The following is a 72,089-nucleotide window of genomic DNA, read 5'->3' on the forward strand; positions in this document are numbered from 1 at the left end:
CCCGAATATATTTTGACTCATCTGAACAGGATTAATCCACCGGAACTGTCTATTCTAAAAAAGAAAATGCTTGATTCCCCAATTACACTGGAAGTGATGCAACTGGCAGTCGCTGCATTCCCCAATTGCAAAGGCACCAGTTGATGACGGGTTGCCCATAGATGTGTACAAGCAATATGGGGAAAAGTTATTGCCTTACTTGTTAAACATGTTTAATCCTGCTAGGAAAAGTGATACTTTGCTGTATTCTTTGACAAAAGCTAACATTATTCTCTTACTAAAACCTTGTAAGGACCCTACTGATCCAGGTTCCTATAGCCAGTGATGGTGAACCTTGGCACCCCAGATGTTTTGGAACTATATTTCCCATGATGCTCATACAATCTGCAGTGTAGTTGAATATCATGGGAAATGTAGTTCCAAAACATCCGGGGTGCCAAGGTTTGACATCACTGCTATAGGCCGATCTCTCTACTTCAAAGTTTATATCAAAATCCTAGCTATGGTGCTTGCCCCCTGACTTAATAAATTTATCTCCTCGATAATACACCCAGATCAATACAGTTTTATGCCTCAGAAGTCCACGGCTGTAAACCTGAGGAGGATGTTTCTTAACATCAAGGCCAGGGCAGATTATATGGGTAATAGGGCTTTGTTGTCCTTAGATGCAGCCAAGGCCTTTAATAGTGTGGAGTGATCCTTTCTTTAGGCTGTCCTTGCTAAATTCTGCTATGGCCTGTTATACTGTTATACAGTCACCCGCTAGCAGCCATCAGAGAGGCAGGACGGACCTCAGATATATTTTCACTGGGAAAGGGTACTCGTCAGGGAAGTCCCCTACCCCCATTAATATTGTTATTAGCAATAGAACCTTTGGCCATCTCTATTAGGCATAACTCTCGATTCCAATTCGGGGAACTGCAGGAGAAGGTCATGCTTTACGCTGATGATAATATGCTGTTACTAGGAGACACCCTAAACTCCCTTGAAGCAGCAATGCATACTATCACTCAGTTTGGGGAGTTTTCAGAGGACAGAGATAAGGACCCCCCACAAGCCATTGCCCCATCATGCCCAGTCCCCATTGTAAGCTCCTTACAATATCTGGGAATTCAGATTAATTCACAACCGATTTTACCGTTTCTCAGGCGCTGCCAGGATAAAACTAAGATCTGGAACAGGCTCTGGTTGTCCCTGGTAGGTAAAGTAAATTTGAGGATTTTCATGCCCCAGTTGCTGTACTTCCTGCAAAAGGCTCCTGTAATTATACCGCTGAGTGTCTTTCAGGAGGTCAACTCTATTTTTAGGCAATTATTATGGCACAACAAGGTACCTAGAGAGAAACTAGAACATTTACAGTGACCTATGGATGCTGGAGGATTGGTTATGCCCAACCCCTGGCTGTATTTTTTGGCTGCACAGTTGCTGCACCTATGCGAGGGTGTAGAACCTGCCACTGCTCTCCCCCAACCAAATAGAGATTCTCCTTTATACAGCTGGGGTGCTTGACCTGTCTACTGGCATGGAGGCTGGGGCCTTTGCCAAATCTAACTGCCAATTACCTACCTGTAACCTTATTCAAAAAGTTTGGAATAAGGTGAAGCAGCTCCAACAAGGTTTTACTTGTTATCATCCTATATGGCATAACAACTACCCTGAGTTAGCCAAAATCCAACAGGCCACACGGTGGAGTAACTGTGGAAAAACTCACCTTTGCCATATTTTTAGTAACAAGCGCAAAGTTCTTCCTCTCAGGTCCATGCTCTTTTATTACCTTCAGCTTAAACATGCGGTAGCAGCACAGGGTCCAGCAACAGAATGGCAGCAATCCTTGACCCTGGTGTTCTACATGGTGGCTGAAACAGTTTCCACTAATGGATTTATATCCAGATGCTATAGGGATGGTGGTGAGCTCCTGGGGTGCTCTTGCAGTTTTCCCAAATACTTTGGCACTGAGTTGGTCCTTGTCAGTTGGGCAAGTCAAATGTTTTATTGAGATGTAAACAAGTGTTATATATACACATTAAAATATCACCTCCATCTGTCTATCTATTCATTTCCTGAGGAAGGAAACATATGCTTCATGGAACTTGTTGAGACTGTACAAATCCTGTCTCAATATGTTTTGGTGGCAACATACACATGAAAGATGATTTTACCTGTATTTGATCTTTGACATAAATGTGTATAGTTGTTTGAGCAATGATATAAATTTGAGAGATAGTTGGTGGGCAAGATCTTGTTGGAGGCAATTGGTAATTTTGGATAATTGATATTCTTACTGTATAACTTTTAACAGGATATAAAATAAACATTTTAATTATAAACAGTATATATGGGTATATACAACTTGACTACCATAAAAGTCCCTTCATAAAAATGTTTCTTGTTATATATAAGCAAATAGGATGGGATGTAGGTATAGTACTGTGAACTTGGTAGCAACTACACTATTTTGTCATGTTCTAAATGCACATTGATCATTAAATAATGTTGTTGTATGTAATACTTTTGAGAAAATGTGGGCAACAGAAGGACTAAGCCTTTAAAAGGTCATAAAAAATGTGAAACAACACAAAAAATATAACCACACTAGTAAATGTTAACAAAGAAAGCAGCAGCTTCAAGTGAGACAACACCAAAACATATAATATGAAGCAAGCTGCGCTGAATGATTAAATACATGAACAATAATGCATTGATCACTCAAAAAAATCAAATATGAATTATGAATACATAAATTAGGATAATGATAAATACCTGAAGTGATAACAAAAGGTGCATACGATAATATTGGTATTATATACAATACATGAAGGTAAAGAATATAACTGAAAAATACAGTGATGATCAAATAATGTCAAATAATTAAATAAGTGAATAAATAAGTGAAAAAATATAGTCTCTAGTAAAAGTCCACAAAACCTATCAAGAATGTCTGTGACACAGACTGAGTTATATTATGCAATTTCCACCACAGGTGTTCAATCCACCACAGACATTAATTCTGCTTACTAGAGACTAATGAGGATAGGCTTAAATCATCACGGCGGAGGAAGCAGCCAAATTCAAACAGCCAATATAGACCTAGGCAGATATCCACGACCCTAGAGGTGCCAGCCGTAGGTGTCACTGAAGGCGACAACACTTATCCAGCCTCCCGATCCACAGAAGAGTAAGGTAGCCCTCATGCAATAAAATGTAATGAAGGCTCCATATTGTAAAACTGTTAGGACAAGCTTTATTGTAAAAAGAATCACACTTCCAGAAATGCAGAGTATGCGCGCTAAAAGAATACAAAGTCGCCGGCCGGCAAATCCGCCCGTCCTTCCTGGTTCAACGTGGGTGACGTCAGCACGCCGCGACCCAATTAAATGTGAGCTTTACACTAAGTGGTAAATCAGAAGGGGCAAGAAACTGAGGGTAAATCTCTCAATTCAAGCCCTGGATATCAGTAAATACTGAAAAAGACATTTTATTTTATAGTATTGACATTATGCTGTTACCCAGCTGCCAATTCTATTAATCCTTCTTCTCAGTTCCTCTCCCACTTTATCAAAAACTGATTTAAAAAAATCTGTGCTTCAGTTGTACTTTAATGACAATGGAGTGCCAATATTTATCCAAATTTACCCCATATTTACAAGGACTTAATTATTGTACTTTTATTACTGTATTATTCAGAAAACTGTGTTTCTGCCAAGAACATAAAACTGACAAATGATATAACTAAATAAGTACACAGGAAAATGTTGTAGATGGTAAGGAATGTTAAAAACTTTGGCAAGTGAAAAGGTAAAAAAGTCTGGATAAATGTTAGCGGGTTGGCATTTGTTTTTTGTTTATCTTAGAAATTCCGGTCTCATGTCTCAAAACAGCCTCAAAAGAGTTTAAATAACACATCCAGTGCTGACTGTGCTCAGTATCTGAAGAACCTCTCAGGATGGTAAGTTTTTGCTCTCTCTTCTAAAAAAGAATGAAATAATGCGACAGAACAGAATATTTTAATAATACATTTAATGATAATACAATGCTCACTATAATACATAGATTGTATAATGCAGACAATTTTGAGCATTTTGATTGCTTTATTATTTTATTTTTATAAGCACAAATAAACCTTAATTATCCAATATTGTTAACTGCATTTTAATAGTCAACAGAAAGCTAAAAGTCTGGAATAAAAAAAATGGGGGTATTAGGTATGTTTATGAAAGATATATCTGTATGCAAAGAAATATGCACTGAAAAATTTCCCGGATTAGACCCGGGTCTTGAATTACATATTCAAAAATACAATCGTTTTAAGACTTTAAGAAAATGTATGTTTTTTTGGTAATTTTATTTATTGTATTTTTAAGTTGACATGTTTCAAAATTCTTTATTTGGGCAATTCAGTAAATTAAAATCAGTGACCTACAATATTATTATTATTATTATTATATAGGATTTATATAGTGACGCAGCGCTTTACAACTTGAGGGTAGACAGTACAAATATGATACACTATAATACAGTAGGAATCAGAGGGCCCTGCTTACAATATGTAGGAAACTACTGGTGAATACACATTTTCAAAGTGAATACATGTGAATAAGGTAAAGCTGCATTCAGTTTACATATCCATTTATGTACAAGCAAAAAATCTGTGTTTTTTATTTTTTATTTCTTTGCACATTATTGGGTATTTGAATTAACCACTTGCCGACCACCAGCAGTACATATACTGCGGTAGGCCGGCTCTGTTCCGCGAAATGACGTAAATGTACGTCGCGTCGCGGGACCGCAAGTGGGAGCATGCACACATGCCCTTTCGCCACAGGGGGAGCCAATCAGCGGGTCCGGTGGCCTCGATTGCTGCCGGGCATCCGCGATCGCTCCCCATGGAGACAGAACAGTGGTCTGTCATAAACACAGGGATGCTGTGTTCCTCGTATTTAGGAACACCAGTCTCTGTGTTCATGCAGCAAGCCCACCCCCCCCACAGATAGAAAGTACCCCCTAGGGACACATTTAACTCTTTGATCGCCCCTGGTGTTAACCCCATTCCCTGCCAGTGTCATTAGTACAGTAAGTGCATATTTTTAGCACTGATTACTGTAGTATTGTCACTAGTCCCCCCAAAAGTGCCAAAAATGTTAGTTAGGTGTCCAATCTGTCCGCCGCAATGTCGCAGTCCCACTAAAAATCGCTGATCGCCTCCACTACTAGTAAAAATAAATAAATAAAAATGACAAATCTTTCCCCTAGTTTGTAGAAGCAATAACTTATGAGCAAACCAATCGATATACACTTATTGGGATTTTTTATTTTTATTACCAAAAATATGTAGCAGAATACAACTTGACCTAAAATGATGAAAAAATTGTATTTTAATTTTTTTTTTTTATTGGGAATGTTATCTAGCAGAAAGTAAAAAATATTGTCGCTCTTTTTTTTGTTTATAGCGCAAAAAATAAAAATCTCACAGGTGATAAAATACCACCAAAAGAAAGTTCTATTTGTGGGAAAACAAGGACATCAATTGTATTTGGGTACAGCGTCCCACGACCGCACCATTTTCAGTTAAAGTAACACAGTGCCATATCGCAAAAAATGGCCTGGTGATTAAGGGGAGAAACCTTCTAGTCCAGAAGTTGTTGAATACGATGAAACTGTGTTTATTATCTTTTCCTTTTCTAAGTGAACAGCCTCTACTGGTTTAGTAAATGAACCCAGTCTTAAGGAATGTAGACAAAGATCAGGCATTGTGTTATTTATTGGTGGTTTTGTCATACTGAACTAAAGTTATTGACTTTTTTGTTCATTGAACAGTACCTTATGAAGGTAGTATTTTTAGTAAAATAAGTATAAATGTTGCATTTTATGTGCATTCTGAATGCAGTGTATCCATTCACTAGAGATTAGTAGCAACTAGGGTTGAGCGAACACCTAGATGTCCGTGTTCGACGGGTTCGGCCGAACTTTAAAAAAAAGTCCGGGTCCGTGTCCCGGACTTTTACCGAACTTTTCCCGGACACCGAACCCCATTGAAGTCAATGGGGACCCGAACTTTAAGGCACTAAAATGGCTCTAAAACACCAAAGGAAAGGGCTAGAGTGCTGCAAATGGCAGCAAAACGTAATTAAGAGCATGGCAAGTGCTCTGCAAACAAATGTGGATAGGGAAATAACTTAAAACAACAAAAAAAAAACAGAAAAATAAAACAATGTTCTTCTTCATCTCTGAAGGACGAGGCCCATATGGAGTAGGAGGGAGGTTGAGGTGGTGGTGGATGTGGCGGTGACATAGGCGTGCGCACAGGGTGTGCTGGGTGTGCCTGGGCACACCCTAATCACCTAGGGCACATAGCATTGCCAGTGAGGAGATGGGAAAGATCTCCCTGGGACCTGCTCTGCTCTATTTCTCCTTGCCTACAGGTACATGGCCCCGATACATTACTCTCCCTGCTGGCAAACACATGCATGTGTATTTCAACTTTGGGGTGCACACCTTAATGCAATAGGCTGCGCACACCTATGGGCGGTGTAGGTGGAAGCGGCGGTGGAGGAGGACCAGGGCCGGATTAACAGCATCATGGGCTTGGTGCTGAGGATTTTGAAGGGCCTTAAGGGCCGTGCCTTGCCATGCACCCAGAGGAGGAAGGGTGCAGCCATGCATGCCTAATTCAACATGGGATGCTGTCTCTGAAGCCCATAAACACATCCATGCATCGCCAACTGTCCCTCCTTGTCCGGCCTTCACGCTGTGTGGGGAGGTTCTGAGGGTGCTGCCTGGGGAAGCGAGCATAGAAGCCAGACTTCTGTGTTTACAAGTGACAGAAGAGCGGTAACAGGGAATATGGCCAACCCGGGGCCTATATAAAAGGTAGGGGCCTGGAGCTGCAGCTCCAATAGCCCCTACATTAATCTGGCCCTGAGGAGGAGGACGAGGTAGCCAACACTGCTTCTTTTCAAAAATTTTAAATGAGGGTACACCCCAAAAGAGTGAGAAAGAGCAAAAATGGAACAATGGGTGGGTAAGGTCGGTATCCATTGCTATTCTGCATAAGGTACGGAAAAGTCCCGTGGGATCCATGCCTGGTTCATTTTAATGAACGTGAGCTTGTCCACATTGTCTCTGGACAGGCGGCTGCGCTTGTCTGTTATAACGCCCCCAGCCGTGCTAAATACCCGTTCAGATAATACACTGGCTGCAGGGCACGCCAGCACCTCCAAGGCGTAAAGGGCAAGCTCAAGCCATGTGCCCAATTTGGAGACCCAGAAGTTGAAGGGGGCAGACCCGTCATTCACTACATGTAGGCGTGTGCACACATACTGCTCCACCATGTTGGTAAAATGCTGCCTCCTGCTAAGACGTTCCATCTGAGCTGCTGGTGCTGCTGTTTGTTGTGGCGTGCTGACAAAGCTTTTCCACATTTCGGCCATGCTAACCCTGCCTTCTGAGGTGCTGGCGGTGCCCTGGTTGCGTTGGCGACCTCCTCCTCCTCCTCCTCTGCCTTGTGCTTCCACTGTGGCCCCGCTGTCAGATGGGAATGCCAGCAGCATGGCGTCTACCAGCGTGCGCTTGTACTCGCGCATCTTGCGATCGCGCTCCAGTGAGTGAATTAAGGACGGTACGTTGTCCTTGTAACGGGGATCCAGCAGCGTGGCCACCCAGTAATCAGCACAAGTTAGAATGTGGGCAACTCGGCGGTCGTTGTGGAGACACTGCAGCATGTAATCGCTCATGTGTGCCAGGCTGCCCAGAGGCAACGAAAGGCTGTCCTCTGTGGGAGGTGTATCGTCCGTGTCCTCTGTATCCCCCCAGCCACGCACCAGTGATGGCCATGAGCTGGCCTGGGTGCCACCCTGCTGTGAACATGGTTCCATCTCCTCCTCCAGCTCCTCCTCCTCCTCATCCTCCTCATCCTCCAGAACTGTGCCCCTGCTGGACAATTGCGTCCCTGGCGTTTGCGTGTGCAGGAACCCACCCTCGGAGCCCCTTGCGAATGACTGCCCTGAAAGCCTTGGAAATGTTACCTCTTCATCCTCCTCCTCCTCCTCATCCTGTGCCACATCCTCTTCCATCATCGCCCGAATTGTTTTTTCAAGGAGGCATAGAAGTGGGATAGTTAAGCTGAGAACGGCGTCATTGCCACTGGCCATGTTGGTGGAGTACTCAAAACAGCGCAACAAGGCACACAGGTCTCGCATGGAGGCCCAGTTAAATTAAATAGCGGAATAGAAAATATGATCCAAAAAAAGTGTATGTATATCACACGTACACAACCACACTGGGCCCCAATTACTATTGTTTGTACCCCTAAAAGGCTAGATGAGGAGTAGGGGGAGTATGGAACAGGCAGCACCCTCAAACCTTCAGAAGTATGAGATGAACCCCAACAACTTGGAAAGGTGGATCTCTCTCACACGTACCGACACAGACTATCCCGCAATTCAATTGATCCTCAAAGGTTTTTATTGAATAGCGGAATAGGAAATATGATCAAAAAAAGTGTATGTATCTCGCACGTACACAACCACACTAGGCCCCAATTACTATTGTTTGTACCCCTAAAAGGCTAGATGAGGAGTAGGGGGGGTATGGAACAGGCAGCACCCTCAAACCTTCAGAAGTATGAGATGAACCCCAACAACTTGGAAAGGTGGATCTCTCTCACACGTACCGACACAGACTATCCCCCAATTTAACTGATCCCCAAAGGTTTTTGATTAAATAGCGGAATAGAAAATATGATCCAAAAAAAGTGTATGTATATCACACGTACACAACCACACTAGGCCCCAATTACTATTGTTTGTACCCCTAAAAGGCTAGATGAGGAGTAGGGGGGGTATGGAACAGGCAGCACCCTCAAACCTTCAGAAGTATGAGATGAACCCCAACAACTTGGAAAGGTGGATCTCTCTCACACGTACCGACACAGACTATCCCCCAATTTAACTGATCCCCAAAGGTTTTTGATTAAATAGCGGAATAGAAAATATGATCCCAAAAAAGTGTATGTATATCACACGTACACAACCACACTGGGCCCCAATTACTATTGTTTGTACCCCTAAAAGGCTAGATGAGGAGTAGGGGGAGTATGGAACAGGCAGCACCCTCAAACCTTCAGAAGTATGAGATGAACCCCAACAACTTGGAAAGGTGGATCTCTCTCACACGTACCAACACAGACTATCCCCCAATTTAACTGATCCCCAAAGGTTTTTGATTAAATAGCGGAATAGAAAATATGATCCAAAAAAAGTGTATGTATATCACACGTACACAACCACACTAGGCCCCAATTACTATTGTTTGTACCCCTAAAAGGCTAGATGAGGAGTAGGGGGAGTATGGAACAGGCAGCACCCTCAAACCTTCAGAAGTATGAGATGAACCCCAACAACTTGGAAAGGTGGATCTCTCTCACACGTACCGACACAGACTATCCCGCAATTCAATTGATCCTCAAAGGTTTTTATTGAATAGCGGAATAGGAAATATGATCAAAAAAAGTGTATGTATCTCGCACGTACACAACCACACTAGGCCCCAATTACTATTGATTGTACCCCTAAAAGGCTAGATGAGGAGTAGGGGGGGTATGGAACAGGCAGCACCCTCAAACCTTCAGAAGTATGAGATGAACCCCAACAACTTGGAAAGGTGGATCTCTCTCACACGTACCGACACAGACTATCCCCCAATTTAACTGATCCCCAAAGGTTTTTGATTAAATAGCGGAATAGAAAATATGATCCCAAAAAAGTGTATGTATATCACACGTACACAACCACACTGGGCCCCAATTACTATTGTTTGTACCCCTAAAAGGCTAGATGAGGAGTAGGGGGAGTATGGAACAGGCAGCACCCTCAAACCTTCAGAAGTATGAGATGAACCCCAACAACTTGGAAAGGTGGATCTCTCTCACACGTACCAACACAGACTATCCCCCAATTTAACTGATCCCCAAAGGTTTTTGATTAAATAGCGGAATAGAAAATATGATCCAAAAAAAGTGTATGTATATCACACGTACACAACCACACTAGGCCCCAATTACTATTGTTTGTACCCCTAAAAGGCTAGATGAGGAGTAGGGGGAGTATGGAACAGGCAGCACCCTCAAACCTTCAGAAGTATGAGATGAACCCCAACAACTTGGAAAGGTGGATCTCTCTCACACGTACCAACACAGACTATCCCCCAATTTAACTGATCCCCAAAGGTTTTTGATTAAATAGCGGAATAGAAAATATGATCCCAAAAAAGTGTATGTATATCACACGTACACAACCACACTAGGCCCCAATTACTATTGTTTGTACCCCTAAAAGGCTAGGAGTAGGGGGAGTATGGAACAGGCAGCACCCTCAAACCTTCAGAAGTATGAGATGAACCCCAACAACTTGGAAAGGTGGATCTCTCTCACACGTACCAACACAGACTATCCCCCAATTTAACTGATCCCCAAAGGTTTTTGATTAAATAGCGGAATAGAAAATATGATCCCAAAAAAGTGTATGTATATCACACGTACACAACCACACTAGGCCCCAATTACTATTGTTTGTACCCCTAAAAGGCTAGGAGTAGGGGGAGTATGGAACAGGCAGCACCCTCAAACCTTCAGAAGTATGAGATGAACCCCAACAACTTGGAAAGGTGGATCTCTCTCACACGTACCAACACAGACTATCCCCCAATTTAACTGATCCCCAAAGGTTTTTGATTAAATAGCGGAATAGAAAATATGATCCCAAAAAAGTGTATGTATATCACACGTACACAACCACACTAGGCCCCAATTACTATTGTTTGTACCCCTAAAAGGCTAGATGAGGAGTAGGGGGAGTATGGAACAGGCAGCACCCTCAAACCTTCAGAAGTATGAGATGAACCCCAACAACTTGGAAAGGTGGATCTCTCTCACACGTACCAACACAGACTATCCCCCAATTTAACTGATCCCCAAAGGTTTTTGATTAAATAGCGGAATAGAAAATATGATCCAAAAAAAGTGTATGTATATCACACGTACACAACCACACTAGGCCCCAATTACTATTGTTTGTACCCCTAAAAGGCTAGATGAGGAGTAGGGGGAGTATGGAACAGGCAGCACCCTCAAACCTTCAGAAGTATGAGATGAACCCCAACAACTTGGAAAGGTGGATCTCTCTCACACGTACCGACACAGACTATCCCGCAATTCAATTGATCCTCAAAGGTTTTTATTGAATAGCGGAATAGGAAATATGATCAAAAAAAGTGTATGTATCTCGCACGTACACAACCACACTAGGCCCCAATTACTATTGTTTGTACCCCTAAAAGGCTAGATGAGGAGTAGGGGGAGTATGGAACAGGCAGCACCCTCAAACCTTCAGAAGTATGAGATGAACCCCAACAACTTGGAAAGGTGGATCTCTCTCACACGTACCGACACAGACTATCCCCCAATTTAACTGATCCCCAAAGGTTTTTGATTAAATAGCGGAATAGAAAATATGATCCAAAAAAAGTGTATGTATATCACACGTACACAACCACACTAGGCCCCAATTACTATTGTTTGTACCCCTAAAAGGCTAGATGAGGAGTAGGGGGGGTATGGAACAGGCAGCACCCTTAAACCTTCAGAAGTATGAGATGAACCCCAACAACTTGGAAAGGTGGATCTCTCTCACACGTACCAACACAGACTATCCCCCAATTTAACTGATCCCCAAAGGTTTTTGATTAAATAGCGGAATAGAAAATATGATCCCAAAAAAGTGTATGTATATCACACGTACACAACCACACTAGGCCCCAATTACTATTGTTTGTACCCCTAAAAGGCTAGGAGTAGGGGGAGTATGGAACAGGCAGCACCCTCAAACCTTCAGAAGTATGAGATGAACCCCAACAACTTGGAAAGGTGGATCTCTCTCACACGTACCAACACAGACTATCCCCCAATTTAACTGATCCCCAAAGGTTTTTGATTAAATAGCGGAATAGAAAATATGATCCCAAAAAAGTGTATGTATATCACACGTACACAACCACACTAGGCCCCAATTACTATTGTTTGTACCCCTAAAAGGCTAGGAGTAGGGGGAGTATGGAACAGGCAGCACCCTCAAACCTTCAGAAGTATGAGATGAACCCCAACAACTTGGAAAGGTGGATCTCTCTCACACGTACCAACACAGACTATCCCCCAATTTAACTGATCCCCAAAGGTTTTTGATTAAATAGCGGAATAGAAAATATGATCCCAAAAAAGTGTATGTATATCACACGTACACAACCACACTAGGCCCCAATTACTATTGTTTGTACCCCTAAAAGGCTAGGAGTAGGGGGAGTATGGAACAGGCAGCACCCTCAAACCTTCAGAAGTATGAGATGAACCCCAACAACTTGGAAAGGTGGATCTCTCTCACACGTACCAACACAGACTATCCCCCAATTTAACTGATCCCCAAAGGTTTTTGATTAAATAGCGGAATAGAAAATATGATCCCAAAAAAGTGTATGTATATCACACGTACACAACCACACTAGGCCCCAATTACTATTGTTTGTACCCCTAAAAGGCTAGGAGTAGGGGGAGTATGGAACAGGCAGCACCCTCAAACCTTCAGAAGTATGAGATGAACCCCAACAACTTGGAAAGGTGGATCTCTCTCACACGTACCAACACAGACTATCCCCCAATTTAACTGATCCCCAAAGGTTTTTGATTAAATAGCGGAATAGAAAATATGATCCCAAAAAAGTGTATGTATATCACACGTACACAACCACACTAGGCCCCAATTACTATTGTTTGTACCCCTAAAAGGCTAGGAGTAGGGGGAGTATGGAACAGGCAGCACCCTCAAACCTTCAGAAGTATGAGATGAACCCCAACAACTTGGAAAGGTGGATCTCTCTCACACGTACCAACACAGACTATCCCCCAATTTAACTGATCCCCAAAGGTTTTTGATTAAATAGCGGAATAGAAAATATGATCCCAAAAAAGTGTATGTATATCACACGTACACAACCACACTAGGCCCCAATTACTATTGTTTGTACCCCTAAAAGGCTAGGAGTAGGGGGAGTATGGAACAGGCAGCACCCTCAAACCTTCAGAAGTATGAGATGAACCCCAACAACTTGGAAAGGTGGATCTCTCTCACACGTACCAACACAGACTATCCCCCAATTTAACTGATCCCCAAAGGTTTTTGATTAAATAGCGGAATAGAAAATATGATCCCAAAAAAGTGTATGTATATCACACGTACACAACCACACTAGGCCCCAATTACTATTGTTTGTACCCCTAAAAGGCTAGGAGTAGGGGGAGTATGGAACAGGCAGCACCCTCAAACCTTCAGAAGTATGAGATGAACCCCAACAACTTGGAAAGGTGGATCTCTCTCACACGTACCAACACAGACTATCCCCCAATTTAACTGATCCCCAAAGGTTTTTGATTAAATAGCGGAATAGAAAATATGATCCCAAAAAAGTGTATGTATATCACACGTACACAACCACACTAGGCCCCAATTACTATTGTTTGTACCCCTAAAAGGCTAGGAGTAGGGGGAGTATGGAACAGGCAGCACCCTCAAACCTTCAGAAGTATGAGATGAACCCCAACAACTTGGAAAGGTGGATCTCTCTCACACGTACCAACACAGACTATCCCCCAATTTAACTGATCCCCAAAGGTTTTTGATTAAATAGCGGAATAGAAAATATGATCCCAAAAAAGTGTATGTATATCACACGTACACAACCACACTAGGCCCCAATTACTATTGTTTGTACCCCTAAAAGGCTAGGAGTAGGGGGGAGTATGGAACAGGCAGCACCCTCAAACCTTCAGAAGTATGAGGTGAACCCCAACAACTTGGAAAGGTGGATCTCTCTCACACGTACCAACACAGACTATCCCCCAATTTAACTGATCCCCAAAGGTTTTTGATTAAATAGCGGAATAGAAAATATGATCCCAAAAAAGTGTATGTATATCACACGTACACAACCACACTAGGCCCCAATTACTATTGTTTGTACCCCTAAAAGGCTAGGAGTAGGGGGAGTATGGAACAGGCAGCACCCTCAAACCTTCAGAAGTATGAGATGAACCCCAACAACTTGGAAAGGTGGATCTCTCTCACACGTACCAACACAGACTATCCCCCAATTTAACTGATCCCCAAAGGTTTTTGATTAAATAGCGGAATAGAAAATATGATCCCAAAAAAGTGTATGTATATCACACGTACACAACCACACTAGGCCCCAATTACTATTGTTTGTACCCCTAAAAGGCTAGATGAGGAGTAGGGGGAGTATGGAACAGGCAGCACCCTCAAACCTTCAGAAGTATGAGATTGTGTTCACTGTACCCCACAAAGATTGAGTTCACTGCACCCCACAATGATTGTGTTCACTGCACCCCACAAAGATTGTGTTCACTGCACCTCACAAAGATTGTGTTCACTGTACCCCCCAAAGATTGTGTTCACTGCACCCCACAAAGATTCTGTTCACTGTACCCCACAAAGATTGTGTTCACTGCACCCCAAAAAGATTGTGTTCACTGCACCCCAAAAAGGATGTTGTTCACTGCACCCCAAAAAGGATGTTGTTCACTCCACCCCAAAAAGATTGTGTTCACTGCACCCCACAAAGATTGTGTTCACTGCACCCCAAAAAGATTGTGTTCACTGCACCCCAAAAATGATTTTGTTCACTGCACCCCAAAAAGGATTTTGTTCACTGCACCCCAAAAAGGATGTTGTTCACTCCACCCCAAAAAGATTGTGTTCACTGCACCCCAAAAAGATTGTGTTCACTGCACCCCAAAAAGATTGTGTTCACTGCACCCCAAAAAGATTGTGTTCACTGCACCCCAAAAAGGATGTTGTTCACTGCACCCCAAAAAGGATTTTGTTCACTGCACCCCAAAAAGATTGTGTTCACTGCACCCCACAAAGGATTTTGTTCACTGCACCCCACAAAGATTGTGTTCACTGCACACCAAAAAGGATTGTGTTCACTGCACCCCAAAAAGATTTTGTTCACTGCACCCCAAAAAGATTGTGTTCACTGCAGCCCAAAAAGATTGTGTTCACTGCAGCCCAAAAAGATTGTGTTCACTGCAGCCCAAAAAGATTGTGTTCACTGCAGCCCAAAAAGATTGTGTTCACTGCAGCTCACACACAGAAAAATGGATGTGGATCACTGACACCTGCCTATCTCCAATCCCACACCACACAGCAATATCGATTGTAGTTTGTAGAACACAGTTTCCCTAAAATTCAGCAGACTCTGTCCCTAACAGGATTGAGAAGAGATCGTAGATCAGGATTGAGTGCAGACCCCACCCCCCACACAGCAATATCGATTGTAGTTTGTAGAAGACACTGACCCTATAATTCAGCAGACTCTAGCCCTAAAATGCCTACAACTCGCCCTGCCTAAACACTCCGACCTGTCCCTCAATTCTATCCGGACACAAATGGTTTTTTCCTGCCTATCTTTCCCTAATCAGCAGCCAGCACGTTGATGTGTGCTCTGTCCCTGAATCTAAGCAGCATAATGACGCCGCTGCGGCTGCCTCGAACTTATAAAGACTTGGTCACATGCTTCAGACGGCCAATCACAGCTACTGAGACATTTGCAGGCATGGCTGGGATGGCTTAAGGCACACCAGTTAAACGATTGTTGATTGGCTGTTGAAAGCCCGCCATGAAAAGAGCGCCAAAGCATGCAAAACCCGGAAATAAAACGACCGAACACGGATTTTTACCCGAACATACAGTAAAGTGTCCGTGTCCGTGTTCGGGTACAAAAAATCCAATTATTCGGTACGAACACGAATAATACAGTCCGTGTTCGCTCAACACTAGTAGCAACCCTAAAAATGTAGCCTGTCCATTCATTGGAGAAAGGCGACACCAATGAGATTTCAGCCTACCCATTAGAAACCGATTATGCCACTATAGATGCAGCCTATTTATTTTCTAGAGTCCGGTGATATCACTTAGAATACAGTGTATCTGTTTACTAGAGACCAGTAACATCCCTAAGAAAGCATGAAAAGAACATCAATATCCATTGAATATTTTGAGGTATGTCACCAAGCATAAAACAACTTCCATATGGACAAAAATATCAGTATAAATTTATTGAGCAAAAAGTAATAGTTTACAACAGTGCGTAAATAATAACAACATAACAAAAACATACATGTCTTTGAAACTGTGCGTACAAGAAATGTGAGGTAAACTCGTACAGAGGGCAATATTCACTTTTTCTGTGCCCTCAATAATTAAGACCAACATGGTCTCAACAAATATGGTATTTGCTTAAACATAAAAATGACAAAGTACATTTTAGTGTGTTAGAGTAGTTATCGTCTACAGTTACGAGCAGTAACCGTCCAGGAGAGGGAGAGAGGAAGAAGAGGAGATAAAGAAAAAAAAAAAAGGGGGGGGGGTACATATGGACAAAAATATGCTTACAATTCATCTCAATTGTCACATTAAATCGTTTATCTATATCTTTATACAAAGATCATATAGCATAATATGAGAGTTAGTTTGGCTACCTGTTACTTCCACCCAGATTATCGTAGTGCAATTCTCACATAGATCCACTGGGAGGGAGGTAGGACTTTCTCTCAACATGTTTCCTGAATATGAATTCACTTCATCAGGGGTAATTATTATTAATAATTCCCAGATCACCAGAATGAATTGCCAAAACTGATGTACTGTAAATGCTGCATAGTATGTGCACTCAGAATGCAGCCTGCCTGTTCACTAGAGATTAATGCTACCCCTAAAAATGTAGCCTTGCCATTCACTAGAGATGAGTGACACCAGTAAGAATTCAACCTACCCATTAAAAACCAGGGACACCACAATGAATGCAGTCTATTTTCACCAGAGTCCAATGACATCACTGGGAATGCAGACTCCCTGTTCACTAGACACCAGTGAGCTCCCGGAGAATGCAGCCTGTCCATTCACTAGAGATCAAGGACATTACTGAGAATGCAGTGTTTGCATTCTCTAGAGATCAGCAACATCAATGCAAAAGGATGTTTATTCAATGGAGACCAGTAATGCCACTGAGAATACAATCTATCTATTCACTAGAGACCCGTAACATCAAAGTGAATGCAGTGTATCCATTCACAAGAGACCAGTCACAGGAAAACAAATATAGCCTGTCTGTTCACTAGAGACCAGTGACACCACAGAGAATGCAGCCTACCCATTACTTAGAGACTAGTGACATCACAGATAATGCAGTTCATCCATTCGCTACAGACCAGCAACATCAATGTAAATACAGCCTGTGGAGATCAGTGTAATCACTGCAGTTGCAGCCTATCCATTCCTTATAGACCAGTGACATCACTGAGAATGCAGCCTGTGCACACCATGCTAAGAAGTCAACCTTTGCAATCATTAAATCAGCCTTTTTTATCTCAATGGTAATCTCTGTGTAGGTAGGAAACTATTCAGTCTCAGGGAGTAGAAGAGGACACTGGGACACACAATACGATTGGAATAGAAGCTGTTTAACCTTAAGCTGAATAGGGGGGGTTTTCACTGTCAGGGCAGTAAGGATGTGGAACTCTCTTCCACAATCAGTGGTGTCAACAGGAAGTATTATTGGTTCAAAAGACACTTGGACGTGCATCTTATCGAACACAATACACAGGAATATGGGAAATAATTATCTACAAGAACATACACACACACACACACACACCATCATAAGTTGAACTGGATGGACTATTGTCTTTATTTAACCTTACCAACTATGTAACTATGTAAGTGCTGATAGACAGACTTTCTTTGACAGAAGGAGTGTGCGTGTCTCTTTTGACATAGATGCTTCTACCTGCCTGTAAGCACGTTTTTCTATATGAGAAAATCAAATTGCACTTGCACAGCTAAAAGTACAGACTTAGTACTGTTCTGTGCCAAAACTGAGTTATCCCCATGCATAATCGCTGAAGTTTGGTCATCCCAGCCTGACCAATCAAGATGACTGAAAACTCTGAACCTAGAAGAAGACCAGATGAAGAAAGTAGCAATAGAGGAGAGTGTGAAGGGGATAGCTTTTCTGGGTAAGTGTGCTAAAATATGCCATTATACTGTACTTACTTAAACATTATGGAAAAATGCCCAAGGGGGCCAAAAAGTTAAAATTTTATGATGGTGGTTTATTTGTTTAAAAGTATTTAAAAGTCTGGTGACAAGATGTATTTGCTATAAATGAGTGTCTTGATTTTCCATGACCATTTTTCTTTTATATGTTTTTCACACCCAAAATTGGTGCCATTAAAAATGCACAGTGTATATATATATATATATATATATCTATATCTATATCTATATCTATACACACACATATATTATATATATATATATACACTGTGCATTTACACACATACATACACACGCACACACACTATATATATATATATATATATATATATATATATATTGTAACAGGAAGTCAGCTAAATCTGGGAATGTAGTCACAGGAAGGAGATACATTTCCACCTGATTTAGAAAGTCCATTAATTAATTTAGGGTGTTGGCTACAGAGCTAGCCAGCAGGAAGTTGAAAGGCCTTCACCTGTTCAGAATGAGGGAGTTAAGGCTCTATAATTTGTTCAGAGAAATTCCTATTGTTTGCTGCCTCCAGAAGCTGTGTCCTGAAGCCATGTGGGCTGGGAGCAGGAGGACAGTCAGCGTGTGCCTCCCGACAGGATGTGTGGGCCTGGGAGAAGACCCCCCGGAGTGATGTGTGCCCGGGACGGTAACCAAGGGTGAATACGTCTCAAAGGTGAGAAGACGAACTGTTGATGTGAAAGAAACAAAAGGACTGTGTTGCCCTGTGAAGCTATTATAAAAGGACTATTGAGTGTCCGCTGTAGGACAAGGAAGTCTGCCCGACGGTAGGTTGGAGACAGACACTTAGGCAGGTTCCAGTTGTGAGAAGGTAGCCGCCCACAGAGGCCAGGATTTATTTTGTGTTTTATTTTTTTGCTGCATGCACTTGTTTGAAGAATAAACCAAAAACTATTGTTATCAACCACTCCTCGACTATCTCCCTGTGTGCCGACCCCCCCAAAGGGGTCACCCATACGCCTACCACCGAGCTAATCCCTTACATATGGTGGAGGTATGCAGTGGGCATAAGCAGAGATCCCTGCAAGGAAGTGCAAATGTTTGATGAACTTTGTCTGGTGCATGAGATTGCACAATCTATGTGTGCAGGAGAGAAGATCCTGACAGAAAAAAAAAAAAAAAAGTGTTTTAAAGAGACAGCGGTCTCAAAATTTTTTGATGAACTTTGTTGTGTCTGGTGCAAGTGACTGCACAAACTGTGTGCGCAGGAAAAGAGATCCTGCAAGAGAGAGAAAAACTACATGTGTTGAAGAGACAGTGGTCTGAAAATTGTTTGCTGGACTGTGAAAAATTTGTTTGTGGAGTTATTGAAGATGGGGCGGTCCAAACGCCTGAAAAATGCAAAGATAGATGAAATGAGAGACCGGATTCTATGGATGGAGGGGATGTTGCCGTCTGAACCAGCCCCATCCATGCCTAAAGAGAGTCTACTAAAGAGGAAGGTTGTTGTCCCTAGCAACACTGATGAAACTGCTATGGAGACGCAGTGTGCTCAGATGAAAAGTAAACTCAAAATGGAGGAGATGTTGAAACATCTGATTATATCAAATGCAGCTCAACAGCAAGCAAATGCAGCTCAACAGCAGGCAAATGCGGATTTTCAGCAGAGCTTTGCAGCTCAACAAAAGGCTCATCAAGAGAGCATGGCAGGCTGGAAACAGAGACGCCAGCAGCCAATGGAGGCCATCGGTTTGGAGGAAACCGAGTATGTGTGCAGGGCTGAGTTGGATGCCTTGCAACGGAAAATGGAAGAAAAGGAACAAGCCTTGGAATTGCTTAAAATGGAGCATAGAAACTTGCAGGAAACAAATGAACTACTCAAGTCTCATGTGTTACAGTGGGAAGAATCCACTGCTCTTCTTTTGGTCGAGTTGCAAAAACGCAGAGAGACTATAATGGAGAAAGATACCATCCTCATGGAAAAGGAAAGTGAAATTCAGACTTTGCAGAAGCAAAGTATGGCTGATGTGTTGGAGTTGCGTAATCAGCTGGAAAAAAGTCTTCAGTCTTTGGGAGCTACAAAAATAGACCTGCAGGAGTCGCAGGAACAGAATGTTGCTCTGAAAGCGACATTGTCTCTCAGCGACAAAGAGAAAAGTGAAAGAGAGGCTAAATTACTGAGTACTGTGTATGAGCTCACTACTTTGAGCAATGTGGTAGATGAATGGCGTGCGGACTGTGAAAGTTGGAAAGGTGAAGCCCAACGTGTCCAGCAGCAGTTAAAGGAGAAAGAAGCCTGTGTGGCAGAATTACATTCTTATTCCCAGATGCTAGCCAATGAGGTGAAGGCTCTTATGCAGGGAAAAGGAGATTCTGAACACAAGAGAAAAAAAGTAGAGGCACAGCTTCTGGAATCGCAAGTCAAGGTGTCAGAAGGTGACCGAGTGTGTGCTAAGCTGTCAGAGAAGGCAACCCGATTGCAGGTTGAGTTGGACAGTGTCACAAATCAGCTTTCTCAAGCAGACAGCAAATCTAGAGAAATTGCGGAAGATTTTTCTATCTTGGAATCGCAGCTGCAAGACACGCAGGAACTCTTACAGGAAGAGAGGTGTCAAAGGCTGAGTTTTAGCACAAAGCTCAAACAAATGGAAGATGAGAAAAATGGCTTCCTGGAACAATTAAAAGAGGAGGCGGAAGCAAAGAAAAACCTATCAGAGCAAGTCGCAACATTGCAAGCTCAGATAGCGGATATGAAAAAACGCATGGAAGAAAGCGTTGGTTCATTACAGTGTGTTGAAGATGTGAAAAAGAAGTTTGATCAGATGCTTGGTGAAGAGAAGACTGTGTCTGCAAAATATGCAGAAGAACGCGCCCGTGCAGAAACGGAGGTGCGTGATAACGAGAGCAAAGCCCTGTTCTTGGCTCGCTCTTTGGAGGAAGCTCTAGAGTGTAAGGCTGAACTAGAAAGTGTTAAACAGCTGCGTACAGAAATGGAAGAATTGGTCAGCTCCAAGGATGATGTTGTGAAAAGCGTTCAGGAGCTAGAAAAGTCTAAGCGAGCCTTAGAACAGCAACTAGAAGAGATGAAGATTCCGTTGCAGGAACTGGAAGAGGAATTCCAGGCAACAGAGGATCTGTCCCAAAGAGGGGATAGTGTGCCTGATGCAGTTTTTAAAAGGATCAGTGTTTTGGGGTCTGTCCTGAGTGAGCCTCAGAAATGTGACGACATGTGGCTTGAATCACCCCTTTGGAATAAACCGTTCCTTCAAAAACTTCAAGCATTGGAAAATGTATCATTAGAGCTTCAGCAAACAAAGGAGCTGAGTAAGAAATGTGGTGATTTCTCAGTTCAGGCTGAAAACCTAGTGGAGAAAACTAAGGCTGTTGGTGAAAACGTGAAGCAAATGAATAAGTGCCTTTCAGGGAGTGTTTCCAAAATGGAACTGGTGAAAGACGGGTGGCAGAAGTTTGATCGTGATCTTGAGATGCATTCCATGTGGAATTCAGATAGAGAAAAAGAACTAGGTGACCTTGAGCGGTCAAATAGTTCAGCAGAAAGTGCATTGAAGAAACCTGTAAAAGAATGTGTTGCAGTTCCATGCTTCTTCACTGATGCAGAGAGGAGGTCTATAATGGATACCACCCAGATCGCTGGGTTCAACTGTGTTGTTGCCTTTGACCCCTATGTTGGTGGAAGGAAAGTTGATGATGTTCTGGTTGGCTACTTCTGTGAAGAGTTTGGCAAGAAATATAAACTGAATATCAAATCAAATAGTAGGCCTTTACTGCGACTCGCTCAGGAGGGCGAAAAGTTTAAGAAGTTGATGAGTGCAAATGCTTCAGATCTGCCTATGAATATGAAATGTTTGAATGATATTGATATCTCTGGGAAAAGGAACAGGGGTCACTTTGAAGAAATGTGTGACAGCCTGTTGTCTCAATTGGAAAATCCTCTGCACAGCATCTTAGAGCAAGCAAAGCTCAAGAAGGAAGATCATTCCCTTTTACAACAAAAAGTCAATGATTGTGTACAGCTGTATGGAGAGGCAACTCAAGTCACAGAGGGATGTCAAGAGTCCCTACTTGGAACAAAGCTTAGTGAAGCAAAGGTTCTCAAAGTTTTGTGGAAAACATTTATGGATTGCAGAGAGAGGCGTCTTAAGAATGTTGAAGACATTAAGACTAGCCCAATTGAGTTGCCTATGGATCACGGTCCTCCATGGTGGATTGGACAGACGGTTATGAGGGACAAGCTGTCTGACATTTATGAGAAAGCTGTCAATGAAGATGACAGAAACGAGAAGGAGCAAAATGATGCCAAAAATGCAGTTGAAGAATGTGTATATGAGATGAGAGACAAACTGTGTGGCATTTATGAGAAATCCGTCAATGAAGATGACAAAACAGTTTCATCCGGAAGCTTGAGGATAATAGGAGGCTTATCAGTGAGTCAGCAGTGCTTGACACATGCGTGCCTGGAAATCTGTGTCCCAACCCTAGGGTTGAAACAAGAGGGGGGGGTATGTAACAGGAAGTCAGCTAAATCTGGGAATGTAGTCACAGGAAGGAGATACATTTCCACCTGATTTAGAAAGTCCATTAATTAATTTAGGGTGTTGGCTACAGAGCTAGCCAGCAGGAAGTTGAAAGGCCTTCACCTGTTCAGAATGAGGGAGTTAAGGCTCTATAATTTGTTCAGAGAAATTCCTATTGTTTGCTGCCTCCAGAAGCTGTGTCCTGAAGCCATGTGGGCTGGGAGCAGGAGGACAGTCAGCGTGTGCCTCCCGACAGGATGTGTGGGCCTGGGAGAAGACCCCCCGGAGTGATGTGTGCCCGGGACGGTAACCAAGGGTGAATACGTCTCAAAGGTGAGAAGACGAACTGTTGATGTGAAAGAAACAAAAGGACTGTGTTGCCCTGTGAAGCTATTATAAAAGGACTATTGAGTGTCCGCTGTAGGACAAGGAAGTCTGCCCGACGGTAGGTTGGAGACAGACACTTAGGCAGGTTCCAGTTGTGAGAAGGTAGCCGCCCACAGAGGCCAGGATTTATTTTGTGTTTTATTTTTTTGCTGCATGCACTTGTTTGAAGAATAAACCAAAAACTATTGTTATCAACCACTCCTCGACTATCTCCCTGTGTGCCGACCCCCCCAAAGGGGTCACCCATACGCCTACCACCGAGCTAATCCCTTACAATATATATTTATATAGTTTTTTTTAAAAAAAAAAAAACAGCGTGTGGGTCAACTCAAATCCATACCAGATACAACAACAAAGTAAAAAGAAAAAGGATTCGGATCCACCCCACAATCCATACCAGATCCTTATTTGAGCATGGGGGGTGGTGTGCTTTCCCCAAAACACCTTGTCTTTCTGTTAATGACGAGGACAAGGGCTTATTAATCACAAACCTGGCCCAGTGGTTGTGAGGGTTGCGTCCGGTGTTCCTCATAATTGACATTGAATCTACTTCAGGGGACATTTATTTTTTGGGAGGTTTTTAAATAAAGGCCTGTGTGCTTTTATTTACTTTTTTTTTTTTGGTGAATGAGTAGTTGTACTATGTACCCCATATCCATCCACATGGGGGGGCTGGGATCTGGGGGTCCACCTGTTAAAGGGGGCTTTCAGATTCCAATAAGCAACCCCCCACTCATACCCCCACAACCACCGGGCAAAGTTTGTGGGGAAGAGGCCCTTGTCCTCACAAACATGGGGACAAAGAGCTTTCGGGGGGGTCCTCCCTCCACCAAAGCACCCCTCCGTGTTAAGGACACGTGGCCTGGTGTGGTTTGGGGGCGCCCGGAAATCCCCCCTCTTTCCTGGCCTGTTTTGCGGCATGCTCGGATAAGGGTCTGGTATGGATTTTTTTTGGGGGGGGGGCATGCCATTTTTTTTTTTTTTTTACATTTTGGATTCGGGTTCCCCTCAAAATCTATACCAGACCTCCAAGCTGTTTTTTTTAAACTTTTTTAATGCCAGCAATTATTTTGGGGGAATCCCGCTGACAGCAGATGAGTCATGGTTGTGAAAGATGCGGCGTTGCCCGCTCCTTAACAAGTAGTTCTTTAACAACTAGGTACCATCGGCAACAAAATACTACTATCTTTCAATACTAAAATACATCATCACTTCATAAAATAGCTCATGCTGTAGTTTAATAGTGTTTTTTAGTGAATTGCAAAAAGCAGTTTGAAAATTGCTAAGGAGTATTTACCTTCGGATCTTAGAGCAGTAGGTACCGCTTTGTGAATGGAGCCTACCATCCCCAAAAGCAAAAGACATAGCAGTAGTTGACCAATACCATTGCTTGTTTATGCATATCTAAAGAAAGGCAGTTATAAGCACTTTGATTTTTGTAATGCAAAATGATTTGAAAGTATTTTTCCACTGAAATAGTGTTGTAAATGACTAACTCAAACATTTTTGTTACATACCTTTCAGAAATACCTTGTGGCTGTTGTGTTGATTGCTGGTACCTCTTTGGTTGTGTGTGATGCAGCCTGTTTTCACCAGATAGCTGAACCCAGTGAAGAGCCAGTAAAGGGTGAGTTAAAATTTTTTGACCCCATAGTAAAGCTAAAATAGCTATGCTACCTGAACACAAAATATAGGATGTGACCAATAGCACAGAGGCTTCAGTTGCATCTAAAATCCCAAGCTGTAACCTCCACTGCTTTCAGGGGGGGGGGGGGGGCATCAGACTTTGGTTGACATCCATTATGGACAGGTGTTCTCAGAATTCTCCCCCACACAGGGGAAGAGGAGAGGAGACATCCAGTGTGTATATGTGTGTTGAGATCACTGCATGTTGAATACAGCAATATAAACCTCCAGCAATAAGTAGAGTGTGCTTAAAGCATTCATTTTCACCATATACAGGATACTGTAGTTGCTTTCTTTTAAGGGCCGGGTTCACGTATACTGTGGCTGTGGTTCACAGCATGGGGTCTGGTGCGTCCCTGTTCACCGATTTAGGTACAAATCAGGTCCCAATTTTTTCCTGAATTCGCACCTGAATAGGAACCAAAGATGCACAGGACCGATGCTTTAACTCTGTTCAAACTGATTTGGTGGATCTTTAGTCGCTAAGGCTCAGGTACTAGGCTAATTCAATAGCTACATTTGTTTAAAGGGTACTTCTGCTTCAGAAGCAGATGGCCAGGGAATCTTCATCAGATGGGCCAGATGTGTCTTCCTGCAAGCAGAGGGTGCAATATCCTCTCTGTAAAATCCACCTTTACTTCAGAGGAAGTTGGCCAAGGAATCTTCCTCAGAATAGCCAGTTGCAGAGGCCTTGGAGCCACAAAATAGATTTGAAAATGAAGAATGTTTATTCTACCATTCAGTAGTGTTTTGTGGCCTGAGTTTGAGCTCTGTTCAGTAGCCAAGGCTATTTCAGATGAGTTGAAGGAAAAACTTGGCCATTAATGAAGTCTCTGTGGTTTGATCCCTGGGGTAAACTAAAGTGGCCAATAATGCAGTACAGCCACTGTAGATGCAGAAGGCTGTTCCTCGAGTATTCCGTTGTGGTCAGTCACGCCCTATGGCTTAACCCACAGCCTGCATATACCTCTTTTAAGTCGAATTGACTGCTGTTCAAGTTGGATTCAGTAATATATAGAATGGGGATTAATCCCTTATGTGAAGTCGCCAATGCCCCGGGGGGGTAGGCAGAAGGCGATAAAATGAATAGTTGGTGACAGGGTGGACCTGAGAAGAGCTATAGAAGAGAATGAAAGAACCTATAATTGTTTCTCTTTGTTTGCCTAATTTCAAGCCTGCTTCTCTCTAGGAGCAGCAAGGTTTTTCTTCACCCAAACTTCCCCAGTAGGTGTGGGATTGCAGGAATTTATTCAAATGTAGGCAAAGTATGCTCAGGATCCATGGGTCCCTTGCAAAAAGGAAGACATTGGAATTTTCTTTCCTCTCCCCCAACTCATTTCATTCCCACCATGGTTCTCTAGAGCAAACAAAGCTTTAAGCAAATGTTACCAAATCTTGTTTCAACAGAAAGCATACTGTCCAAAGCATATGTCAAGGATTATATTCTCCATTGTTCTTAGTCGAAAAGCAGACTTAGGCATGAAGCAGAAGGAAGGATCAAGATCTAAAACTTCAACTGGGATCGACCGATTATCGGCAATGCCGATATAACGGGGGCCGATATGCACTTTCCCCAATATACCGGAATCGGCCCCTGAGGTTACTGATATTGCCAATATTTCGGGAAAGTGCTTGTACCGGGGTGATGCCTGCAGCTAGAGGCATCACCCCCCGGTACCGGCATCCATAGCCGACGGTCGGCTGTCTTGTAATGACAGCCGATACGGCTGAGAAGTCGCTCGGCTGTCATTACAAGGAGCGGGAGGGGACATCTACCCCCTCCCACCGCCTTCCGCAGCTCCCCCGGGTCTCCCATCCCACAGTGAGACCCGGCATCCTACTTGCACGGCCGCCGAAGAGAAGACCCGATCAAAGTCACATTTGGCTCTGATCGGGTCTTCATGTAAAAAACCTGGAAGTGATGTCATAACATCACTTCCGGGTACTCAGCGGGAAAATTAATAAAAGTGAGAATTCAAAACAGCCAAACTTGGCGTTTTGAATGCTTTTAAGTGCAGAGGAGGGGTTTGGGGTCTTTTAGATCCCCAGATCCCTCCACAATAGTACCTGTGAAAAAAAAAAAAAAAAGTTTAAATGTCCGAATATAACGGCCAATATCGGCAATACCAATATCTGTTGACCAAAATATCGGTATCGGCACTAAAAAAACTATATTGGTTGATCACTATATATACACACACACACACACACACACATACATACATATAAATATATATATATATATATATATATATATATATATATATATATACACACATACGCACACACACAGTTTGGTACACCCGTGCTTCTGCAAGTAGCTTCACTTGGCTGTTCGAGAATTTCACTTCAAGTTCATTTGACAACCTTTGGCCTTTCCACAGGCCCAAGATATTTTCCAGAACATTACTTCCAGTAGTGGCCATCTTGTATGAGCAAGGGCTACAGGTGTTCCTTATTTGGACAACAGCCTGCAGGTGACTCAACATCCTCCAGGTCCTGACAAAGTCTGATTCAGATTCTGATTAAATTTGGACAGGTTATCAATTGTGGAAGGTCCACTAATCTCATTATAATATTGACATTCATGGACACTCAGGAGAATACTGTAGAGTTGCCATCAGAGAAGGCAACATTATTAGTATTTCACTTAGGACAAGTCATAGCTCTATACCATTTTTCGTATCCCATGGTCTTAAAAGTAGTAGTAAAAGTAGTAGTAGTCAGTAGTAATCCATGTAGTCTGGTGGACTTTCTGGAAGGTTAAGAGCATTATAATCAGGTTTATAAAATAATGATAGATGCGCTTTCTGCACCAGAGACGGTGACTCCACATATGAGACAAGTCCCTTTGGTGGTGGCTAAGGATTACATTAAATCAGAAAATATATAATCAAGCGCCTTGAATGTTAACTTTGGACAAAATTAAGGACCATACACATATAAGATCAATTTATATATGGGTGGGGTCAATAAAAATGCTGCCGGTTACCTGTAGATAAACTACATACAGACTAAAAAAATATAAAAACTAGCACAAATTCTATTTAGACCCAACTCAAGCTAAAATAATTTTTTAGATGGACTAATTTAATCAGACTATAATAATTGTAAGGTGCCAGTGCGTCTATATTTGATGCGAAGAACAATAAAAGAACCTAGAGACCACAACTCCCAACTGATTAACCTAGTTTTGTAAAAATGTATAAAATCAACAAAATCATAAAAATTGTCCTGCACGCTGGAAATTATATATAAGGTGTAAAAACCGTGTATTTCTGCGCAAAATGAATATTGTAAATATAAATTCATACACTAATAAACTATCAATGGCATATATTATGAAATATATGTAACTAAGTGATTGTGTTATTTAAATTATGTTGTGCAAATGTGTGATTAAAAATCTTAAAAAATGTGCTTAATTAAATACACTGACCACTAGATGGCAGTTGTGTGACAAAATATAAAGTGACTATAGAGCAAACCTCTATAAAGTAATTTATACAAAAATAATCAATAATTATAAAACAAGGCTGTTATGTTGCTATGACCTTGTGCTAATTTGTGCAATGAAACTTAAATCAAATCCACCATTAAAATATACAAAGCAAAAATATATATATGAAAAAATTAATATAAAGAAATCAATCTAGTCCCATACACAGTCCATATAATGCTTCAAGCAGCAAAATTGTTCTTTGTGCAAATGTGCAAAAAGTGCCAATAAATATAAGGTGCTTTTAGTGTTCACACGTGCAGATCCCACCGTCTGTGCAAGCTTTCTCTCTAAATGAACTCACCAGAACTTTAGCTGGAAACACCCAGCAAACTCGCTTTTGATAAACTCCACTTTTAGTTGTAAAATCCCTCCACAGGAGTCTGGTAGCAATCTTGCTTGATTATATCCTCCACCAGGGATACTGCTCCCAAGGATAGGGAGATAATGTTAGGGAGGAGGAAAGAAACAAATCCAACATAGCGTCATTCCGTTACAAAAGAGCAAAGATTATTTAAATAAATAGTAGCACTCACATGACACCTGTCACTCAACCTGACACTAGGATTCTCGGCAATGAAAATAAATGCAAAAGTAACTCCCGGCCGTCTCCAGCCCTGGTGTCCGGCTAGCTGTTTGCGGTGTCTCTCTCACAGCATCCTAAGCCACGCCCTACTAGTTTCGTCACACTGACGTCTTCATGGAGCGGTAGCGGTGTGACGAAACGAGTAGGGCGTGGCTTAGGATGCTGTGAGAGAGACCCCGCAAACAGCTAGCAGGACACCAGAGCTGGAGACAGCCGGGAGTTCCTTTTGCATTTATTTTCACTGCCAAGAATCCTAGCTTCAGGTTGACACATTGTCATGTGAGTGCTACTATTTATTTAAATAAACTTTGTTCTTTTGTAACGGAATTACGCTATGTTGGATTTATTTCTTTCCCCCTCCCTAACATTATCTCCCTATCCTTGGGAGCACTATCCCTGGTGGAGGATATAATCAAGATTGCCACCAGACTACTGTGGAGGGATTATACAACTAAAAGTGGAGTTTATCAAAAGCGAGTTTTTAGCTTGAGTTGGGTCTAAATAGAATTTGCGCTAGTTTTTATAATTTTTTAAGGGATTACATTATCTGATGTTCTTGTTCGAAAGAAGGCTAAGGCATGAAGCAGAAATAAGGATCAAGATCTAAAACTTTATTTGGAGTGGTTGCTCTCAAGCCATCAGATAAGGCAGCTGTAGGTTGTCTCTGGATCTAGCAGATGTGTATATACACACAATTTGGTACACCCATACTTCTGCGAGTAGCTTTGCTTTGCATTCAAGAATTTCACTTCAAGTTCATTCGACAACCTTTGGTCTATCCACAGGCCCAATATATTTTCCAGAACATTACTTCCAGTAGTGACCATCTTGCATGAGAAAGGGCTACAGGTGTTCCTAATTTGGACAACAGCCTGTGGGTGGCTCAACATCCTCCAGGTCCTGGCAAAGTCTGATTCAAACTCTGATCAAATTTGGATAGGTCATCAACTGGGGAAGGCTGACTAATCTCATTATAATATTGACATTCCTGGACACTCAGAGAATACTGTAGAGCTGCCCTCAGAGAAGGCAACAGTATTAGTATTTTGCTTGGAACAAGTCATAGCTCTATCCCATCTATTTGTATCCCATGGTCTTAAAAGTAGTAGTAGTCTGCAGTAATCCATGTAGTCTGTTGGACTTTCTGGAAGGTTGAGAAGGTTATAATCAGCCCCTGCTGCAAACTTCATGTATACTAGAACATGGGAAACCTCACAGAATTTTAAGGACTGAATATTCTCTTCCGTGCTGTAAAGATTAAGCTGTTGGGAAGTAAACCGAGGCATTAAGTTGTATTTGAGTCTTGACCATGTCCTATCTTTCTGGGATCTAATGTTCCGTCGCACATCTTGGTATACGAGTTCCAAAAGACCAGTACAGATTATTCTTCCCCCTTGGGACTTGCAGTGCAAATAGTGCTGGACATGTTGTCCCACTCAGCATAGTTCTGAATAAGACTTCTTCAATATTCTCAGTGACTCTGAAGCAGTACTTCTTAAGGCCATCATATCTGGAAGAAGGATTTCAGATATCCAAGTCAAGCTGTAAACTACCTTATTGCTTCCATTATAAACATAATTTCTCTAATCTCTTCTACAGCACCATACAAAGGTCTGGACATCATCCTTCCAGCATGTCCAAACTAAAATGTATGAGTCACCACAAGCATTAGAGGTGGACTCCATGTTGAAGAAATACATGGAAGTGGCCCTTCTCCAGAAGGTCAGACAATGGGCTCTTTAGGCTTGGCAGTATCAGAAGAAGACTTTCACTGTCTATTAGGACAATTTCTAAGTCTCGGGTCAAGGTAGCCTGATGGGCTTATATGGCGAAGATGAATCCATCAATCTAGCGCAGATCCCACTTTACCAGAATTATTCTACAGGACACCAACCAGGTTCATGTACTACAAACCATTTCTAGCCCAATATAAAGTTAATCAAGCAACATTGAAAACAGGGGAATTTGACTTCAGTTCTAAATTAATCTAATGATATTTTGATTAAAACACTTCAGCGTTACCCTTCCTTGTGGTTTGTGGCATGCTACATCCCATATGTCTATGCTGTCATGGTTGCGTCAGGAAAATCAAAAATTGTATATTTACCTGACGGTAATTTTCCTTTCCTGATGCATAAGCATGACAGCATACATGCCCCCCCCCCCCCCCATGTGGCTTCGCATTGAGTATAGCTAGGAGAATTCCACCTTGAGGAAAGTGATTCATTTATTTAGTGTAACCAGTCCTGTGATTGGGCAGGGGGTGGAGCCTGTTCCCATACTTGTATGCTTATGTATCAGGAAAGGAAAATTACAATCAGATAAGTTTAAAATTTTCTGTTTTTGCACACAGATGTATCATAAATGCACCCGAGGGTCTACATCACATAGTTTCATTTAGTAGTTAGTGGTAGACAGTCATACAATATTGCATAGTACCGTAATTACAGTCAAAAAGTGATGAATAAATACCTGCAATATATATACAGTATATATATATATTTATTGTTTAAAAAAACAAATTGCACCCACAAACACAGCAGGGGGTGTAAATTTACAAAGCATAGGAGGCAGATGGACCACACACATGTAGCTGGAGGATCTGGTACTGGCGAATCCTCACTGCTGGAGCAGAGTACAAAGCAGGAGCCCAGACCACTAAGCTACAAGGAGGGAGATGTCGCTTGTCAGTAGAAGCCTTCCTGCCTGGAAGACATCCTCGTGGAGAAGTGCCAAGGGTGGGGAACAGGTTTCTGAGGAACTTCTGCAGAAACATGTCCCTATCTCTGGAACTTCTTCATGAGGATGTCTTCCAGGCAGACAGGCTTTAAATGACAAGTGGCATCTCCCTCAATGCAGCCTAGCGCTCCCAGATCCTGCCCTTGCACGAAATGCATAAGGGTAGGATTATGCGCTGACTTTACGTCACAATTTCTGGGGATCAGATATGGTGGCCATCTTAGTAAGTGGACTTAAATAGCTGTTTTTATATGCCATGTTATCGTTTTGATATATGAGATTTTATGTGGATCCTTTACGTAAAAAAAATGCTACACTGTATGAGTGTGGCTCTAGATGATTAGCGCCCTCTTTCCACGCTGCCCTTGTATGCACAGTGTGACACTTCCCTCTGGCAAACTTTGGACACCTGTGGACCTGTCTAGCAGTTTTATGGTCATATATGAGAGGCTGGGAGTTTTTCTCTGATATTGAAGCGCTGCTTGCTGCTAATGGAACCATAGTGGTGGTGTGTTAGGATTCAAAGTGGAAGGTTTTCTTTGGACACTGGAAGACAACCTTTTTGTCTCATTGATAAAACATTCTTCTCATTGCAATACATTTTATTTTGGGTAATTTTTGATTCAATAATGTCCCAAATGTCTCACAGTTATAAGGACTTTATTGCTTTATATATGAATCATATACACATATTGTTGTTTTCCTATATATACAAAGTATAAGTTTGTATAGAGGCGCTGCACAATATTGCTTAAGTTTCAGTTGGGTTTTGTATGTAAACATATTGCTAGCTGCCCTCTCGATATCTCTAGCTTAGACTTCTTTTTTAATATTTGCATTATCCTTTAACAAGGAGGGATGTTTAGAGGCAGAAAAAAAAACCTAAAATTACTGTAAAACAGGTATTTTTGATCTCAAGTTTACAGAGGCTTTATTATCAGAGGAATAGATAGTACCTACCCATGCCTATTCTGTACATTTATATCCTACTGGTGCAGTGCTTTGAACTAACCAAAGTATCAGGGTTAGTAGAGAGCAGACATATCCAACAGGGACTAAGCTTTAACCACTTCTGGACCGGAAGATTTTCCTGCTTAATTACCAGGCCCTATTTTGCGATTTGGCACTGTGTTATTTTGTACCCAAATAAAATTGATGACCTTTTTTTCCCACAAATAGAGCTTTCGTTTGGTGGTATTTGATCACATGTGCGATTTTTATTTTTTGCGCTATAAACAAAAACAGAGCGACAATTTTGAAAAAAAAAAAAACAATATTTTTCACATTCTGCTATATAAAATTCCCAAAATAAAATTTTTAACATTTTAGGCAAATTTGATTTCTGCTACATGTTTTTGGTAAAAGAAAAAAAAAAAAAAATCGCAATAAGCGTATTTTGATTGGTTTGCGCAAACGTTATTGCGTCCGCTATCTACGGGAAAGATTTTTGTCATTTTATTGTTTTTTTTTAATAGTAATGGCGGTGATCTGCGATTTTTTGCGGGGCTGCGACATTGCGGCAGAGAGATCGGACCCCTAACTGACATTTTTGACACTTTTGGGGGGTACCAGTGACATTACTACAGTAATCAGTGCTAAAAATATGCATTGTTACTGTAATAATAACACTGGCAGGGAAGGAGTTAATAATACTATGGGTGATTAAGGGGTTAAATGTAAGCCTAGGGGAGTGATTCTAACTGTGGGGGGGTTGGGCTTCTGAAATGATCACAGAGACATGCGATCCTATATAGCAGGATCACTTGGTCTCTGATCATTGCAGGGAGAAGGACGGACGGCTGTGTTTACGTCAGCCGACCGTCCTTCTCCCTCAGCGGAGAGAGATTGCCAGTGTCTGGCGGCAATTGGAGCCGTCTGACACATGCACAGGCTTCCCCCGCTGACGAGCGGGAGACGCGCGCTTGCCCCCTAGCCTCCTGAGAGCGAGCAACATAGAGCTACATTGGTTCGCCCAGGAGCGGCTGCCTGCCGGAGTAAATCTGCGGCGGGCGGTCGTAAAGGGGTTAAGTAGTCTACTATTACAGATTGCCAAAGATGGTAGCTCGATTACAACAGACAAGAGCTGTTAGGATTTAGGCATTTTAGATAATAGTGTTCTAATTTTTTTCCCAGGATGTCTCTATAAAGGAAAATTATATCCGCTTGGCAAATCATGGAGGACGAATAGCTGTTGGGACTGTAGCTGTGGCACAGACGGCAATATGGAGTGCTGTCAAGCGTATGTTGATATCTTTAGCATTCAAAAAATGTGTTATTTGTTAATAAAATATTTCAACCCCCATTTAATTTAATTATGGGTGCTTATATTTATATTTTCTATATATATATATATTTTTTACCCACACCAGTCACTATGGAGGTTATATATTGATTTATTGGTCTTGTATGGTATATTTGATTTATATTATATATTATATATCATTCCTCAGTATTATCATTATATATTGTGATTTATTACACATGCACTTGCACTTTTGAATTTATGATGTTATGATACATATTAATAGCACTTTATACTACTGAATGAGTACACCAGCACAGTCTCAAATAGGGTAGCGCAGTATTTTTCTCTTACCATTTATGAGAGTTAATGTTTTTTTTTTTTATCTTGAACGTGTAGGCAGGTGCAGTCTGGCCATATGTTAGATAAAGAAACCACAAGAGGGTACTATCATAGAGCACCCAATTTCACACTTTATTTTTCCCAAAAAGGATCCGATCCATTTTATTAGTAATAAGAGAAATGCACGCTAACATATGCTTTGCACTGGCACTCAAGTTTACCTGTGATATCCAAAAGCCGGTTGCTGCTAGTTCCAAAACCAGAAGTCAGTGTATATTCCACTGGGTGGAACTGACATAACCTCAAGTAACGTGTATCATCAAAACCCCACCTCAATGTATTTCACCCCCCTGGGCATCCTCAGGAAGCTGCGATTTGTCAGGGCACCAAGAAACCAGACCACACGCGGATGCAGGTAAAATAAAGCAGTTTATTGGAGCAAACAATAAAACGCACAGCAAGAATGAGGAACTGAGAGCAGGAACAAGCCGGGGTCAAGTCCAGAAGCGGGTAGTCATCCAAGCCGGGGTCGAGTCCAGAAGCGGGTAGTCTGCCGATGCGAGGTCATCTGCCGATGCAGGGTCGAGAGCCAGGAGAGTCATCAGCCAAGCCAAGATCATGCACGGAGGAACACAGAGAACAGAGGACTGCTAGCAGAGAGGCACCTTGGAGCAGAAACGCAAGGGCAAGGACTGCAACCCATCAGGGGATAGATATAGTCATCACTGTGCGACGTCCAGGCAGCAGGCAAGTGATGATGCAATCAGAGTTTATAAGAGGCAGCGGTCTGCACATGTCCAAGATGGCTGCTAACAGGAAGGCAAGATAAGATCTTGAGAGTGCCCTCCCCTCAACGGCCCCTCTTCCGGAGCAAAAAACGGTTTCTGAGGAAAGCGAGCATGGAAAGCGCTGAGAAGGGCGGGAGTATGATCAGCGGAGGGAACCCAGGAGCGCTCCTCAGGACCATAACCCTTCCAGTGCACCAGATATTGAACCTGACCTCGGAACAGATGAGAATGCAAGATGCTTCTCACCTCATACTCCTCATGATTGCCGATAGGAATGGGACAAGGGTGAGGAAGTGAAGAAGTATAGCGATTGCAAACCAGTGGCTTTAAAAGTGACACATGAAAGACATTGGAGATATGCATGCCAGGGGGAAGACTAAGGGCATAGGCCACTGGGTTCACCTTCTGAAGGATGTGAAAAGGCCCAACAAAATGGGGTACCAGTTTTGGAATGGGCACTCTGAGGTTGACATTAGGAGTTGATAACCACACCCTCTCCCCGACCCGGTACAAAGGAGCAGATAAACGTCTCCATTCTGCCTGGAGCTTCTGACACTGTACAGCGACCTGTAAAGACTCTCGAATCTGCAACCAAGAGGAAAGGAGGGCATGAAGATGATCCTCCAAAGCCGGGATGTCCCGGGTGAGAACGGCTCGAGCAATGCATAATTGCCCATGATGAATGGAGACATTCCCGAAGACGAGTTGATGGCAGAGTTCCTGGCAAACTACACCCAGGGTAGCAGATCAACCCAATTGTCCCGATAGTCAGAGATATAGGAGCGGGGAAATTGCTCCAGAGCTTGGTTGAACGCTCAGCGGCACCATTGGACTGCAGATGGTAGGCCGAGGAGAAGGAGAGTGGAATACCCAACTGGGAGCAAAAGGTGTGCCAGAACCTAGAGACAAACTGGCTCCCACGGTCCGAGACAATCTATTTAAGCAACCCATGTAAACGGAAGACCTCCCTGGCAAAAATCTCGGCAAGCTCCTGAGCAGTAGGCAGTCTCTTAAATGGAACACAGTGGGGCATTTTTGAGAACTGGTCGAAAACCATGAGGATAATCGTGTAACCTTGAGATGCGGGAAGTTCCACAATAAAATCCATGGCCAGGTGAGACCAGGGATGCTCTCCATTGGAAATGGGATGCAGTAGGCCCAAGGGAAGGTGCCGAGGAGATTTGTTCTGAGCACAGACTGAACAAGCAGCCACATATGCAGCAAAATCAGTGCGGTGAGATGGCCACGAGAACTGATGGGAAATAGCCCAGGACATCTGGTTCTAAACAGGATGCCCGGCAGTCTTGGAATTGTGGTACATGCGCAACCCCTCAGGTACAAAACATTTGCCAGCAGGTCTCACAGTGGGAGCATCAGGTTGGGCAGCCAAGATCTGTTCCCCAAGAGCAGAGGTTAAGTTGGTGCAGATGACAGCCTGGATATGATCTGAAGGTATGACCGGTGTTGGTATGGAGTCCTCCCTGGACAACTCAGAATACTGGCGAGACAAGGCATTATGCTTAACATTCTTGGAGCCAGGCAAATAGGAGACCACATAGTTAAAACAAGACAAGAATAAGGCCCATCTGGCCTGATGGGGCGTGAGCCTCTTGGCCTCCAAGAGATACATCAGATTCCTTTGATCAGTGAGAATGAGAACTGGAACCACAGAACCTTTGGAGCAAGTGTCTCCACTCTTTTAGAGCTAGGATAATGGCCAAGAGCTCTCTGTCTCTAATCTCATAATTGCATTCAGCTGGAGACAGCTTCTTTGAGTAGAACCCATAAGGAAGTAGAGGTCCATCAGGTGTCCGATGCTGAGACAGGAAGGCACCTACTCCCGTCTAAGATGCATCCACCTCTAGGACAAAGGGCAAACCAGGATTGGGATGAGACAGAATAGGAGCGAAAGCAGACTTGAGGGCCATAAAAGCTTGGATGGCAGCAGACGTCAAACTGTGGGAATCGCTGCCCCTCTTGGTCAGATTTTAGATAGGTTTGGCAAAAAAAAAACGCAGTTTATTGGGGCAAACAACGATAAACGCACAGCAAGAGAGAGCAAGTGAGAAAAGGAACAAGCCGGGGTCAAGTCCATAAGCGGAAGCGGGTAGTCATCCAAGCCGAGGTTGAGTCCAGAAGCAGGTAGTCTGTCAATGCAGGGTCGTCTGCCGATGTGGGGTCGAGAGCCAGGAGAGTCATCAGCCAAGCCAGGTTATAAACGGAGAAACACAGAACAGAAGACTGCTAGCAGAGATGCACCTTGGAGCACAAACGCAAGGGCAAGGACTGCAACCCATCAGGTGATAGATATAGTCAGGTGTGCAGCATCATCCCTGTGCGACACCCAGGCAGCAGGCAAGTGATGATGCAAACAGTTTATAAGAGGCAGCAGTCTGCACCTGTCCAATGGAGGCTGCCAACAGGAGGGCAAGGTAAGAACTTGACACGATTATGTCATTTTTGTTTTTATATAAACACACTGCAAATCAATGTTAACCTAACCACAGATTGAGTCTGGCGGTAATGTGCTATTATGGGATTGCTGGAAACTTTATAAACTTTGCACAAAAAGTAATAAAAAAGTCTTAAACATCCACTAAAGAGTTTTTCATGTAAAAAAAAAAAAAAATACAAAATGCACAGTTATTTTTTGTTGTTTTTTGAGTTCTCGCATCTCATATTGAGGTACACTTTAACCTTCTGCCATGGATATTTTTAATTTCATACAGAATAGAAACATTGACTTTGGTAAACTTTTTCAGGAGGTTGACAACGGAAAACACAATTTGGATTGCTGGTTCAAGCAGTTGAAGCAAGTTATGGATAAGCAGTTTAGAATCTGGTGGGACATAGCTACTCTTGAGAATTATATGGAAGAAAACATGACTCCCAGAAGGTTAGGATGGGGCTTGGGTCCCAATGATATTCTGGAACAGAAGTCTTCAAACTATGGCCCTCCAGTTTTTCAGGAACTACAATTCTCATCATGCCTGTGAATGTCAGAGTTTTACAATGCCTCCAGGAATGTGTAGTTCCGCAACAGCTGGAAGGCAATAGTTTGAGGATCCCTGGTCTAGAAGATCAGGATTTAATGGATGAGTGGTTTACGTTTTTTTAACCAATGTGAATATAAGCTTCTGGGAGTCATTATACACAGAAGAGAAAACAAATAAGTGATTGTAGAATCACAAATTACAGCTGTAAAAGAAAAACTGGCCCTCTGTGCAGAAACTGGGGAATATAAAGGAAAAAATAAAGAAATTGCAAGAGGTAAGCAATAAACTGGATAATTGCAGTAAGGTTAAGAAGTTTAAAAAATACCACAGAGATAAGAAAGACTATGCAATCCATTCCCCTAATAAATGGCTTTAAGAACAGGAGGTACCTGCCTCTAGGGAATCTTTCTTGGTGGAAGATATGGAAGCACACACACATAGATAGCAGAAGCTATCCCGAAATTACACCCCCCCACCCCCCTCAAAATACCCAATAGAAATCATGGCAATAACCCATGCCAACCTATACAATCTACCCCAAAACTAAACATCTACACCCCTGGAGAGGGAGAAAGAGGGAGGGGGAGAGGTAGACCCCCGGCCAATTATGGACCTTCTTACTGGCAGGGGAAATGGAGGGAGCCATACAGACCACAAACCTACACTTCCCAACACAGAACAGGGGGAGAAAATTAAAGCATGGGTGGAAAAAAAAACATAAACACCACAATCAAAGGACTGCAGAGGCAGTCAAAAAAATAAAAAAAGATAATCCTAGGTAAAGGCATTATTCAAGAGAATGTTGTATTTACTCTGGAGGAATTTTTGGTTTTTGAACAAGGTTTGAAATATGCACCCACCAAAGCTATTAATAAATTTGAGGTCTTTATTGACATGCATAAGTTTGCACGCAAGGTGAGTGTTAAAAAGTTTTTCTTAGGAAATAAAAGGAAAGGGGGAATAAAATACCCATACAGACTATCAGCATAGTGGCTTACGGTAATGTTTTTCAACCTTTTTTCAGTCAAGGCACACTTTAGAATCACGCACAATCCCGGGGTACACCAGTCTGAGAGCTCCTTCACACCAGGAAATGTTTTTTTGCACGTTCCCACACATTGAATTTTTTTAATGAGCTGCTCTATGCTGGTGAAACATACAGAAGGGTGCCAGCATGATTTTTAAAATTATGCAGCACCAAAACACATGGTACTACGGTACCATGTGTTTTAACAGGTGCAAACGTACGCGCATTTACAAGATGCGTGGGTGTGTCATTAAAAATCAATAGCACCCACGCGTCTCTGAAAAAGACAGCACACTTTTGTGCAGTACAGGAAAACACGTGACTTCACACCAGTTACCGCACTGCTCCTGATGTGAACAAGCCCTAAAATCTACTCTGTGAGGCAGAGTTCAGTGGTATGTAGGTTGTAAACCCCCCTCCCCCCAATTCCCTCCGCCTAGCAAAACACCCCTCAAATCCCCCCTCCTAGTACAACCTCACACCCAAATCACTCTCCCAGCATACCCCCCTAAAATCCCTCCTTCTAGAACAACTCCCCCACTCACTCCCAAATCCCCTACCTAGCACAACACCCCCCAAAATCCACAAAGAATGTCCTTACAGTAGTGATAGCAGCAGAGAGAGGGAGAGAGCCAAGAGAAGGTGAATATTGTGTTGTCTATCCCCCCCCCCCCAGGTGGGAGAAAGCACTATTAACTCCTGTGTACAGAGGAGGCAGAGAGCTCAGCCTGGACCTCCCCCCTCTCTGCTCCTCTCGGAAAGTCCTTAGCAACCAATGATGTCATCAGTTGGTAGAACACAGTTAGGTGGTCACCTTGGCTTTCTGTTTTGGTGCCAAAAGTACAGAGAGGAGTAGAGAGTGGGGGGAGGTGCAGGCACAGCTCTCTGCCTCCTTTGTACACCGGAGTTAACAGTGCTCTCTCCCTCCTGTAGCACAGGAGCTAACAGATAATCATTCAGATCAGAATGTTGCCACAGCACCCTTGAAAACTCCTTTCTGCACCCCGGTTGAGAAAGAATGGCTTAAGAAATGCATCCACCTTTAATCTTAAAACAGCTACACATCAACATATAGATGTCTTTAAAAACATAGTAGAGAATAATATCAGGAAGATAAGTAGCTGGAAAGACCACGTAATTTATAGGGCTTGTAAAGGTATCAGAACTTTAGAAAAATACAAGAAAATAGTATTATGCCCTGCAGACAAGGGGGTGGGGGCATTGTAGTCCTTACAAAGGAGGACTATAATGCAGAGGTGCAAAGGATCATAGGGAACAAGAGACAATTAAAAAAAAAAACTGAGGGGAGACCCTAGTTTAAAGTTTAGGAAAATATTAGAGGATTTTCTAACCAAGGGAGCAAAAAAGGGGGTATAAAAAGAAAAAAGATATTTGGTTCCTGATGCCCCAAAGGTTCTGGTGATGCATCAGCAGCCCAAAGTTCAAAAAAAAATCAGAAAAAGCTGCTTGAGAGAACATCATCAGTGGGGCGGATTCCTTGTTCTCTAGGCTGGATGAGTACATTGACATATTTACAACCTTTGGCCACTGAGGGTTTTTCCTATTTAAAGGATAGTAAAGATTTTATTAATCTATTGAAATAAGTAAAAGTTGATGAACATAGTCTGTTAATTACTTTAGATGTGGGATCCCTTCATTCGAAAGTTAGACAATCTAATATATTTAAGGCAGTTTCCTAGGCTTAGGAAACGCAGTCCAGTTTAAAGACTCCTCAAAAGAAGTTAATTGTTGATGGGTTGGATATGGCCATGAGTAACACCTTTTTCTGGCAAAATCACCACTTTTATAACCAGATTAAAGGTGTGGCTATGGAGGTTAAATATGCCCCCAGTGTGGCCAACATCTTCATCAGCAAATGGGAACATGAAGACATATCTACAAGGGAAGGGCCCGAACGTACCTTATATAAGAGATATATCGATGATATTGTGATGGTGTGGCAAGACACTACAGAGAAGCTTGAACAGTTCATTCAGCATATTAATGCAAGTAGATATGGTAAAAAAATTACAGTGAACATTTATAAAGATTGTATCAAATGTCTTGACTAAGTAATTTTTAAGGAACAAGGGACTCTAAAGCTGCACTAAAGCTTTTTTTAAGGATACTGACAGGCATGGATACATCCCTGTCAATAGTTGCCATCACCGGAAGTGAAAAAACGCTATTACCAAGAGACCATTTGTCAGAATTGCTACAGAAACTGTGACCTCGCTAAAGATTATATGGCCCAGACAGATATACTTATTGATAGGTTTGTAGAAAAGGGTTATTGTAAAGAAAAATTAGATAATACCAGAAGAATAGTAGGGAGTATGGATAGAGGCTCCCTCTTGAATATTTCCAGGGAAAATATTATTGTTTTTTCTTTTATTACAGGCTTTAATTACCAGTTTAAAAAATTGGAAAAAAAGTGGTCAGGAAACATTAGCCATGACAGCACATTACTGCCAGATTAAATCTGGGATTAAGTTTTCATTGATTTCCGGAGTGGGTATATAAATACAAACTAAAATAGTGTCATCCCAGTTTCCTGAGGATGCCCAGAGAGGTGAAATGTATTGAGGCGTCAATGTGTCACTTCTGATGGTTTTGGAACTAGCAGCGGCCAGGCTTTTTTGGTACTGCTGGTAACTCTGAGTGCTGGTGAAAGGCACTAAAACATGTGAGTGAGCATTTCTCTTTTTGCTATTAAAGCAGATGGGATCTTTTGGGAAAGATAAAATGTGATATTGGTTGCGCTATGATGGTATCCTCTGGTGGTTTCTTTACATGATATATGGCCATGTTGGAGCTGTGAGGTGGGAGACATGGGAGACCAGGGATTTAGAGAGTGGAGATAGGATACAAAGGACCCTGGCTCGATAAAACGTTTACTGACCAATTACTGATATAAAGGATCTGAGATATTTGGGGAGTGCTTTGTCTCAAATTGCACGTGGTGATACCTATTTGCAGAAGACATAGCTGACAGCACTGTACAAAGTGGATTAAGGACTCTTTGGAGCACAATCTGTCACTGGACATTCTGTTTTTTATTTTCATTTTATTTTATTTATTTCAATTTAATTCTTTGGGACTTATGTGCTTAAGAGTGCTATACAGTATTACAATATTTATATTTATCACATTGATAGGGTAAGTATTGCAGATACTTTCATTTATGCAAATGTTTCTAGCACAGCTCTGATATGTAGTTTTAATTTATGTTCATGGTGTAACAGAAAACTTAATTCTGATTATGATGTCACAAAAAATGGGAGCAAACCCTGCCATAAAAAACGCTGCAAACTGTGCAACCAGATCAATCTATCTAAAAGTGTCACACACAAATGGGACCTTTAATATAACAGGATCATACAACTGCACCTCCAGTAATGTTGTGTACCTTATCCAATGCAAAAGATGTAGCAAAGGATCTTATGTAGGTGAAACAGGACAGAAGTTGCAAGCAAGGATGAATTTGTAACACCCACCATTTTATTCTATAGGGTCTCTGCTAAAAAAAAAAAAATATATAATATATATATATATATATATATATATATATTTGGGGTTTCTAAGTAATTTTCCAGCAAAAAAAAAGTAGATTTTTACATGTAGGAGTGAAGTGTCAGAGATGGTTTGGATGGGAAGTGGTTAAAGCGGAACTAAACCCATAGATTTAACAGTTTCATAAAGCATTCACATTTCTGGCATGTGCCGGGAATATGGAACTGTTGCATTGGTTGTCCTCTCAACCAAACTGTCAAACCATCACATGGCTGGTGTCATACCTGATCACAAGTGCTGAACCGTGGCAGTTGCAAATCATACAGAGGCCAAGATGACCGCTTCCTTAAATAGATCGGAGGGTTTAGTTCCGTTTTAAAAATAACTGTTGATCAAGTCTGTGAAATTCAAATAAAAGAAGCTCCATGTCACATGCAGAAACAGAATATAGAGTATCATGTAATATGCTCATTCACCCTTGTATTATGTACATACAAATGTCAGCCTGGAAGTTCATGAAATTGGAAGGAAGTGAGGGGATTTCTGAGTTACATGCGTACCCCATGCAGGGCTGTGTTTTGCCAGCAGGGGGACCTGTGCATTCCTGTGCCGGCAGTCCTATAGATGTCTATTGGGACACACAGCTGCTGTGCCCCAATGTGACATCCGTCAGAATGCATGGCCCCAAACGCACCCACATGGATGTAAAATTGGGGCACAGAGGTCGTGTCCGTGCAGCTGTGTGTCCCAATAGACATCTATAGGACTGCCGGCACAGGAATGCACACACCACCTGTGGGTCCCCCTGCTGGCAAAACACGGCCCTGCATGGGCTACGCACCTAATCAAGGCTTTAAAGCTAAACCAAACCCATTGATATAGCAGTTTCCCAACACCGTTTCATGCAAGGCCTGAATGCTGTCACATTGATTGTGCTGTCAACCAAACTGTCAAACCATCAATTGGCTGGTGTTATAACTGATCACATGTGCAGCACCATGGTAGTTGCAGATTAAACAGAAGCAGCTTCCTTTGCTGAAAAGGATAGGAGGGTGTAGTTCTGCACTGTTATTTAAAGTGTCTGCTGGGCTTTCATTTAAAAATAAAAATTTCCATGGCGCGGTTACTTTTTGGGGTTTTTTTTAAGTTGTTTTTGAGGTGCAGTCTGTATGCTCCACTGCAGGTGGTGCTTCATTGCAGTGGAACGCAGATGGTAGAGAAAGTTGAAGGAAACAGGGTTTCTCTATGACATCCGCGGTCACACAGGCAGTGCCCATGCCCCATATGACCCTGATGGCCATCTTGGGTCAGACAGAGTCTATTTAAGATTCGGACCCCTAGGTTTGGTGCGCTTTATGCAAGTGGCTAGTGTAGGGACAGGTTCCCCATCTGTTAGGGACAGCGCTAGCAATAGGGAGATGTTCCAGTGGAGTATGGAGAGAGCATGGATTATGTCTATCTTCTCAAGAAGCTTCCAATTTGGATTGGACAAGCCAGGCTTCATTCCACTCCCTTGTGGCAGATACTGTCGACATCCATGAGTCTTCTGACTGCTATCTCTTTGCTGCACAGTTGAAAGTGGTACCAGACAGGTGAACCTCCCCGCCGGACCTGTTTGTACTGTTGAACTTGTTTTATAACACACCGTTTCTTGCAAATGGAGATTCTGTGGGCTTACGGTATACATGTGTCACTGTGAGGTGCTCTCCCTTTTGCCTGATATGGAGAAAACACACTTTTTGTTTTCTCAGAATCTTAGTAAGTCCTTTCCTGGGTCACTCTGTTAGATCAAAAGGTCAACTGTTAGGTCAAATACACACATCCATCAATTCTAAATGACCTTAGAAGTGTTCCATTCTGATCTCAAATGCAAGTTGAATGCACCTGAAAACACACTGCATTGTCCAAAAGCTCTAAACATAAAGACAGAATTTTGGTCTTCTGCATCATAGGTACAGGCAAACAAGTGTAAACCTCTTATTGCAGGAGACACATTCTAAAACAATTTGGATTTTATTAACTGCAAACACAAATAAATTATTATTTCCTACTTGGGCATAGGCCTCTTGAACTTTCTAAAGTACAATGAACTTAGATATGAATTCAGTCTCATAAATAGATCTCCCTGGGGGCCAGTTCACACCACATGCAGTCCAGTGTGGTTTTTTTCTGCATCAAAAACGAATGGAAAGTAGGTCATATGGTTTTCAATGACATACGTAGTTCACACCAATGATTACAATTGCAGTACACTCCAGTTCCAGAAAAAAAAAAAAGTAGAACATGCTGCATTTTTTCTACACTGGACTGTACTGGAACCCATTAAAATGCATCAAAAATGCATGTCTTTATTTAAGCTTAAGAAAAAAGAGGGGGAAAAAAATGTACTGGACTGCATCAAAAACGCTTAAAAATGCACTTGAACGCATCAAAAACATGCATGCAGAAAAGCATCTGGAACGCATCCGGACTGCATTTCTTTGGTGTGAACTGGCCCTTACCTGAAGTCCTGTGGTCCCATTGTCCTTGTGGGGTAAATCCCCATTTCCCCCCTCAATAAAAAGCCCTGCACAAACTCTGGAGCTTCAGTAGTATTGTGCTTATTCAGTAGTATTATGCTTATGTAGTATTTTCCTACCACCAGAGTTTTCAAATCTAGAAGCCATTCAGTAACTAAACCAACAGGCCTCTATGAAAACTATAAATGTATGTCTTGTAAGTCGTGTAGACTAACCCTTAAATATTAGGTTTCCAAAGACGCTGCTGCATTTTTTGGAATTTTAACCTGCGCCTGTGTGTCATTATCTACACCCCATTTATACACTATGTATCAGTAAACTATTACAGTATATTAGATTCTACATAACATTTAGTTTGCATACATTGTTCCTATAGGGCTCAATGACTTGCATGTCTAGCTGTGGTCCAAAGAATAGCAGATGTAACTAAAATATTTTTTTTCCAGTTATGGGAGACCAATTAGCAACAACATAAACTGCATATTCAAATTTGACCGGAAGGCCTGCAAATACTTCCTAATACCAAATGAAGATCCAGAAAAGCAATGCACTGAATACACCATGGTGGGCTAAATACATTATGCTGGAACCATCTACAATGTTATCTCTTTCAAGAATTCAAATGTAAAAGTATTGCTCCCAGTAACATGTAAAATAAATAAATGAATAAATCAAGAAAAGATACTACAAAAATTAACAAAAATCTGTATTTATTGCTGCACAAACAATGACTCAACATATAACTCATTGGTGTAAAGTTATTATCTCTTTATGTGTATATAAGTAGATTACTTCTAAGTACTAAGTGGATTTAGGCCAACCCGATACTGCAAAATCATCAAAGTAATCCTTAAATGTCACATCCAGGTTAGACATTCCCATCTTTATATTCCACGGCATTGACCCCCCTTACCCAACCTTCTCCTCTTCCAGGATTGACCCCCTTCCTCCTACTTTTCCTTCTTCTTTTGCTGTATGTAGTGATGAAAGTACCATTTACTGTGAGCTTAGGTCAGACTGCTAATAAATTCCTAGGGGGCGGGTGTATGACATCATGGGCTAGGACACTGGGCATTGCTAAGAGAAAGTTTGGCTTTAACCACTTTCCGCCCGTGCCATAGCCAAAAGACGGCTACAGCCAGGGCAGCCATCAGAAATTTTGGGGCCCCTTACACAGCTTTGGGCCTGGTCCCCCAGGCCTGACCATCAACATTTCCCAGGACCCGCCCACTGGCTGTCCCACCAAATCCTTCAGTGAACCCACTTTTATTTTCTCACCTTTACAACTTAAAGAGGAAGTAGACCCTCCTCTGTAAGTTGTACCTATGTGCCTATGATCAGGCTTACCTATAGGTACTGTAAATATCTCCTAAACATGCACAGTTTAGGAGATATTTACCTTACATGCAGCCAGTGACGTCACTGGCGCATGCGCTCTGAAGGAACGGCCGCTGGTGCCGCTCCTTCAGAGCCCTGTGCCGTGACCGTCGGCTCCTGCGCGCATGCGTGGGAGTGATGTAATCGTGGGTCCAGCCAATCAGATGGCCGGATGCCGCGAACGCGGAAGAAGGGTGACAGAACATGTCACCCACGAGAGAGGTGAGTGGTCGGCGCTTCGTTCTCAGGTAAGTATTTCATAATGAGCTAGTATGCGATGCACACTAGCTCATTATGTGTTTGTCTTTCAGGTGTACTTTTAAAAAAATAAAAAAATTCTGAGGTTTACAACCTCTTTAAAGAGAAGCTCCAGGCCCCCCCCCCCCCAAAAAAGGAAAAGTCAGCAGCTACAAATACTGTAGCTGCCGACTTTGAATTTAAAGTCACTTTCCTGCCCAGGGATTCTCCAATGTCCTCACCCAAGCCGATGTTGGACATTTTGAAGGCTTTGTGTGTATTAATGACATAGTAGGAGTTCTTGCGGTGTTCTATAAAGTTTCCTCAGATAATTTTGCTGTCAGTCGGAGGATCCTGTGAGGAAGGAAACACACACACCTCAGAGGGGATGACATTGTGAGAAAGACACACTGCCTTATAAAAGCTCTTTCACCTCTAAGGAGCCTCCATCTCCTCATAGACAGCATCTGTCACCTCAAGCGCAGCCTCCATCCCTTATTTTACCTCAAAGGTAGCCTCCATCTCCTCACACTCAGTCTCCTCTCCCTGTCAGAACTTTTCGCTGCCATCTCTGAGCAGGGTTGCTGCTCTCACATCAGACATACTTCAAGAGATGATCAGAGACTGCATCTATATTACAGGAGATGATCAGACTGCAGACGCACTATAGGAAACAGTCAGGGACTACACATATACTACAGGAGACGGTCAGAGACTGCACATATACTACAGGAGACGGTCAGAGACTGCACATATACTACAGGAGACGGTCAGAGACTGCACATATACTACAGGAGACGGTCAGAGACTGCAGACCTACTACAGGAGACGGTCAGAGACTGCAGACCTACTACAGGAGACGGTCAGAGACTGCACATATACAACAGGAGACAGTCAGCAGGTAAGTATGGTATCTTTTTTATCTATTTTTAAAGAAGAAAAAAAATACCCTTTAGTATCACTTCAAATCATTCACAAATCATTGGTGAGTCTTTTGGCACCAACTTCACTGTAAAAAAAAAAAGAAAAAAAAGAAGGCATTCCAATAAGCAACAAGTATACAGCTTCCAGATAAGTAGATGTCTCCAGAGGGGAAATCTAAGGAAGAAACTAGACACAGCAAAAGGAGTGCAGCCTCAATGTGCACACAGTACACACTGAATGGGTGCAGCAGAGGTGGGGGATGTTCCACTTCTATGCGCTTACCAGTCACATACATAAGGATGACATGCTGGTCTCTCCTGGTGTAAACCTCCAGAGCACTGTCTAGTACCATCCCTCTCATCACCCCTCCCCCCCCCCCAGCTCACTGCCCGAAACAGCCTCTGTGCCTCATCTCGGGATGCGATAACTGCTGCAGCTGTGCTTTTATCAGTATTTCCCGGGAGACTGGATGAACGGTCAGAACAGACTCCAGGTCGGGACAGCAGCCACTAGTTCTAGCGCTGGTAAATGCAGCACTAGAGGCTGTCGGGGCCTCCCTGCACCTGATTGGTTGTTAGGACGCTAGCAACCAATAGTCTTCACACACAGGTGGACAGCGGGGCGGGAGCTAGGGCATGGGAAAACCTAGGGGGAAGCCAGCTCTGTGATGTTTGTGTCCTTTGAGTGCCAAATGGTCAGTTTGCTCCTGGCAGCAGCAACTTGGTCTCCTTAGTTGGGGCCTCAGCAGCCGGGCCCCTCAAGACATCGGGGCCCCGTGCATGTGTATCGACTGTCCCCCCCTGATGGCGGCCCGGGCTTCCAGTGCCGTGAGGGCATCAATAGATGTCCCCCCATAAATCGCTCTGCTCACGCACCGCAGGGGACTTCCTTTAGCCTTTAGACTCCACTGATCACGTAATAGGGTAAAGGGCCTATCACAGCAAACCGTTTACCACGTGATCAGCTGTTAGCCAATGAAAGTTGATCATTGAAATTACTAGAAGCCAGTTATCGGCTTTTTTTCTCCTCACGATCAGCGCGAGGAGAAAAGTAGAAAGCCAATAACTGGCTTCTCTTAAAGGGACATAGGTCCCAAAAAGTGCCCACCAGTGCTGCTAATCAGTGCCAACCAGTGGCACCTATCAGTGCCTACCAGTGGCACCTATCAGTGCCCCCCTCTCAGTGCAGCCTTCTCAGTGCAGCCCTCTCAGGGCAGCCTCATCAGTGCTGCCTTATCAGTGCCACCTCATTAGTGCCCATCAGTGCAGCCTATCAGTGCTCATCACTGCACATCAGTGTAGCCTATCAGTGCCCATTAGTACAACATATTAGTGCCCATTAGTACCTATCAGTACAGCCTCATCAGCGCACACCAGTGAAGAAGAAACATTACCTGTTTGCAAAATTGTATAACAGACTATGAAAATTTTATTTTTTCAAAATTTGTAATCTTTTTTTGTTTCTTTAGCAAAAAAAAAAAAAAAAACTACAATGTGGTGATTATATACCACCAAAAGAAATCTGTATTTGGGTGGGAAAAAAATGATAAAAATTTAGCTTGAGTACAGTGTTGCCTGACTGCGCAATTGTCATTCGAAGTGTAACAGCGCAGAAAGCTGAAATTTGGCCTGGTCAGGAAGGAGGTATAAGTGCCAAGTAAGCAAACAGTTAAGATTTCAACAGTAAACATCAATATAGATTATTGCTTCGTCCAAGCATGACTATGTGCAAATACTGTACTGTATAGCACAATACAAATACTAATTATTACTCTATATTATTTTCCTGGCTTGAAATTGCAGATTAGTGTGTTTTTTTTTTTTTATATCAACATAAAAGTCCTGAATAAAAGCAACACCACAAGGCAAGTAGTATTACTTTTTTCAGATGTAGAAATAAAATAACAGAGGCAAACTTTACTTTTCTTTCTTTTCCCTCATTCTTCGTGTCCCTTTCCTATGTGTTCCATTGTTCATTGTCCATTTAGGTGATAATAATAGGTGGGACAACAGTGAAGACTGGATTCCGTGTCTGATTAAAGAATGCTTGTACACAAAAATATACACATACGGCGTGTATATACACATATATAAATATGTAAAAGTGCAAAACTATTCAGAAACAATTTACAATGCACACAACAGAAAAAAAAAACAGTAAAAAAAAGTTAAACTACCTCATGCTGTTCAGTGCAAAAACATCAAAACCATGATCCTCATGTGTCCATAAAAACTTCTAATAAATGAATACCCAATATTTTCAGTCCCATGTGCTGGACCATATATTTATTTATTTATTTCAGGTTCTTATATAGCGCTGTCAATTTACGCAGCGCTTTACATATACATTGCACATTCACATCAGTCCCTGCCCTCAAGGAGCTTACAATCTAAGGTCCCTAACTCACATACACACGCAGTAGGGCCATTTTTTTATACAGGATCCAATTAACCTACCAGCATGTCTTTGGAGTGTGGGAGGAAACCGGAGTACCCGGAGGAAACCCACGCAGGCACAGGGAGAACATGCAAACTCCAGGCAGGTAGTGTCATGGTTGGGATTTGAACCAGCGACCCTCTTGCTGCTAGGTGAACGTACTAACCACTACACCACTGTGCCGCCCGTATATCTGTGAATATGCTCCCTGTGCTTGTGTATATTGCTTCACCATAACATCACTCTTCACCTAGTGCTCTACTGCAGATGTCCTCTCACCTCCCAATATGACCTGCACATTTTACAGGTCAAAAAAGCGTATTCCCTCTAGGAGTTCAAAGGTTTCAATTGATGTTCACTCCTCCTCTTTGTCTACCCATGCAAATAACGGAATTTTTGTAAAATCTTACCGTAAAATTCCTTTCTCTGAGTCCTCCGACAGTCGCCGCCCACTCACAAGTCTTCACCAATGGGTATTGACCTTTGCTCCGCAGGAGTAGCTAGGCACAAGATTTGTTAATAACAAAAGCTTTTAGCATAGACACACCCCTAGGGGCTGTCCCCTTAGTCAATACCTCCCTGCACCAGCATTCCCAACTCAGTTTGGTAGCATAGCAGTAAGAGTACACAAAAACCCCAAAAGAGGGGCGGGGGGCGGCGACTGTCGGAGGACTCAGAGAAAGGAATTTTACGGTAAGATTTTACAAAAATTCCGTTTTCTCTTACGTCCTCCGACAGTCGCCGCCCACTCACAAGTCTTCACCAATGGGATGTCCCAAAGCAGTGTAGACATGAGGGGTGGGAGACGCAGCCGCATATCAAGCAATGCAGTACCCACATCAGAGAAAGGAACCTTACCATAGTAAGAGAACCAACTGGGCAACAGGAAAACATGCTCAACAGGAGTAACAACCCAGGAAAACAAGTAACCCAGGGGTAAAAACACCCCAACAGCCAAGGACCCAAAAACAAGGGTCCCTAAGGCACTGCCGCACTGAGAGCCAAAGGAGGCATCGGACCGATGCCTGAACATCCACCTTATAAAACTTAGAGAAGGTGTGAACGGATGACCAAGTCGCCGCCTTACACACCTGGGCCACAGAAGCCTGATGCCGAAAAGCCCAAGACATACTCAAGGACCTGGTAGAGTGCGCCTTCACAGGGAAGGGTGGAACCTTCCCCTTCAAAGCATAGGCCTGCTCAATGGTTTGTCTGATCCATTTGGCGATTGTCGCAGCCGACGCCGCCATGCCCTTCCGAGGTCCCTCAGATAGGACAAAGAGGGAATCCGACTTGCGAAAAGATTTAGTGGACGACAGGTAAACTCTGATGGCCCGGACAACATCCAAGGAATGCAAGGCAACCTCCTTCGGATGCTTTGGCTTCGCGCAGAGCGAAGGCAAGACAATGTCTTCATTAAGGTGAAAGTCCGAGACCACTTTCGGAAGAAAGGATGGAATAGGTCGCAAGACCACCTTATCCCTGTGAAGCACCAAGTAGGGAGAGCTGCAGGACAAGGCCGCCAGCTCCGACACCCTGCGAGCCGAAGTGATCGCCACCAAAAAGGCCACCTTTTTGGACAACAGAGGCAACGAGATTTCCCTGAACTTTTCAAAGGGAGCATGTTGCAACACGGACAGAACTAGGTTCAAGTCCCACGGAGGCAAAGGCTCCCTCCGAGGAGGGGCCAAATGGCGCACCCCTTGAACAAAGGTGCGAATCAACGAATTTGACGCCACAGGGCGCTGAAAAAGAACGGCCAGCGCAGAAACCTGGCCCTTAATCGTGGCCGGCGCCAAACGCTGGTCCACTCCAGTTTGGAGGAAAGCCGACACTCTCGACATCGAGTATGAGCGAGGGGAATACCCCCTGGACTCACACCAGGCAAAGTATGCTTTCTAAGTACGGTAGTAAATCTTCCCCGAAGAGGCTTTCCTAGCCTTGATCAAAGTGGGGATGACCTCAGGGGAGAGACCCCTATCCTTCAGGACCTGGCTTTCAACAGCCAGGCCGTTAAAGCCAGTGACTGTAAAGCAGGATGGAATATCGGCCCTTGAGACAGAAGGTCTTCCCGAAGCGGCAAGCGCCACGGAGTGTCGACTGCCAGATTGACGAGGTCTGCGTACCAAGACCGGCGAGGCCAGTCCGGTGCCACCAGGATTACCGTATGCGGTTCCGAGGCTAACCTGCGAGGGAGCCTGGACAGCAGCTTAATCGGGGGAAAGGCATACATCAGACGATGCCGATGCCAAGGCGCCACTAACGCGTCCGAGGCGTCCGCCCGAGGATCGCGCGTTCTTGCCACGAACCTTTCCACCTTGTTGTTTAGACGAGACGCGAACAGGTCCACATCTGGTGAACCCCACTTCGCGCACAACATCTGGAAGACATCCGGGTGAAGGGACCATTCCCCCTGGTCCAGGGTTTGGCGACTCAGATAATCCGCCTGCCAGTTCTCCACCCCCGAAATGTGAACTGCCGTTATCGCCGGGACGTGCGTCTCGGCCCAAGACAGAATGTCGGCCATTTCCCGAGCCGCTCGGGCACTCCTGGTGCCCCCTTGATGGTTGATGTAAGCCACCGCGGTGGCATTGTCCGTCTGAACCCGAACTGGACGGCCCTGAAGCCGTTCCAACCACCGCAGAAGGCAAAGCTTTATCGCTCGCAATTCCAGAATGTTGATCGGAAGGGAGGACTCCTCCTCTGACCAAGTTCCCTGGGCGGACAGAACACCCAGGACACCACCCCAGCCAGACAGGCTGGCATCCGTGGTGACCACCGTCCACAACAATGGACGAAAAGACTTGCCCCCCGACACCGCCGGGGACTGGAGCCACCACAGAAGATTCCCTCTGGTGTGGTGGCTCAGAGAGACCCGCAGATCCAGGGACTGCGGTCGCCTGTCCCACTTGGCAAGAATCTCCGCCTGGAGACCCCGCGTGTGAAACTGGGCAAAGGGGATCGCCTCAAAGGCCGAGACCATCAACCCCAGACACCTCATGCATGTCCGGAGAGACGAGCTGTCGTTGTCCCTGAGGGACCTGACCTCGTCCTGAAGCGTCCGGAGCTTGTCCTCCGGTAGGAAAACCTTCGCCTGGACAGAGTCCAGAACCATCCCCAGATAGGGAAGGCGAACCGAAGGGCACAGAGTCGACTTCGGAATGTTTATGGTCCAACCGAACTCTTGCAGTGTCTGCACCGTGGTGGACAGGTCTGTCAACAGGCTCTGGCTGGCATTCGACCTTATCAGGAGATCGTCCAGATACCCCAAGACAGCAATGCCCTGTGCTCGCAACAGGGCCAGGACCGGCGCCAGCACCTTGGTAAAAACCCGCGGAGCCGAAGTGAGACCAAAAGGTAACGCCACTAATTGGTAGTGGTCCTCCGCAATGGCAAATCGAAGGTACCTTTGGTGACCCTCGAAAATAGGGATGTGTAGGTACGCATCCTTCAGATTGATGGAGGCCATGAACTCCCCCGGACTCAGGGCGGCCACCACTGAGCGCAGGGATTCCATGCGGAACTTCCGAACCCGCACAAAGTGGTTCAGAGCTTTCAAGTCCAGAATCGGACGCACCTTGCCCTCCTTTCTGGGCACAGTGAACAGATTGGAGTAAAACCCCCGAAATCTGTCCCGATGAGGCACCGGAACCACCACCCCCTGGGCCCGCAGGTCCCGCACCGCTAGGTGCAGATCCTGCAAGCGCTCCGGAGACAGCTGAAGATTTGAGGGAAAAAATCTGACCGCCGGCCGAGAAAGAAATTCGATCTTGTAACCTGATTGAATTATTTCCTGAACCCATCTGTCCTGAATGCGGACCAGCCAAGGTTGGAGGAAACCGCGCAAACATCCCCCCACCCCTGAAGCGGGTGAGGGCGTCCCTTCAGGCAGAATTGGCATGGGTTGCAGAACCGGCTTGACCGGATTTCTGCTTACCTGCCCACGGCTTCTTCTGGGAACCTTGGCCTTTGAAGGGCTTGCCCTTGGATTGCGACCGAAAGGACCCCTGAGAGGGCCTGAACGAGGAGTTCCGCTTGCCACGGAAGGACTTGTGCTTGGGATTCTGGGGTAAGAGAGTACTCTTGCCTCCAGTAACACCCTTCACCAGATTATCCAACGCCTCGCCGAAAAGGCGAGATCCCGCGTAGGGAAAATCCGCCAACGTCTTGCGAGAAGATTGGTCGGCTGACCAACTTTTCAGCCATATCAGGCGACGGTTGAGCACTGCCACACTAGACAGGCGTGCAGCCAAAGGAGCTAAATTCAAGTCAGCATCACACAAGTACATGACTCCCTGATGGATCTGATCCACCATAGCCAGCGTGGTCGGCGGAGCCGAATCAGCTGCCAGGGTGCGCCTGAGCACCTTCGTCCAATCGGCCACCGTCTGGGCCACCATAACTGAAGCAAAAATAGGTTTGAGCATAGAGCCAGCAACCATATATGCATGACGGGCAAGAGATTTCAACCTCCTGTCCATAGGATCCCGGAAAACCAGAGTATCCTCAGTAGGAACCAGAGAAGCCTTGTTCAAAACGGCTACAGCGTGATCCACCTGGGGTGCCACACACCAACGCTCGTCGGTGGAAGGCGCAAATGGATAAAGCAGTTTAAACTTATTTGGCACTGTAAAGGGCTTCTTTAAATTGCGCCACTGCTCATTAACAGTATGATGAAACTCAGCAGGGCAGGGAAAAACCTGCGCTGATTTGCGAGTCCTGTGCGTCCCAAAAGAGGACACCCTAGCAGGAGGAGTGGGCTCATCCTCCAGGTGCAGTGTATCCTTTATGGAGGCGATCAGCTCATCCATGAGTGCAAGTTCTTCAGGCGAGCCAGGGGGAGAAGTATCAACCCCCTCCACCTCTGCCTCCCCCTCAGACCCCATAAGGTCCAGAGATGAGCGAGACCCTGAGAAGGGCACGCCAGCCACAGCAGCCACATCGCCCTCTGAATCAGAGGAAATGGATAACCTTGCCCTCTTCGCAGATCATTCAGCCATCAGCACTCGCATCTGAGATACTAAGGATGCCACCACAGTGGCCAGATCAGCCCCCTCGGGGGGTGCAGCAGCCCCCTGGTCCCCCACCAGGGCGGGGGGCAATTTGCTATCCTGAGAATCCATGCCCAACAGCAATGAGAGGGAAAAAGGTACTGGCCCTTTAACACTATGGCGAGCGCAGCCCATCGTATACTACTGTATGCACCGACCCCGCAGGGACAGAGAACACTGAGCAAGGAATGACAGGACAATGAAGGAAAAACCTGGAGAGAGCACAAACAGGCTGCTGCCACCGATCGCTGTTCCAGAGAGAGAGGAAGTGATGCAATAACCGGCTGACTTATATAGCCTATGAGGCTCCGGCAAAATGGCTGCTCGGCTGAGGGATAGAGGCTACAAGAAAATGGCGCCGATTGGCGCCAAAACACAGTGCTGCACAGAGTCAGAGGAAAGCTGGCCACCCACAGCATTATGCAAAAAGATGGCGGACCGCAATAGCGGCCGCCGCTGCAGCATGTCTGCACACAATCCGCCCTAGAGGAATCTCACAGAGCGGGAGGGGCCCCCCCGCAGCCCACAAAGGCATGCTAACCCGTACAGGGATCTGTCAGGGAGCCCGCACTGTACACAGACATGGGGAGTACACACAGCCACAGACTGACACCCCACACAGATGGTCCCCACACAGAAGGTGCTTACCGTACCGGATGGCGTGGGGAGCCGTCTCCAAGCAAACAAACCACTATCCTTCATGACAGGGAGAGTCGCAGCCGGGACGCAGCGGACCACAAGACCGCAGAATGGCGTCCAGTGAGGTAGCCACCTCACAGGCAGCATCCCTGCAGCGAGCAGGGATGGGTCGTTCATGGCGCCAGGGCGAACCGTAGCTGAACGCTCGATGGCAGGCTGGGGATCCATCTGGCCCTCAGCCCTGGGATCCAGGGCGGCCAGTCCGAGACCCAGCTCCGCATGACACATCTTCATCCGAAGATCCCTAACTAAGAGCTGACAAAATAACAGCTAGTAAAGTAAAGATAAAACACTTGAAATAAAATAAAAAAAAGGGTAGAAGGCTGAGACTGAAGCCCCAGCACAGGAAAGCCTGCTACTCCTAAGCTAGGCAAGATCAAACTGAGTTGGGAATGCTGGTGCAGGGAGGTATTGACTAAGGGGACAGTCCCTAGGGGTGTGTCTATGCTAAAAGCTTTTGTTATTAACAAATCTTGTGCCTAGCTACTCCTGGGGAGCAAAGGTCAACACCCATTGGTGAAGACTTGTGAGTGGGCGGCGACTGTCGGAGGACGTAAGAGAAACAGTATTTTTCAAGGCAAGGCAAAGCAAAAGGAAAGGGACTACATAGTGCTTTCCATATAAATCACATTACATCATTACGAATTAATCGGGGGCGAGAGAGCTTTTCAACCTGCCGGCTGCCGCTGTATATATATTAGGCCTGCTGAATATAATCGAAGCATCAATGCATTGCGATTCGACCCTTCGCGATTCTGCATCGATGCGGGGTGCCGGCAACATCGATTAGGAAATGACGTCATCAGCCGCGGCCACGCCCTATCGCACATGGGAGAAAAACAGTCACAAGATTACAGCTGATTGGTGGATTAGTGCGGGAAGTCACAAGAAGACAGCTGACTAGTGGATTAGTGCGAGAGCTTAATAAAAAGGCTCCGCCCCTCCTCTTCCCTCTCTTTGACCCGGGCCGAGGCGCAGCAAGAACATCCCCGTGTGTATCGGCGTCCCACCTGCGGCCTTGCAGCCAAGAAGCCAGCCAGCCAGCCAAGCCAGTCCACACTCCACACAGGAGCCCCGAGTGTTGCATGCAGCCATCTAGGACCTGGAGCCCAAGCGTCCCCATTGCAGCCAGCCAGCGCCGCCCACCTCACCGTGGTCGTCCCAGGCCCAGCCGCCACGCCACTGCCAGTGACGCCAGTCGCCCGCCACTGAGCCCAGAGAGCAGCACAGCACCTTTCCTCCTCTGCAATGCACAACAACCCACACAGTCACACAGCAGGTATGTTAAGTCCGAACGAATAATTGTATTAATCGTGGGGGCCTCGAGTCTGTATCTCTGGGGGATGTCTGTGATGGGGGGGCCTGGGACAGGGGACAGTCGGTCGGGGCCCGGAGGTAATGTTCTGCGGTGTCAGGCTGGCAGCCAGGGGGGGTCTCTGAGTGTCAGTGGGGGGTCTCTGTCAGTGTCAGCTGTGGAGGTCTGGAGAAGGGGGGGTCTCTTGTCTTGTCAGTGCTGTGGGGGATTGGGGAAGGTGTGGGAGTGGGAAGGAAGGTCTCTGTCAGACTCAGTGTGTCAGCTGAGCTCAGCTGTGGGGGCACTGGGGGAAGGGGATGGGGGTCTCTGTCAGTGTCACTGTCAGCTGTGGGGGTCTGGGCAAGGGAGGGACTCAGTGTCTGTTAGTGCTGTGGGGGATTGGGGAAGGTGTGGGACTGGGAAGGTCTCTGTCAGTGTGTCAGGCTTTCAGCTCAGCTGTGGGGGGAGGGGGGTCTCTGCCAGTGTCACTGTCAGGCAGCTCAGCTGTGGGGGAAGGGGGGTCTCTCTGACTGTCAGTGTCAGTCAGGCAGGCAGCTGTGGGGTAAGGGGGGGTCTCAGTGGCTCTGGCTCAGTGCATACATAAGAGGGACTGACAGACAGACAGTCATATTTTATGAAAGATGTTGCTTGCTTGTTGCGGCTTAGTTTACAAGTGCTATTTTTATTTTTTTTTAAACACTGACGGAGTTTGGCAACTTACGTCACCTGTCTCCATCACATACGTGGTAGTATGTAATGGCACAAGGAGAAAAAGATCGTGAGATAAAAAATGCTCCTAGCGTTTTAAGAGCAAACATCTGGGCACATTTCGGATTGTACGAACTCACAGGGAAGCGTGAGTTGGACAAGACACACGCCGTTTGTAAAGCCTGTCACACAAAAATCAAATACCTAGTGTGAGGGATTAGCTCGGTAGCAGGTGTGGATAACCCCTTTGGGGGGGGAGGGGGTTCGTCACACAGGGAGATAGCCGAGGAGTGGTTGAAAACAACAGTTTATGGTTTATTCTTCCAATTTTTTCAAACAAGTGCATGCAGCAAAAACATCAAAAATCAAAATAAAACACAAAATAAATCCTGGCCGCTGTGGGAGTCTACCTTCTCACACACAGGAACCTACCTAAGGAGTCTTCCCAACCTACTGTTGAGCAGACACTGCTGATCCTACAGCAGACACTCCAATGTCCATTTGTGTTTTCTTTACACAGAAAAAGTTCAACACCTCACCTTTAGAAGTCTCTCATCTGACTGCTCTCCCCAGCTTACACAGCCTCAGGAGGCAGCAATCAATTGACTTCCTTTGGACAAATTATAGAGGCCTTAATTGCCTCATTCTGAACAGCTGAAAGTTTTCTCAACTTCCGTACACCTTCCTGCCTACCTCTGCAGCCGACACCTGATAGTAATTGGTGAATTGTCTAAACCAAGCAGAAATGTATCTCCCGTCTGTGACAACACCCATAGATTTACCTGACTTCCTGTCACACTAGGGAATACTACGAACTTGAGAAACCATGTTAGCCATTTTCACTCTGAGTTAGTAACACCTGTCGCCACCAGCAGTGCCACTAATGCCAAGGAAAGACTACTAGACCCAGATCAGCCAAGAATTGATGCCATACTGTCAATTTATCCGCCCAACTCTGGAAAAGGGAAGAAACTAACCAAAGCTGTGGCAGCTTTCATCGCCAAGGACCTACGGCCTTACTCAGTTATGGACAATGCTGGGTTTCACTACCTTTTGAAGATGCTAGAGCCACGTTATAAGATCCCATCACGCAGTCACTTTACAGAAAACGTTATACCTGCACTCTACCACGACACCAAAGCTCAGGTACTTGCGTCAATGAACCAAGCCAGTCGAGTCGCAATAACATGCGATTCATGGACTTCAGTCACAACGGAGTCCTATGTTACATTAACAGCACATTATGTTACTAAGGACTGGCAGGTCTTGTCACATGTGTTGCAAACGAGAGCCATTTATGAGTCTCACACAGGTGCTCATCTGGCAGAGCTACTGTCTCATGTTGTGGAAGAATGGCAGCTGTCTGATAAATCTGCAGTGCTTGTGACCAACAACGCGGCGAACATGATAGTTGCAGCTCAAGTTGGTAAATTTCCTCATGTTAAATGTTTTGCCCATACACTCATTCTTGCATGTCAGCGGGCACTGAAAGGGGCCACGCTCTCCAGGCTTCTCGCCAGAGTGCGACGAATATCCACATTCTTTCATCGCAGCACTAGAGCAAGCCACTGTCTAAAAGAGAAACAGAAATGTCTGGGCCTTTAGAATCATAAGCTAATAACTGATGTGCCAACAAGATGGAACAGCGCATATGACAGGGTTGAGAGGTTCTTAGAACAGCAACCTGCAGTTTGTGCCACCTTGCTGTCTCCAGAAGTCAGAAAAGGAGAGTCTGATCTCTGCACTCTCAATGAAATAGATGTGTCAAATGCAGAGGACGCTGTGAGTGCATTAAAGCCAATGAAGGATGCAACCTTGCTGATGTCAGAAGAGCGCAACCCAACAGTGTCTCTCATTGCCCCTCTAAATGCACAACTGCTCCAGAGCATGAGACACCATGGGAGACCCATGAAGAAGATCCTTCATACAGCCTCTGCACTGGATCCTCGCTTTAACCACTTAAGCCCCGGAGGATTTTCCTGCTAAACGACCAGGGGGTATTTTGCGATTCGGCACTGCGTGACTTTAACAGACAATTGCGCGGTCGTGCGACGCTGTATCTAAACGAATTTGGCGTCCTTTTTTCCCACAAACAGAGCTTTCTTTTGGTGGTATTTGATCCCCCGTGCGATTTTTACTTTTTGCGCTATAAACAAAAAAAGAGCGTACATTTTGCAAAAATAACAATATTTTTCACATTTTTTTATATGAAATTCCCCAAAACAAAATGTAAAAATCAAAATTTTTTAAAATTTTCGGCCAATTTGTTTTATGCTACCTATGTTTGGTAAAAAAAAAATCGCAAAAAGCGTATTTTGATTGGTTTGCGCAAAAGTTATCGCGTTTACTAACAAAGGGAAAGATTTCTGTAATTTTTGGTGTTTTTTTTTTTAACGTGTAATGGCGGCGATCTGCGATTTTTTTTTGCGGTACTGCGACATTGGGGCGGACAGATCGGACCCTTGACTGACATTTTTGACACTTTTGGGGTTACCAGTGACATTTCTACAGTAATCAGTGCTATATATATGCACTGTTACTGTAAAAATACACTGGTAGTGAAGGGGTTAACTTTATTTGGGAGGGAGGGGCTGTGTGTGTCCCTAGGGGCGTGCTTTCTACTGTGATTGGCTGTGGCTTGAGCTGTAAGGACACTGATCAACGGATCTACATAGTAGATCCATGTGATCAGTGTTTTTACAGCGAGGAGAATGACAGGTGGCTTGTTTACACAAGCTGCCTGACATTCTCCCTCTCCCCCGCCGATCGCCGAGTGACCGGCGGACATCGGGTCCACTGGTCACACGCGCGGGCGGGGGTCCGTGACCGCGCGGGAGCGGGAGCGCGCCTCCGCGGGCGCGCGCTCGCTCCCCAGAGCCTCACAGGCGAGCGACGTAGACCTACGTCACTCTGCCTGTGAGGGGCTGACTGCCACAGTAAATATACTGTGAGCAGTCGGCAAGCGGTTAAAGGACTGCCTTTTATTCTCACAGAGGAGGAGAGATCGGAGAGATACAGAGGAGTGACTGAGGAGGCTGCATCTTTGGAGGTAATTAGAATTTCATCATGTTTCCTCCCAGACAGCTAGAAGCTCAGCTACATTGTGTTGTGTAATAACAAGCCCTGATTCACTGATGCGGTGTGGGAAGTGGAACTGTATGGTATGGATTACCGTGCGGTTTCCCACACCTCATCAATGAATCACACTCTTAGTCAGTTCAGCTCTTCTTATACTATTATCTTTTGTTCAAACACAAATTACATCTAATAGAAGGACAAATGTGGATGAAGTGCCTAGGGAAAAAGCAACTGTGGAAGAAGAAACACCCATTGAGGACAGTCATTCTCCTCCCAAAAAAAAGGCCACAACATCGCTGCTCATGACTTTGCTGGGGCAGTCTTTCACTGATGGTGCAATAGAACCTAAGACCCCCTATGCCAAGGCAGAAGACGAAATGGAAAAATATTGTAAAGCCCCACCTCTGCCTCTCACTGAAGACCCTTTGAAATGGTGGCGTGAGCATGAGGTCATATTTCCCCTCCTCTCTCAGCTGTCAAAGCAATACTTGTGTCTGTGTATGTAGGGGGGGTGCGCTGATAGTAATAGGTTAAAGCTGCTACCGGTATTCAGTGCCAAATGAATATATAATATAATGTGAAAATAAATAGGTGCGCTAAAACAAGTATATGAATCCAAAATTGCAAACAGAATAATGGATAACAGGTAAATGGTGTGTTTCAAAAGTCCATTGTGAATCAATCATGAGTGTCCATATGTGATAAAAATCAAACTGGTGCTCCACAACATAAAAGATATCTTCAACTTCAATGTGAAAGAAACCCACCACCAGGTGAAATTCCTCCTTACCAGACGGAAATAAGATGTGCACAAATAACAAATATGTCGATCACCACAAAATATAAGTGCTTCCAAGCTCCAAGTGAACCACCCAAAATAGTCCCTTACCGGACAGCAGGTAAAAAGCGCATATGGGTAAGCTGATATCCACTTTCACCTCCTCCGTATCCAGCCTACAATTTAGTAGGTTTCAAACAGCAGATGAAAAGCGCCTATGGTTCCACTGATCTCCACTACTACCTCCTTCACTTCCGACCTACAGCAAGGTAAATCCCTGACCAATGGGCCAGTGACTTCCAAGCATGGGGTATAAGGAATAAAGTCGCAATAGTGTGATATCTTCTTATAAGGTTTATTTACAAACAATAATGCACTTACAGTTGATGCGTGGCAAGTCAGCATAGATGGTATGTTATCGGAATTTCTCTAGCTACACTCGTGCCCGGCTGCAGCACGGACCTCGAGTAGTCATTCGTGACGGTAACGCCTCCTCTCTGACACGTTTCTTCCTATTGGACATCCTATCTCGGTCGATGTCTGGAGGCTTAGGAGGTCACAGCCGCTCCAGCCGGCACCATACCCCTGACATACCCGTGCAAGTTGGGCAGTCTTACAGGTCTATTTTGTGCCCTTTTGACCAGTAGGGGATGCCTGCTCAACAGCAAGTTATTTTCCTACATGCTATCTGAATACCTTGGGATGTTCGTGATTTAGTACACACATTGAGTGAATACAGAATGACTCATTTGGTACCCATTTTGATCATATTTGACTGCGTTTATGCATCATAATATTCATCTATACTTCCCGTGACCTCATCTACATCTTTTGGGCTTAATGGATTAAGGATTGTTATCCTAAATATCCCCCCACCTCCACTACACACACCCCTTGTGTCCGCCCCGTGACCACAGGCATCGGCATCTACTGAACAGAAAACAGTGTTTCTGTACACTGTGCTACCAATATTGTTACATTGAATTGTCTCAGCCTTCATATAAACTCCTGAAGAAGCGCTAATCGCACAAAACATGTAGAGTTTGCCTATGACCGGAATATAGTACCAAAATACCGAGCCTCCCTAATCTTACCGTCGATGGATTTTGTCCTAACGTTCTACCTTGCTATACCAGGAATAGCCCTAGGGCTGCCTTAGTACTCTCAGTCTTTATAGTTCCATATACGGTATATCTTGTCCATTAAGGTGGTTATAGAGGCTATGGTTATTTAGGTTATATATGCCTTTTAAAGTTTGTTTTTTGATATTTAATTAATTTTTTTTTGTTTGATGTTTTTCATGTCTTGCACTTGTGGTGATACACATACGTATATATGTTTTTTAATATTTTCTAATAAAATATTCAAAATTTTATGACTTAACTGTCTGGTTGTCAGTGCCAATAAAGTCCATTTGCTCTCACTCCTCCTATACATATCTTCAATAGGACGTGGCACATATTACTTTGAGTGTCCACAGCGTCATCCTGTGTTGACACCAGCCTTCTTTGATACAATTACTAATTCATGTTTTTAATGAATTAGTAATTACTAATTCAGTCTGCTAGTCACACCAGTGTTGTTTTATAGCACTGATGGTTTGTTTTTGAAGATTGTCCTGTCCAATGTGTCCATTGCCAATTCATAATCCGTTGCACTTGATTCACACTAAAAGTGTCTAGGCAAGTAGGCAGGGGTTCATTTAACCCTCAACCAAATAAATAATATTAAACTGTATTTTCTTCTGGACAACTGACACCAAGCCAGCCACGGTGTCAGCATTATAGGAAGGAAAATCATTGAGAGAAATAACTTGTACATTTGAAGCTTAACCTCGAGTAAATCTTATCTTATTGGATCACAAATAAATACACCAATTGTGGATTCTTGTGTAATATACTATATTTGTGAGTTTGTGAATGTGACCCCATAGGATTTCCTCAAGGCTAAGCTACAGTTGACAATTTATTCTCTCAAGGATTTTCCTTCCTCTAATGGTGGCTTGTTGGCTAGCTTGGCTTCAGTTACAGATGTAATCGACATGGTAGAGTGCTGCTCAGTGCAGTGCAGGTAGTTTTCTGTCACGAACCTGGTTGGAGGCTGAGGTGACGAGAGGGCTCCCATTGCGGCTGAGTGCAGAGCACCCCTGGAGATGGTGACAGAGGGTGCTGTGCCCAAAGGTGCATGGGTTGCCTGCAGGTGTGGCTGTGTCAGGAATTGGATCCGCAGTAGGAAAGACAGTCACTTGGATCACTGGAAGTGCAGGCAGGTTAGTGCAAATCAAGGTCAGAAGCCAGGCCGAGGGTCAAACACAGGTAGTCAATCCGGAGCAGGCAGGGAGAAGTCCGTAAGGCAAGCCGGGTTCAGAGCAGGAGAAAGCCAGAGCAGGTCAAGGATAGCCGGGTCGGTAACGGGTAGTCAAATCAAGCAGGCGTTTCAAGGCACAAGGAAATCAGGTACTAGCTGAAGATAATCCAGCAATGAATGGCAGCCAGTGCTGAGTTTATATAGGAAGTGGGTGTTGATAATTGGCACTAATAAGGACGTCCCACATGGCCATTTTGGAAATTAGGATATATGTCATTTCCTGACAATCCTGCGCGGCCATCTTGGAAATTGGCATATCTGCCATTCCCTGACAGTCCCGCGCGGCCATTTTGGAAATTGGCATCTTTGCCATTCTTTATCAAGTTCTTCCCTGACATTTTCTTTCTGTAACGTGACTGACTGTCGTGACAACTCAAGAGCTTATAACGCAGCTCTAGCATTAACTCAACACACACACACAGTGTGTGTGTGTTGAGTTGATGCTAGAGCTGCGTAATAGGCTTTCGAGTTGTCACGAGTCACGACACACACACACACTGTGTTTAGTTGACTGGCAATGGCAGGGGCAAACACAATCACAGTGAACCTGGAACATTTTATATTTTTTACAGCTCTGGCACTGGAGAGATGGAGAATGGCTTGTTTTCAAAAATGGTCCATTCACATAAGTGGATTGATATTTAAGCTTAAGCTTATATTTATATAACTCCCCTCTAGCAGCCATCAACTCACTTGAGTTGACTGGCAGTTGCAGGGGGAAACAAACATCACAGTGAACATGGAAGTTATGCAGCAGTGCCCTATTGCCAGGTTCACCTTGATGTTTGCTACTAGTCAGGATCAGGAAGTGCTCTGTTTTGTAGAGGACAGGTTATGGCACACACCTGGAATTTATTGCAACGCATGTCTGTCTGGTGTCTGTTGTACTCTGTAGCAATAGCAAGTGTAGGGGGTTCCCTCAACCAAACAAATACTAAAGGTAAAACGTGTATCTAGACAACTGAAGGCAAGCCAGCCACGGTACAGGAAAGGACACCCTTGAAAGATTAAATCAATCATACATTGAAGCATAAAACCTTGATTAAATCTTTACTGGATCACAAATACACACAAACCTGACCTAACATTATGTCTTGAGTTGTACCAGTGTGCCAATTCCAAACCTTTCTTCTCATGATTCTGATGCAGACAATCGTGTTGTGTTTTTTTTTTTGTGATCTCATGAAGATTTACTCAAGGTTTAAGCTTCAGTTGATGATTTACTCTGCCAAGGGTTTTCCTTCCTCTAATGGTGGCTTGGCTTGGCTTCAGTTGGGTTTAATCATGGTAGAGACAGAGACTGTCTGCAGGACAGGTAACGTTTTCTGTAAAGTAAGTGACATAAAAGTGACATAAGTGAATTGATAAGCTTAAAGCTTATATTTATAACTCCCCTCTAGCAGCCATCAACTCACTTGAGTTGACTGGCAGTTGCAGAGGGAAACAAACATCACAGTGAACATGGAAGTTATGCAGCAGTGCACTATTGCCAGGTTCATCCTTGATGTTTGCTACTAGTCAGGAAGTGCTCTGTTTTGTAGGGGACAGGTTATGGCACACCTGGAATTTATTGCAATGCATATAGTCACATAAAAGGATTTATATATAATTTTTTGTGGGAATTTATGATGACCATTTTCACAAGAATATTAGCTTGGCTGGCTGGCTGGCTGGAATCTATCTTGGCTTTAAAGTACAACTATAGGCAAAACTTTATCCAAAATCAAAAACGTTTTGCCTTTAGTTGTACTTTAAATGGTGGTAGACCTGGCTTATATTAATATCTTCTTTTATGAAGCAGTAAACTGCACTACTACAGTTTTTTTTTTACTAATTTTACTGTTACTTCTAGTAAAATACTAGTGTTGTTGTCTGTCTCTGCTATGCTATTTTCATTTTCAGACCTTCCTATATGTTTGTAGTGCAAGTGCACTAAAGTATGCAGGGCTTGAAGGCCATGACAGGGTCCAGGAAAGTGTCCTTTTAAGCAAATGAAAATAAAAAGGATTCTTTTATTTGTGACTGCTTGATTGTTTTTTTTTTTTTTTTATAAAGTTTTAAAAACCATTGGGCAGTGGGCTGGGCGTGGGCATTGGGCAGTAATCGTGATACATCGCGGAATCAAATCATATCGAATCGCGACCCTAATAATCATAATCGCATTGAATCGTGAGGTAAGTGAAGATGCGCAGCCCTAATATATATACTATGGCTGGTCGGCAAGTGGTTAATTAGTTCCTCCATTGCTTTTTCAGATGCTTTTAGAGCTTGTGTAGCTTTTACCCAGGACATGGACTGGCCTGCCCCCTCACTCTGCCCACTGCATCCTCAACCAGTTGGCAGGATCAGATGAGTAAACAGGCTCTTGGCAGACAATTCAGTAAACTTAAAATCCACTTTATTTATCAGCAAACAGAAAAGTGACAGGCTTTGTGCTCAGAGTCAGCTTAAGCAAGCAAGTAAATATTCCCATCAGTACAATACACAGTTTTTACATGCATAACTTTTAGAGTTCTAGCCACAGCACACAGTATTTCAAAGTCTGCATTAAAGGCAAACTTACCCAGCAGGAATAAAGTCAGACTTTGGCGACTTCCAGGCTGCAATCAGATCTTCTCACTGCAGACAGAAATGCTGCTATCAACTATCCTTTCTTATCAACTGGCTAATAAACAGGCCTGAAGTGGAAGTACCTCCCCTCTTCAATTAACCCCCTCCTAAACCTACCCCAGGCTGGCTCTCCACAAACAATATACAGATTACTGAGGTGGTGTTAAAGTGGTTCTACAGGCAAAAAGTTTTTCTTATCTTAATGCATTCTATGGGTGCAGCCTCTCCAGTTCCCTTCTTATACTTACCTAAGCCCCATCTCAATCCAGTGATGTATGAGAACAGCGGCTCTCCAAGATCTTTCTCTCCTCATTGACATACACAGCAGTGGGAGCCATTGGCTCTGCTGTTAATCACAGCCAGTGAGCCAATTAGGTGAGAGTGGGGAGGAGGGGGCGAGCCACTTTCTGTGTACAAATGGACAGAGCAGGCAAGTATAAAATGTTTGTTATTTAAAAAAAATATTTGTACCATTTGAGTCACTTTAAATTAAGCTATTTACCTGGATGCACTTAGGACTGATGCATTAGACTATGATGCGTTTTTTTTATGGAAAGCAATATGTAGTCCTCTTCTTTTTGCTTTGCAATGAGTTATATATGAGTGGAGAGAAGAAGAGGAGTAGTGTACATCACTTGAGAAATCATTTTTGCCCATAATAATGTGCAGGTCATATTACCTAGTTCTAGTCCAGGCTAATTCTAACATTTTATTTGTTTGGTAGAAAACGAGAACACTAAAACATTATATATTTTTTAAAGCAGAGATCCTGGGAAATAAAAGGGTTGTTGTTAAAAGTTTTTATGTTGCACTATATATGCCCTGCGGTTTATCAAATGCAAAATGCACTGTAATGAGCTTTAGTGAACACAAACACCACATAATACCCAATTTTTTTATTTCTATAAAACATAAAAGATTATAATACACATAGTAAATAAATGCCATGCTTTAAAATTGTGTATGCACCTGGAACAGCACCAAACTACGGTACATAAAAATCTCCCTAGGCCTGGGTGACACTTTAAGGCTAGGTTCACACTTTGGCAGGTCTTTGAATTTGAATGGGCTCCATTTGGTGCTATATAAATCCTGTATAATAATAATAATAATAATTCCTCAAGAAACGTTCAATTTGCTAGCTGAAAAGATTGATACCAGGATCATGACCGTGGCTGCATTCATGATCCTGGTATAACCACTTCAATATAGGGCTGTTTATAAACGGCCTACAGATGAGAAATGGTTAAAATGTGAGAGCACATCTGCAGTGAAGCACTTGCAGGCAGGTGCAATCTACTTTCTCTGCTGCAGGTGGCGCTCCTCCGCAGCAGCAATGCAGTTGGAGAGCAAGTGAAGAGGAACATGGTTCCTTTATGGTTTCCTGGGTCATTGGGGAAGCTATCTAAATGGATGCTCCATTTTACACTAGTAGCCATCTTGAGTCAGGCAGAACCCAGAGCCCTGGCTCCCAGGCATGATGCACATTTTTCTAGTGGGTAGAGTGGAGACAGGTACCCTGCCTGATAGTTACAGGACTAGCAGCAGAGTAAGGTTCTTGACGAGGATGGAAAGCATAGGGCTGGCAACTTCTGTGGACATCTTGCTTGGGCATGAGACATTCTGGCTGCTTTCTGTCCCTCTCAACAGGCGTTGTTAGTTGAGCTGAAATTTGCTCTCAACACACTGTTGGACCTGTGAGTGTTCCCACAGTTGGGCTGTCTTCCCACCGGGTTTATTGTGAACTGTCTTTGCATTATTTCAATGCAAGTTCTTCCATCGCACTTGGACTGTGTGTGTTATTGCTGCCACACCACACTGCACCTCACCTACACACTGGGTGAAGAAGTGATGTTATGGTGAAGTGATATACACAAGCACAGAAGATTTGTATTGTGGAGCACAGAAGAATATTCACACATATATTGTCCAGCACGTGGGACTGAAAATATGATTTATTCATATATTGTTTGTTTTTTGTGGACACATAAGGATTGTGGTTTTGTTATGTTTACATTAAATAGCACAAGGTGAATGGACTTTGTAAATTGTTTTTGAATATTGCTGCATATACACATATGATGTGGGCGAAAAAGCCTGGCTCGCAGTCTTCACTCTAATTCATCCCAAAGTTATTCTATCAGGATGAGGTCAGGACTCTGTGCAGGCCAGTGAACTTTTTCCACCCCAAACTCACTCTTCCATGTCTTTATGGACCTTGCTTTGTGCACTGGTCGCAAATCATTTGGTGGAGGGGGGATTATGGTGCGGGGTTGTTTTTCAAGGGTTTGACTTGGCCCCTTAGTTCCAGTGAAGGGAACTCTTAAGGTGTCAGCATACCAAGACATTTTGGAGAACTGAATTAATTCTCTCTTGAGAAGAGGAGTTTAAGGGGGGATATGATCAACATGTATAAATACATAAGAGGTCCATATAGTGAACTTGGTGTTGAGTTGTTTACTTTAAGGTCAACACAGAGGACACAAGGGCACTCTTTATGTCTAGAGGAAAACAGATTTTGTCTCCAAATATGGAAAGGTTTCTTCACCGTAAGAGCTGTGAAAATGTGGAATAGACTCCCTCCAGAGGTGATTCTGGCTAGCTCACTAAATTGCTTTTAAAAAAGCCTGGATTCTTTCCTAGGTGTACATAATACAAATGGGTACTAACATTTTTTTTAGGTAAAGTTGATCCAGGGAATATCCGATTGCCTCTCGGGGGATCAGGAAGGAATTTTTTTCCCCTGCTGTAGCAAATTGGATCATACTTTGCTGGGGTTTATTTTCGCCTTCCTCTGGATCAACAGCGGGTATAGGATTGTGTGTATGGGATTGTATGGTTTGGTTTTAAATACTGTTTTTTTTTGTTTTTTTTTATTGGTTGAACCGGATGGATTTGTGTCTTTTTTCAACCTGACTAACTATGTATACAGAAAAGGGACCATATGTGTGATATGTAGTTACATGACCAACTAAAAAAAAAATACAAAATTTTATATTTTATAAAAAAAAAAGATGCTGTTGTGGTACTAATTTTAATATTTTGTGTATGTTAGGGAAGCTTCAGAAGAAGTTTTACACATTTGGCAGCATGCAGTAAAAGGATATTTGCTGGTCAGTTACATGTACTAAACCATGGGCACATTGTGCAGATGTCTGAACATGCAGTTGCGGTCAAGCCGGTGGGGACGATATTGGACAACACATATCCAGGTGGAATCAGCAGCTCAGAAAAGGAGTTGATCCCCACCTATTGGAGCCACAGGGGTACTAAATAAAATAATGTGAATACTCTTGAAGATATGTTTCTCATGCACAATTGAGAGCTGAAGTAGATGTGCAAGTTCAGGGGATGATCTGTCCACCCTGCTTTTATATTATAGTACAAGGATGGTGTTTTGCTCCTGGGGTGCATTTACAGTTCTCCTGAATTTATGGATATGCAAACAGGTAGTAAAGATACATTAAAATATCACCTCCATCTACCTATCTCCTAAAAAAGTGGACATATGCGCCGTGAGACTGCACAAATCCTGTCTCAATATATTTTGGTGGTAGCATACACATGAAAAGCAACTATATCTATGTTTGATTGATGTCATAAATGTGTATAGTTGTTTGACCACTAATATTAATTTGGGCAAGATCTTGTTGGAGACAAGTGATTATTAAACTTTAACATTGATGTAATATTGGATAATTAATATTCATATTGTATGACTTTTAGCAGGGCATATAATAAACAATACAATTTTAAACAGTATATACAGGTTATACAACTTGAATACTATAAAAAAAATCCTTAAAAGTAATTGTTTCTGGTTACAAATAAACAAATTTGAGATATAGGTACTGGGAGCTTGCTGGCAACTGTGCCCTAATCACTATTTTGTCATGTTCTAAATGCACATTGATCATTACATTGATGTTGCTGTATTTACTACTTTTGGAAAATACTTTTATTACTGAATTCTTTAGAAATCTGTGTTTATGCAATAAGACCTCTTAACCACTTAAGCCCCGGAGGATTTTCCTGCTAAACGACCAGGGGGTATTTTGCGATTCGGCACTGCGTGACTTTAACAGACAATTGCGCGGTCGTGCTACGATGTATCTAAACGAATTTGGCGTCCTTTTTTTCCCACAAACAGAGCTTTCTTTTGGTGGTATTTGATCACCCGTGCGATTTTTACTTTTTGCGCTATAAACAAAAAAAGAGCGTACATTTTGCAAAAATAACAATATTTTTCACATTTTTTTATATGAAATTCCCCCCAAAAAAAATGTAAAAATCAAAATTTTTTAGAATTTTCGGCCAATTTGTTTTATGCTACCTATGTTTGGTAAAAAAAAATCACAAAAAGCGTATTTTGATTGGTTTGCGCAAAAGTTATCGCGTATACTAACAAAGGGAAAGATTTCTGTCATTTTTGGTGTTTTTTTTTTTTAACGTGTAATGGCGGCGATCTGCGATTTTTTTTGCGGTACTGCGACATTGGGGCGGACAGATCGGACCCTTGACTGACATTTTTGACACTTTTGGGGTTACCAGTGACATTTCTACAGTAATCAGTGCTATATATATGCACTGTTACTGTAAAAATACACTGGTAGTGAAGGGGTTAACTTTATTTGGGAGGGAGGGGCTGTGTGTGTCCCTAGGGGCGTGCTTTCTACTGTGATTGGCTGTGGCTTGAGCTGTAAGGACACTGATCAACGGATCTACATAGTAGATCCATGTGATCAGTGTTTTTACAGCGAGGAGAATGACAGGTGGCTTGTTTACACAAGCTGCCTGACATTCTCCCTCTCCCCCGCCGATCGCGAGTGACCGGCGGACATCGGGTCCGCTGGTCACACGCGCGGGGGGGTCTGTGACCGTGCCTCCGCGGGAGCGCGCCTCCGTGGGAGCGCGCTCGCTCCCCAGAGCCTCACAGGCGAGCGACGTAGACCTACGTCACTCTGCCTGTGAGGGGCTGACTGCCGCAGTAAATATACTGTGAGCAGTCGGCAAGCGGTTAATGGACCTTCAAACTGTCCAAGGACACATAAAACTGATAAACGATATAGGTAAATAAGTACACATGAAAATATTGTAGCTGGTCATGAATGTTGCAAACTTTGGCAAGTGAAAAGGTATAATAGTCTGGACAGATGTCAGCAGTTCAGCATTTGTTTACATTGGACATTCCTGTGCAATTTCCAAAAACAGCCTCAAAAGAGTTTAATACCACATCTAAAGTATACTGTGCTCAGTATCCGAGGAACCTCTCAGGATGGTAAGTACTGCGAAAAAAAAAGAATGAATTAATGTGTCATTATAGAATATTTTAATAACAATACATATAATGATAATGCAATATTACTACAATACATACAGTATATTGCATAATACTGAAAATTCGGAGCCTATTTATTGCTCTCTTTATTATTTATTTATGTTTAATTTTTCCGACTGATATTTTGTATGGAGAGTAACCCCTTTATAGTCGCACATACAAAAAAAATAATATCCAATATTGT

General features: G+C 43.6%; 1 long non-coding RNA gene across 1 annotated transcript; it reads left to right on the forward strand.

The window, feature by feature from the left end:
• Positions 1-24,664: 24,664 nt before the first annotated feature.
• LOC309562570 lies at positions 24,665-45,711 on the forward strand. The gene is made up of 3 exons (XR_014225639.1): positions 24,665-24,698; positions 33,715-33,820; positions 45,455-45,711. It is a non-coding gene; the product is annotated as an uncharacterized lncRNA (long non-coding RNA).
• The last annotated feature ends 26,378 nt before the right edge of the window (positions 45,712-72,089 follow it).

The sequence above is a fragment of the Pelophylax lessonae genome (assembly GCF_965119305.1).
Source record: "Pelophylax lessonae genome assembly, chromosome: 9".
NCBI classification, from domain to species: domain Eukaryota; kingdom Metazoa; phylum Chordata; class Amphibia; order Anura; family Ranidae; genus Pelophylax; species Pelophylax lessonae.